General features: G+C 37.2%; 1 protein-coding gene across 1 annotated transcript; it reads left to right on the forward strand.

Annotated features, from left to right (window-relative positions):
- The first annotated feature begins 6,403 nt into the window (after nt 1-6,403).
- LOC121422095 (beta-1,4-galactosyltransferase 5-like) lies at nt 6,404-47,863 on the forward strand. The gene is made up of 9 exons (XM_041616910.1): nt 6,404-7,081; nt 20,636-20,776; nt 24,235-24,429; nt 26,871-26,963; nt 29,369-29,637; nt 36,804-36,920; nt 38,285-38,472; nt 45,324-45,551; nt 46,618-47,863. The coding sequence occupies exons 2-9, from the start codon at nt 20,647-20,649 to the stop codon at nt 46,781-46,783; spliced, it is 1,386 nt and encodes a 461-aa protein (XP_041472844.1). The 5' UTR covers nt 6,404-7,081; nt 20,636-20,646; the 3' UTR covers nt 46,784-47,863.
- Nucleotides 47,864-51,041: the final 3,178 nt, after the last annotated feature.

Genomic DNA, 51,041 nt, shown 5'->3' on the forward strand with positions numbered 1-51,041 from the left:
TAGTATGAAGATGGAGATGATAAAGCTGAGGGTGACGGTGATATGATGATGATGATGTTGATGATGATGATAAGGAGGAGCTGTTCGTCTATGACGTCACAGAATCAAAATTATTACTATAAACGCATTATTATTTTATTGTGTTAACGAATATTCATCAAATCGTCACCAATATACATTTCCAATTTCTCTCTGCATTTATTAAAAGCAACTTGATGTCAGGGTGAACTTCCCCTTTAACGATGATAACCAAGATCGGAGTGATAATGGTCGAAGTCGATATGGATGATATCCTATGCATACTTGTCAACACTGATGAATGACGAAAAAACGGACTCAGGAAGGGAGTGGAGCAACGGTCTGGCATAACTGGATAAATGACGGGCCAGTTCGTCTTTTTTGTGTGTGTTTGCACATCTCCCCTTAACACGTCCGCCTCATGAATATGTATTTGTGCCAACTACCGAATTTTCGTGCACTCCATTTGTTTTGCGTCATTATCCCCCGAATTATATTGTTATGCATTCCTTACTTTAAAGGAAGAGTAACTGACCAAAAATGAGAAAATCAGTATTTAGCTACAATCTACTATTAACTGATAGTATTAGAAACATTCTCTTTTGAAGTTTACCCTTTGGGGCAGTCAGCCGAATTTAAGATCTGCCTTTCGTATGGGTATCTTCATTTCTTCGCTGTATGGGCGGGGGGCATTTGGCTTGTGCAAGAGAGTTTTCTGTGACAGAGGGAAAAAAATCAATTTGAAAAATGGAGAGTGCATGTTCTTGACGGCTGTGAAGATAACTTTCGTAAACCAGCTTGACGTTATACCAGCTAAAAGCTGTCCTGTCGAGTTTCGACGAGAGCAATATTATTTACCGTCCATTTTGTGTGATATTTGATGAATTCTTATCAACTATTTAAAAAAAAAAAAATCTGTAGAGCGGTAGAGTTGGCAACTGTCCCGATGCGAAAAAACCGGTGAACCGCCGTTCCCGTTGCTAAGCAACCACTGATACAAATGCATTGTTGTTGAGGGCTCGTTACTTAATTGTGATGTATTATTCACAAACACTCTCCCCATGAAAACCAATATTGCGCGCTCGATCAGAAGGTCGAACTGAATAAAAGCTAGTTCATATCATTATCATGGAGAATGATACCAGTATACATTTTCATTATCTGGATGGTAACTGTACGGTGCGGCCCACAGAAAAGGAGACCCGTCCCTGAAGTAAGATGTCTCATTTAATTGCGTGTGTTTCGATAAAGAATTTACATTAGTCGTAGGAATGGCCTTTCTTCTGATTCGAGACCAAATACCTTCTGAATTGTTCACACGTTTCGGAGTAAAAACAATAAATTTGAAGACATTTTAGAAACAACTTGCGTCGAATGGGCACCCACTCTCATCAATTCCTGGTGAAAGAAACTTAAAGGACAGGTCCACCCCAACAAAAAAGTTGATTTGAGAAAAAGGAGAAAAATCCAACAAGCAAAACACTGAAAATTTCATCAAAACCGGATGTAAAGTAAGAATGTTATGACATTTTAAAGTTTTGCTTAATTTCACAAAACAGTTATCATGGTTATATGCACATCCTGGTCGGTATGCAAATGGCAGACTGATGACGTCACACACTCACTATTTCTCTTGTATTTTATTATATGAAATATGAAATATTCTAATTTTCTCCTCCTTGTCAAGTGAAACAAAGTTTCATTTCTCCCTGATCATGTGGAATTACCATTGTTTTAACATTTTATGGTTAAGTTAAGTTGGTCCTTCTTGTCAAATCTGTAAAAATTGAAACATTGTATTATTCAAACAATAAAATACAAAAGAAATAGTGAGTGATGGACATCATCGACTCTCTCATTTGCATATCACCGAGTTGTGCATTTAACTGTTTTGTGAAAATTAAGCAAAACTTAAGAATGTCGTAACTTTCTTATTTCACATCCGATTTCGATGAAATTTGTATCGTTATGTTTGTTTGATTTTTCTTTATTGATTCAAATCAACAATTTTCTGGGGTGGACTTGACCTTTAACAAAGAACAAAACATATATGCTAATGACCATCCATTTCTGGGCGCACGGTCGAAAGTCCAAAGAGTTCCTCCAACAATTTTCATGCGCAACTTGATTTTCAAGTTAAATTTTTAACTATTCTTTCTCATCTATGCTTTAAACATTCATATTGGGTATCAAAGTGGAGGGGAAAATGTCTATGGGAACCAACTAAAAACGTAGGTTTTGTATAGCGCACGTATCAACCTTTTTAGGTGCTCACGGCGCTCCTAATATAGGTTTTTCCAGGTCAAATTTCCGCAGATTGGAACCAATCGTCCATACAGGTATTTCAAATGTCCGTGTTCATTAGCAAATGTCCGAATAAGAATATGGATGTCCGATTAGGGATTTCAAATGTCCCGATTGGGGATTTCAAATGTCCACGTAGGTTCAAAGTGTCCATATAGCTAAATCGAATTCCCGATTAGGGAAATCAAAAGTCACATAGGGAACTAAATGTCCAATTAGAGAGTGAAATATCCCAACTGGGAAAACAAATGTCGTATAGGGATCTCAATTGTCCACGGTTTGAAATAATGATGACTCGAACGTGATAACTTCATTTTTTATCTTTCGCTTTTTCATTTTCTGTCACTCAGTTTTCCCTTTTTCTTCCTGCTCGATCTATCCATTTGTTAGGCAAGGGATTCACCCCCTCGTTTCAGAAATTTGCTGACCTCCTTGATTTTTATCCTTATTTTTATTTATTTATTTATTCTTTTTTTTGGGGGGGTGTCATTGCCCAGTATGTTTTCATCATCTCATTTATATATTTTTGTATACATTTATATATTTCTTCCCTTTTCATTCTACCCTGCACCTGTTTTGGAGCCGTTTATGCATGTCTTGGTGAAGATGGAGCGCCTTTTTGTATCAGGCTCTTTTCTCTTCCTTCCATTCATTCCATCTTTTCAACCTTTCCTTCTCTACTCATTTGTTATAGGAAAACAAACAAATGTCATATAATTATTTCAATAGTCTCTATATATATGGGTGTAAAATTTTAAGTTTCTTGCACATTCTGTTGTTTATTTACCAAATAATTACATTCCTTCCATTACATATCGAACGCCACACAACATGATCTACACACAAACTAGGGATATTATTTACAATATTGTTTACTCCAACCCAGAATATGTAAATCTAAACATTGCATTTAATTTCATAATTCATATGAAAACTCATTTTGAGGAAAAGTTTGATCCTTACAGTTATGAAACCTATTTAACTCATAAAAGTAATTGTTTAATTCTTCTTATAAAGTATCAGTTTATATACAGATAATTTTTTTTTCAGTCTCTCACCGTTCCCAAACATGTAATTCATCTTCTTGCAAGCACAAATGAAAATTATTTATATTTATGTCTGTGTTTTTATCATGAAGATATCTACAACCTTATTTTTTGTGCCATATGCTAAATCATCTCTTCTTGAAAATGTATGTTAATTCAAAACGGTTACATTTCATACACTCATTTGCATTACCTGAGGCATAACGTGCAACAATCTTGAATGCATTTAGAAATCCTCTTAATAATATTTTGGTTATTCAGATAAACGTCTTAGACGATATGATTTTCAATGTTGGATTTAATTTTAATTACTTTAAGTCGATTTGATTAGATGGGATGTGTAGGGTGTATCTGACTCGATAAGAAGTAATTACTTTGATAGGCTCACTCAGGCAGGGTAGCCATTTTAAATTCTTGTTGTTAAAAAAAATCATTATTATGCAACTAACCTTGATTTATTAAAAGTATCTATCAAACAATGGTTATGTCATATTTATTAAAAATTATTCATATTTTTCATCATTGGTTAATTATCTTGTTTTGGACCACATATGGAAGACTAGCATAGTGATGCCTCTACATTTTCTATGTTCGATGAGAACAGATACTTAGACATACCAATCAATTTCAACGCATTTTCCTTAAAATAAATGTTATTTATGTTACACTCTCGGTATAAAGCATGTTTGTTTCTGATAAGCTTTCAATAAATTTTCAAGTATTTTTCCCCTTTTTCTTTCAATAAACTAAATTGTAATTAGTTTTTACCCTATTGTTTGATTAAGCTTTACTACTGAACAGAATTTCGATATTTAATGTGTACATTTGCCATACATTATAAGAAGAATGCTATCTTTTCAGCATTAGCAAATGGACATTTGAATTACCTAAACGACATTTGATTTACCTATGTACGACTTGATGTCTTAATTTATGCATGATTATGTAACATTTGCTATTGAACGGGTATTTGAATTCCATATGGACATCTTATTTACCTATAAGGACATTTGATTTGCAAGATGGACATTTGATTTACCTTATTGAAAATAAATTCTATTGTGCGGACATTTGACTTCTCTAAGGACATTTTATTCATCTGTTGGGATACAATTATGGCTAATGGGACATTTGAATTCCATATTGACATTTGAATTACCTAATCGGACACTTGCTCTGACACGGCGGACATTTGACCTGGAAAACCTATATAAGGGTGCTGATTCATCTATGGCAACGCGCATGCTTCGCTTACTCATAATTCGAGACGCAAATCATGACTATTCATATTGGGGTAATATAATAGACCAGTTCGTAGTTACTTCATGGACAATTTTGGTCAAATGACCTTTCATTTCTTTCATCATAATAGGCAGATTTCAAAGCAAGATATTACGTAAGCTTGCCTTACATAGCAGGATGAAGAAATTGAATAGACCAGGTGACTAGTATAGCACACAAATGAACGCTCAATGAAGGCATTTGTTGCATAACTTCTTTGAATGCAATTCTTAGCATGTTGCACAATGTACTTTGCAAATTGTGAAATACCAGTCGTTCGTGGAAGTATTGTCGTTTTTTGTGGATGTAAATGAAAACGACAATTCAAAAGAATGTATGAATAATCAAGACATCAAAGTTGGTGCCTATCTCATTAGATTTTAAAACGCCATGTCACTTTAGTACAAATGACCTTCTTCTGATCATGCGTAGAATCTTTTGATCATGCGCAGAAAGGAACTACGAAATGGCTTATAGTTCTTTAGTTTATAATCTATGCGGAGGCAGCAGTTATTTTCTTTGCTGTTATGCTGAATGCAAGCGATACGTCTGATGTGGCACAGACTACGAATTTTATCCACAATTCGTAGTCTTTACCACATCGGACTATCGCTTGCGTTCAGCATAACAGCAAAGACAATAACTGCAGCCTCCGCCTCAATTTTAGGCTAATAGGCCTTAGGCTGAGATCTATATCTAGATCCAATTTTTAAACAATCATCAAATTGCCATTCATGCTAGGCTAAGCTTTGGCATTAACTTTATCCCAAATCTGGACCTGTATAATGCCTGCAGCTGATTGAACGACACAGTTAACTTAGAACTGGTTTACGTTTACTTACGCTAGACTAATGAGCTTGGTAGCCTTAGAATAACATGTCTAGTCAGTATATAGAACTTATACCACAATGGCCGATTTCGAGCACTGGAAATTAAAAACTAGATTATTGGTAAAGGAAATGATCAATTAAATTTGGTTGATCAAGAGAGTTTACTCGGCGATTGCAACATACGCAGAGCCACGCGTTCATATAAACAGTTACCTGCATATTCTGCGCACTGACGTCAATTTGTACCTGCCGTATAATAAGTATATCAGAGTCCATCAAGATCTAGAACTAGAGACTAGGCTAGATCTCAACTAAATTCATTAAGATCTAGGACTAGTTCTATATACGGACTAGACCTGTACACACGCGTGACCAAATTATTTCCAGACACCCCCTAAACGAGTTTTTATCTGTGTGCAAATAACCCCCTAAACAAGTTTTTCGCGGGCTTTATTTACACATTTCGGCCCCTAAAAAGTTGTCACCAAAACATGACCCCGGGGAAAAAACTTGGGGAAAAAAACATACCTTAAACACGTTCGGCTATCTTTTTAAAAAAAAGTTTTTTTTAAGTTCTTGCAAATCGGTGTTTTTTATATCCTTAACGAGGGGGAGGGGGTCGACTCGCCGTACGGCCGCCGTAGAGCAAATGTGAAAGAGCTATTACCAAGAAAGGAACATTTCACAAATTTAACTCACTCGATCCATGCTCGATCTATAATCAGGCTCATTGTTATTTTTTCCGCGGGGGGGGGGGGGCGGTGGCGGGTAAAAAGATTCCAAGCCCGCACTTACCCCTTACCTATGACAATGTTTGAAAAGAAATAATGTGTACTTCCTTCTTGAAAGACTAATCCGGAGGTCCGGAGGTTTAGAGTTAATATGAATTTCCTGTTCATCACGCTCGGGCCCGGCCACACCATGACTCCACTTCCTCACAAAACCGAGACCAAGAGCACTACGTGCAACGCTCAGTATGCATGTGACCGGATATCGTTTGGTGCATTTGGGTTTCATTGTGACCGTGCTTTACATACATAGTTTCACGTTACATATACCCGCATATACCACCAAAACGGACAGAGCAGACAGACTGAACAGGCGCAAAGGACAGCAGCATTCCATTGCCTATCGTGAGATATTATACATATCAAAATATTCAGACGCATGACCACTAGTTAATGGATCACTGGTTAGTTTAAAAAGATAAATGGGATTCGGTCAAGCTCTGCATGAGAGAACGCCTTTCAACGATATCATGCGTTTTGAGAATTCTTCATCCGTCGAAAGCATTCCGACCCGAGGATTCGCCGAGCCGTGCGATATAGAATAAATTATTTGTCTTAATGAAAGTACGAGTGGACCTCTCTCGAGTCTCATTCCACGGATTGTCTTTTCTCCTACTCGGGGTGGAATTAAGTGTGTGCGTACACAACAGATTAAAACATCGACAATTACCATCTATCTTCATGAGCTAATGCTGCTGTAACGGTAATTATTGTTCCAATGGTTATCTTCGAATTGGATTAATACACACGCTATTGCCTACTGGATCAAGTACACCGGAGCCGGCATTAACCCCAAATTAAGCACCAAAAACAGGTAGGAATCCATTAAAAAATTGTTTTATTTCATTATATTTCTGCGCGTTAGGTGCTGCCTCTTAATGCACATTTGTTTCTCTCTCTATGCAGGCCTATAAGCAATTTCCTAAAGTATGAGGTTTTGTTGAGTAATTAAATTCTATTTGATTGAAGAGATATAATGATAAAAACATCTTCGAAAATGATATTGAGTTATTGAAACAAAGTAAGATAAGTAGTTTTGCATTATACTATCAAAACGTAAAATCCCAAAGGTTTTGCATTTGTAGAATCCCTTATTTTTCTCTTCCTTTAGACCGGAAGGTGGAGGAGGGGGGGGGGGGGGGTAGCCAGACCGTGCTAGAAAGAACACAATGTCACACAGTATCATCAAAGTGTGTTCTCATAGTGGACTATGGGAAAATATTATTTACTATTTGAAAATGTCAAAATTCAACAGTGTGAAGATAATAATAGTCAGTTCTTATATAGCGCATAACATTTATGAATAATATCTCTATGCGCTTCCAAAGGACTTGGATATTATTACCCTGGCTGTAGCTCAAGCAGCTTTTACGCGCTCGGCATATCAAGGAATAAATTCCTGCCAGGTACCCATTCACCTCACCTGGGTTGAGTGCAGCACAATATGGATAATTTCTTGCTGAAGGAAAATACGCCACATGACTGGGATTTGAACCCACGACCCTCTGTTTCAAAGTCCAGAGACTAATCCACTGGGCCACAACGGTCCACAAGATATTTTCACACTGTGGACAACTTGACAGTGTGACTGTTCACAGGCGTGTTCACATGGTCGACTTTGTGAATATGTGATGCACACGGGTTAAATGCTCACATTTAAAGGACAAGTCCACCCCCAACAAAAGGTTGATTTGAATTAAAAAAAAAAAAATCCAATGAGCATAACAGTGAAAATTTCCGCGAAAATTTCATCAAAATCGAATGTAAAAAAAGAAAGTTACGACAATTTTAAGTTTAGTTCAAAGGGGAATTTCACCCATCATGCGTGTCACTGAGATGTGTATACGGTATAAACTGTTTTGTGAAAAATAAGCCAAACTTTAAAATGTCATAACTTTGTTATCAGACATCCTATTTTGATGAAATTTTCAGCATTATGCTTGCTTGATTATTGATTCAAATCAACATTTTTCTTGGGTGGACTTGACCTTTAACAGTGTGAATGTCATTTCCCATTGTAATCCACACTGCGGCACACACTATGGAACGCTGTGTTCTTCCCAATAGGGGAAGTTGTTTTGAGAATAAAATTCATTCACTATATGACTATACGCTAGATAAAAACAAGCACGAGCGTTAGCGAATGATAATAGTTTTTCCTCTCCAGAAACCTCCCCTAGCTGGCTAACAGCGTAATAATGACTAATGCAAATTAAAAATATGTGTGATATATTTAGAGGAGGCAATTGCCCAAAATCCAATTTACGTTCACGTTATCCTATATATGGAACTATTATAGAGATGGACATTCATCGATCAGTTCATGAATTCACTAATACGTGACTGTCATTTTACTCCGATAGACATTCTCTTCATATTTGTCTACCTACTGTGTTTCGTCGTCAATAAGGCCATGAGTTGAATGACGCAGGTCGCTATCGGACATAAATATTGCACAAGTTGTATGATATATCACTGAAATCCTGGAAAATCGATATGCACTTCTGGGTCCCGTCTTACAAAGAGTTACAATTGATCCAATCAATCGCAACCTTATGGAAATCCACCAGTGTCATAATTTTTTCTACAGGAAATTTGCACAATGTCCTTGGTAAACAAAGAGAAGCACAGTGAATTTTCAAGGAGCTTCCAACACATGTGTTGAAAGCTCCTTGGAATTTTCAAGAAAACAATGAATGCATGAATATAAATCATAGTTAGAAAAAATATTTTGAACAAACATGCATAATAGATGTTGACGTTGCTGGCCGTCCATAGTTGCGATTGATCAGATCAATCATAATTCTTTGTAAGTCGGGACCCTGGTTTACATTTGATTATCTTAGCTCCTCGCGTTCTATTTGGGGAAATGAATGCATATTTTAAGATAAAGACAATATTGTGATTGAGTGCTTCTTATTCATAATCCCTTTTGTTAGTTGCTAGGTTTCCTCCTAATATTCCAGAGGTATATCTATACGTATAGCACGTAGAGATCGTGTATCTTTCATTGTTATTGAGGTCATTATGTGTGTGCGGAAGTTTGCGGATGGAATGATAACATATTTTATATCACAAACTCGTCTGCTTCTCAATTTTGCTGGTGCAAATCTTAAGTACGTTGGTTGAAAGGCATATTCTGACACTGGAAATAAGCCAACAAAAAAAAGAGAAAAGGGAAATATGTCCCTTTGTAAATAATCAGATACGCCTTGGTATAATAGGGGCCATAGGCGGCGGAAACGGGGGGGGGGGGGAGTGTCCCATTTAAATTTGAGATGGGGGACGATCCCCCCTAAATTTTTCGTTGATAACCTTTTTCTTTGCTTGGATATTTTAATGGTTCCCCCTAAAATTGTTGGCTTCCGCCGCCAATGAGAGGGGGAGTGGGGTAAATATTCTGATACAGGAAATCAGCCATCAAAAAACAAGAAAAGGGAATACTTTTGTAAATAATCAGAAACGCCTTGGTATAATAGGGGAGAGTGGGGGTCAATAAGGCCACCTTATTCATATTTTCTATTCATACCTTTTTATGCTTATCCGCAGAAATTAGTTGTCTAATATTAGGTCTACAGTAAACATATATTATCCAATAAAAATGTGAGATCTTATCAATCTTATTTGCATATTAATGAGCATTAAACTTTGTTGTCAAGTGGTCTTATATACTGTAAAAATAATATTGAGTACAATTTTAACCAGCACGAGGGTAATTATGTGTCCAACCAATTTTTTGCAGTATTCCAACCAATGCGGGAAGCTTAATCTCGAGTAAGGTTAAAAAATAAGAAGCAATTACTTTCGAATGGGCAAAATTTTTCATCACACTGGATAAATAAAAATGCCCATTGTTAGTTGCACACAATCATGGAACATGTTTACCCATTTTTTTTAAGTGTAGTTGATTAAGAATATCACTGGCCCCGAAAATTTTATCAGAATCAAATGTAAAATAAGACGAGGTATTTGAAGTTTCCATTCCCCACTTCAAAGTACACACGCCCCACAGTGTGCGTCACAGTGCGTTCACAGTGTGCAACACGATGTGACACCACCTACACACTGTTAGACTATGTGATTACGCTGTGGACCGTCACACTGTCGACGTATCCACAGTCTGAAAATATCTTTACACTGTTGAATTCGAGTATTTTAACAGTGTGATTTGATATTCTCACATCGTCCACTCTGTGAACACACTGTAATCACACAGTGTGAAAATATCTCCACACTGTTGATTTTGAGTATTTTAACAGTGTAAATAATATTCTCATTTCGTCCACTCTGTAGACACACTGTGATCACACTGTGTGAAACTGTGTGGAAATGTTTTCACACTGTTGAATTCGGGTATTTTAACAGTGTAAATAATATTCTCAAATTGCCACTCTGTGAACACAGTTTGACCACACTGTATGAAAATATATTCACACTGTTGAATATTGAGTATTTAACAGTGTTAATAGTATTCTCACTTCGTCCACTCTGTAGACACACTGTGATCACACTGTGTGAAACTGTGTGGAAATGTTTTTACACTGATGAATTTGAGTAATTTAACAGTGTAAATAACATTCTTACATCGTCCACTCTGTGATTACACTGTGGAAATATCTCCACACTGTTGAATTTGTGCCTTTTAACACTGAACAATGTTTTCATATAGTCCTCTATGTGAACACACTGTGATCACACTGTGTGAAACTGTGTTCTTTCCATCAGGGTTTATTGTCACACATCAGCACATCCTGGGTTGAACATGACTTGTATGTAGTATGTATGAATGTGTGTATGTATGTATGTATGTATGAAAAGGGGAATCGATGATGATTACACACATCTGGTATTTCCGGTATGAGGTTCGTGATTAAAGGTAAATGCCAGTTTTGGTAACGACATCAAAATGAGTTCGTACAGAATCCAAGAAATTACCACCAAAGTGTCTGTTTGTATAAATGAAACATACGTGCCGAAGAATTCTGGAAGAAATTGTGTAATTGGCAATTGCTGAGAAATCAGCAAATAAGCATAGGATTCGGGTCAAGCGTCGGGCCCGACACTCAAAAAATAAATTATACACTGCCCCACGTGCACTTATCTGTGTTAGTGATCTTCAGCGTGAACGTTTTTCAGCGTAGATTTCAAGATTTCACAAAGTTTGCTTTATGAAAATGTACCAGATCTAGATCCTCGATGATATACTGACAATTAAGTCTTGTTTTACAAACTTTCTCATGAAATCAGTGTTTATACTGCAACTACTGGCATTTCTATTTAAGAGAAAAATATTACACGGGCCTTGATGGAACAAACAATGCTTTATACTATTATTATCTTTTTTAATTCCTAAAATTATATGTATGCTATTTTTGTTATTTAGACTCTTTAGTTATTTTTGTAGCTCCTGTAGATGGTACAATATTAGTTTATTATATTTAATTGTAAGTGCATATAAAATTAAGTATGTATTAATATGTGCCTAATAAATATAATATTATTAATAATAACAATAATAATGAATAATAATATAATATAGGATTTGTATAGCGCACGTATCCACCGTGCTAGGTGCTCAAGGCGCTCCTATATTACCCCGCATAAGTTAGTCTATACCGATTCTGGTGCGCATAGCTTTTTGAGGAATTTCTTCCTGCCGATACCCATTATCATTATTTATCATCATTATTATCATCAATATTATTATTCGGGAAAAACTTAAAATAACCTAGAAGGATAGAAATGAAATACGAAGTGAATTAATTGGCTCCATCATTAATATGTCTCCAATGCATGATATACATACACATTAAAACACCATCAACCTTTTCTATATAACACTGTTAACTATATGAGCCACATAGTGCTTGTTTAAACAGTTTAAACAAGTGTTTAAAATCTTAAATTTTAAATATTCAATTCTCAATAAATAATAATAATAATAACGTTTTATTTACCCAGGGTAGCCACTTCAGTTAGGAAACTGCTCTACCAGCGGGCCCTGTATAACATTATATGTTATTAAGCATTGCTTAAACTTTTAACCAACTACTGTAAGGTACATGTAGTAAACAGTGTTGAATTAATATAACTTTAAAAGCGTTTTACTGTGTAAAATAAGCGAAAATCTTATAGTTTCAATGAAATATTTAGTGTTCCATATTCAACTCAGACTTTGTTGATGTGGACTTACAGTAACACGGGAGGCCAATACAGTCACAAGGGCGTGCGATTTTTATACACACATGTCCAATTGGTATATCACAATTCCGTGAGTCGGTACATTACACTACCCCCGTGACTATATAGCCTTTGCTGTACATGTATTGTACATCCGTTGTGCAGGGTTAAAATACAGTCCCCGCATTAGTTTACGGACCTAATTAAACCTTTCAAATTTGACTCGGAACAAATTTGAAAAAAAAAACGATCAATGGCTTCATTGATGCATAGGCCAATAACGTTATGACTGTCACCAAAGTAATTAATACAAATATTTTAACGTTTGCGCTTCGTATGTTTATCAGATGCGTGATAATTATTGTAGAAAACAAAAAGCCTTGTATGATCGTGTGTTGAGCTAACTTGATTTTTATGTTTTATAATCTCTATTCTCAATATTATATCATCCTAACACTGAATCAGAGATTTAATCGAATTGTCCGCAATACCATCCCTTAACATTTTGGACTACGGCAGTTAGATATCTCAGTACAACATGAATGACTCCGTTACATGTACTTGAAATGCAAACAGTGAGATTAGCCCTTGATTTACCTATGTTGTCATGGCAACACGGATGAATTACGGAAAGAGGTTCGGATATGGTACTCATCCTATAGACCTATTTGACGTGGTTGTTCTGTTTTCGATGTTACACGCATGGACCTATAAGAAAATAATAGTCGCCATATCCTAGCTGATTATGTTAATGATAACATACAACTGTTTTGACAATAACGGCTATATACCTCGGCGTATCTTTTCTTTTTAGAAAGGAATCTTTTTTCCTAGTCTTTGCGTTTGTTGGCTGATATTCTGTATCAGAATATACCTATCGATCAACAAGCTTTAGATTTGGAGCTGCAAAATTAAGCAGACGATTTTTGTGATACAAAATTTGTTTTATCGATGGCACGTACACTTCTGCACAGTGACCGTGGTGACCTAAATAATAATAATAATAATAATAATTGGCATTTATATAGCGCCATCTATCTAGAATTATTATTCATACAGACAATTTTAGAGCCCAAATACAAGTGTTATTTTGTTGGTGCACTCGACCCACTTAAAAAGTTTGTTGAACTCGCCTAATATTTTTTTCCGAGGTGACACAATATTGAAAATATTGGACGACTAGAAGGGGAATTCTCGAAATGTACGCACCACTCATCGCGCGCGCATGCAGTTTTCAATGGCAAATGCGCACTGTGTGTAGAACTGTGACTGCAGAGTGATGAACAATTCCTATTAAATTTTTTATACAGAGACTGCAGTAAATCTCTAAATGCAGAGAAAACCAACAACTGTTAGGAAGTTTGGAGTTATATTTGCTTTAATTTCATTTTATCCTATAATAATTTGAATATATATTTTAGAAATTGAGGCACAGGAAATACTATTTTTTTGCATGATAAATCGAGTGCGTAGCTTTAGGACCCCTTCTACATCGGGCGGCGAAATTAAGAAGTTTTCGAAAAACACGACGGGATTTTCGTATTAGTGAGTTTTGTAATATTTTCTACTTGGTTAATGATCTTTAGAATGTTTGCCACAAAGTAGTGAAATATAATTTGTTGAAATATTAAAATTGGGACAGTTTTTATTGTTTGAAAACAAAGTGCGTAGCTTTAGGTCCCCCCATCATACAGCAGAGTCAGAGTCTTAGGGCGGGAGGGTAAGTTAAAAATTATTTGCTAAAATTCTCTGTATGAATAATAATCATAATAATGGATGTCCCATTTTTCGGTCAATACAAGGGAATATAGGACTCGCTTTGCAAAATATTGGACTCGTCTTCGACTCGTCCAATATTTATGCAAAGCTCGTCCAATATTTCCTTGTATTAACCTCAAGGCCATCCAATATTATATAAATATTCTATTCCGAGGCGCGTTTTTTATTATTTTTATTATGTTTTTTATTATGTGGAGCGTTGTGGCCCAGTGGATAAGTCTTCTGACTTTGAAACAGAGGGTCGTGGGTTCGAATCCCAGCCACGGCGTAATTTCCTTCAGCAAGAAATTCATCCACACTGTGCTGCACTCGACCCAGGTGAGGTGAATGGGTACCCGGTAGGATTAATTCCTTGAATGCATGAGCGCTGAGAGGCAGCTCGAGCTAAAGCCGGGGTAATAATAATAATAAAAGACCTAAATAACGAGAGTTACACGTCCCCTACAAGCTGTATGAGCCATGTTCCTCTGGAATATTATGAGGAAATTTCTAAAAATATGTGATCATGAATCATATACAATCAATCCAATCTCAGCCTCTATGTCTTGAAATGTTCATACATTTTCCAAAATAAAACCCATGTAACGTAAGCATTTGTAAACCAGAACAGCACATTGACTTTCCAGTTTTTAAGTGATTTATTATCCTCAGCTCGTACAATTTTTGTGCAATGTTAATTCTAGGGGCAGAAATCCCTCCCCAAAGGTAGGGGGAACAGGGACTGGACAATTTGACAAGCAAAAAAAAAGTTATCACCAAAAAAGTAAGGTCATCTCGTCCAAAATACATGTTTTATTTCCATTTTGAATGATGCATTTCCTTCCATCATAAAAGACAAAAAATAGTAAGGGGGACTTTGATATTGTGCCCCCCATACTATTTTCGGTAGGGGGGCGCGTCCCTCCTGGGATTTCCGCCAATGTTAATGTCTCATCACGATAAGCTTCTGTTAACTCATTTTTTGGTCTAATTGACGGCAACCATGATGGGATCGCAAAAAATGAAATAAATAATACAGGATTTGTATAGCGCATCACGCATCCACCTTGCTACGTGCTCAAGGCGCTCCTACACCACCTACATCACAATGGATGATTGTGAAGAGAAATTTAAACAGATGAAAATGACGGTTAGTGAATTAATTAGCTAACCGATGAATATCCAGCTGTCATAGGTCAATGATGCATGTAAGTGTACCATTTCTAATGGGGGGGGGGTCTAGTATAGGTAACATAATATAATATATCCATTGTCATAGCAACGCACCTGGTGGGTGTGTCATAAAGCTGTCCGTAAGTTAAGAGCAACTCTAAGAACGACTGATGATCATTCCTTACGCTCGAAATAATCACCAATGAACATTTAAGGTCAATAGCATTTTACGATCAGCTTTATGAAATGGCCCCTGGTGGGTGTTTCATAAAGCTGTTCGTAAAGCTGTTCGAAATACTGGTTGTCCTTTACCCTTTCTTGTGGTAAATGGTATATTGAATTGGCGATGGTTTAGCGCCTAAGAAGGGTTCACCAGTCGTTATTAAATCGCTAGACTTGTGTGTTAAAATGGCACTTTTGAAAAATTCATAAAAAATAAATGTGAAATTAGAGGGTGGAGTGTTTACCACCATTAGATAGGATATATATCTGGCATTCCATATCTGACCAGGAAAGGGTACCGTAGCCAGCTCATTTTAAAAATAAATCGCCATTTATGAAGATATCTATGAATGAATCAAATTCATCGACTGAAACAGTAAAATAGCCCTAATTAGTCCTCCAGTCAAAAAATAGTTCCAAGTCACTTTTTTATCTTCCCAATTTGGGCGAAGGAAGTTCAGTAGTTACCATTTCTAGAATCAGTGTTAGATTTTGAATCATATTCATACATTTTTGTCAATCAGCAACATCAAACTGAAAAAAATTGAATGGGTTGGGTCGAACGAATATCTTGGGCCCTCATGATGTAATTAGGCTCATGGCACCTTAATTTACAATCAGCTTTATGAAATGGCTCCTGGTTCATTGCATAACACATTGGAAGTGCTTTTATTCTTCTTTGGAAGCCCGAAGTTATGACCTTTTTAGGTTTTGTTTAATTAAAAAAAACAGTTATATGCACATCCTGGTCAGTATGCAAATGAGGAGACTGGTGACAAAAAGTCATCATACACTCACTATTTCTCTTGTATTTTGTTATATGAAATATTCTAATTGTCTCCTCATTGTCAAGTAAAACAGTGAATAATTCCTTGGAATTGGCATTGTTCAATATTATATGGTTCTGTCGTGTTGGTCCCTATTGTCAAATTTGTAAAAAAATTAAATTGTATAAATTCAAATAATCAAAAACAAAAGAAATTGTGAGGGACATCATCCATTGTCCCATTTGCATATTACTGAATTGTGCATATTATTGTTTTGTGAAAAAATAAGCGAAACTTTGAAATGTCATAACTTTCTTATTTTACTTCCGATTTTGATGAAATTTTCAGCGTTATGGTAGTTTGGTTTTATCTATTTACTCCAATCAAGATCAAGGCTGAAAATAAATAAATCTATGTAACAAAATGAATAAAAATTAAAATTTCACTGCGCAAAACGTAGTGTCATAATAAATGGCATAATCTGAAAATAACAAAGTAATATAAGTTTTAATTTAGCATTGAGAAAACAGTTATACGTACGCCGTCAAAATATACACATGTAAAGGTGGGCTCATGATGTCATGTTCAAACCTTCCTTTTTCTGTTACATGAAATCAAAATTATTTGATGTTTTCAAACAATCGCCAACCGGGAGGGCGGAAAAATAACTTTATCTACATTTCCTGAAGACTTCTTATTGATAAATATCTTCCTAGATAAATTGTTCGAGCGCGAGCTGAGAAATTTTGATATTACGATCTGAAAAGGAGAAAATTTGACAGGAAAAAGATCACACCTTTTCAATGATTCGAGCTCGAAGTGCTTGCTATCTTGAATTATTTAATATTCCGATCTAAGACTATTCGTAGGAACTCATGAAAAATATGTATCCCATTAATTAATTGACCTAATGAGAGTGCGATTTTTTTAATATATATTCAGCCCTGAAGACGGGACACGTTAAGCACTTTTTGTAATCGTGAACAGGATGCACGTGTTAATAAATATTTTAAACTATTAATAAATGCGCGCGCGAAGCGCTAGTCGAAATTGTATGTAAGGTAATACGAAAAGGTGATTTTAGGTAGTTTCTGAGAATGAATATAGAAGTATACATAAAATGCGAGCACGTAGAGATGTGAGTTTTGACAAATAGACCTGAAAAGGAATATTGTTCCAATGGTGGACAAAACCTAGCTGTTACAAAAGAAATAAAAATAAATTGGTCTAGTCGTGTAAGTAAAATATTCAACCCACTGCAAGAGAGAATTTCATATAAGTATGACAAAACAGACAAAGAGGAATATATTCATTTTCACATTTTTTACAGACAGGTCCGAAATAGTTGAGTCATAACTAGGTTTCCGGTGTGTCATTGCAGAAAAAAACAATAACCATTAAAAACATATAGGCCTACCACCTAACGTGCCTAGTAAATAAATTTATACGGTTTAATTGCAGATGACCATTTCAAATTTGCAATATTGACGGCCATCTTTAATTTTTTATGGGGAAAATAACTTTTTACCCAAATACCATGGATATTGCAAGTATTCATTACACAATATTGCTCCTAATGAGACCAGTGTGCCTGTGACAAGAGGTTAGCTAATCTCTTCTCACAGGCGCACTACCGAATTGCGTCCTGGAATTTACTTGTTGGAATATCAATGTTTTGCTCTAGTATATCTACTGCAATTACTTCATCGCAATTCTCAATATAGAGAAAAATTAACAATTACAACGAGTCTTTGCTGTAAACTCAGACACCAATAATAATATTATATGTCGCTATGAACTTTTGGATTTTGGGTACATTGTACTGTTAATATTTATAATAAAGTGGATTCAACTGAATTGGTTTTCGCAATGATCTACGACTTTGTTTACAACCCCTTTCTGTTCTTCAGATTTGGAGTGTGAACATACGGCCACAATCAGAATTATTTGTTTGCATGCTCTTTTCAAAAACAGTAATGTTAAAACTACCCCGCCAGTGTTTAACTCTAAGAGGACTGGGCTATTTGAGATATATTAGGACGGGGGCATGATGCCCCCCTTCTGATCTCTTCCGCCGTTCGTGCGATCGCGCCGAAATTTGGCACGCACATCATTTAACACATAAACTTCAAGCCAGTATTAAAAGTATATCTGAAAATAATTATTTTACATTTTGTTATGAATAATAAAGTAAATTTATTCATGAAAAACATTATTTGCATATATTTAACACCCAATTTCACTTCAAGTTTTTTTCTTTTTCCCCCAGATGCCATCTTTGTAATCTGATTTAAAGGATTCAACAAACAGAAATTACGAAAGCCAATTTTTTCCTTATGTATTTCGTTTTTCGAATTTATTACATATATTTTTTTTAGCTTTTGTTTTTCATTGTTTTTTTCAATGGAAATTATTGCAGACCATTTAACAACTAAATTAAACCCTAAACTAATTATGCATACCAATTAGAACAAAAAATAATCACCCTTTTATGAATTTCGTCTCCCATAGTCTTTGTAAACAGATTATAAAAAAAATGAACCATTTTCGGCATGAAATTGTCTCGTAAAAAGTCAGGTGCCGTCGCGATGCTGTACCCGTATGTCGCGAATTTGGTTTCAAAAGTTGCGCGAAAAAGCCATAAAATTATTCGGCGCTATCTTTTTACATTTCAGAAATAATGCACGAAGCTTTGAGGGGGGGGGGGGTCATGGCAACTTCCCAATCACTGTTGGGTATATCCACATGAAAGAGTAAACCCCAGATATATTGATCCCAGACTCGGTGAAACTGTTCGCTTCTTTAGAAGTTGAAAATCGCTCCATTTCCCGATCTCAATTTTCCAGTAAAGAACCTGAGTTTTGTACCCTGGTCAAAGAGTTCCTCTACTTCTTTCCTCCACTTTCTCTTTTTCTCCCAGGTCAATAGCTGTCAGATCATCTGTGGTAAACCCCTGAAGACCGTCCAGGTGGGAGTTTCATGCAGCTGTTCGTAAGTTAAGAGCGACTTTAAGAACGACTGGTATCCTTTCTTACGCGCAAAACCTCGCCAAGAAACGTTTTTATGTATATTATTTACCCCAAGAAAGGATCACCAGTCCTTGAAGTCGCTCTTAGCTTACGAACAGCTTTATGAAGCGGCCCCCCTGGGCTTGTCTACTTTCTTTCAGGATTCTTAGTTTGTCTCGATATGAAAACATCTTTACAAGCACATGTGGAGGCTTATCAATCACTGGTTTGCCATATCTCTGGCCCCGCTCGATGTTTATCTCTCCAACCCAGTTGAACTTTTCTCTCAGTAGCGTACCTAGGATTTTCCAGAGGGGGGGGGGGGCAAATTCGTCCGCCAAAAAATGACCAGCCCCTCCCCCAAAGAACAAAAGGTCTTCAACCGCATGTTAAGGACATTTCGCACCAGAAAAAAAAATTGACAAGCAAAAAAAGGGGGGGGGTGGGTCTTCAAGTTCATAGTAGGGGGCCATTGTGGCTCGTCAGGGATCAGTTATGACTCGTCAGGGGGGGGGGGGCAGGGATACGTCTCTTTGTATGGGTTGTGACTCGTCAGGGGGGCAGTCTGCCCCCCATAGGTACGCTGGTGGTAGCATCTTAACCTTTTTCACAGTTTTCATTTGGAGACCTTTCTATTCCAACTATTCTCAAATTGTTCCTCCTCGGGAAACGTTCCTGCTTGCTGATACTTTCACGTTGTTTCCCGACTGCAACTTGAAGTAAACCCATCTCGGATTTCATCTCCTCTTCTTTCTGTTCCAATTTGTCTTAAGCTGTTTCTAGTTCTGCTATTCTCCTAGAGTTGAATTCAGTTGAGGCTGCGAGATTAATTTCTAACTGATTTTGACCTCCAACCAAAGTTTCCAAAGTTTTACAGACGTATGATTCAAAATCATCATGCAAACTATCGCGAGCCTCGTCCCCCGGAGATACCGGACTAAGCCCGATGACGGTAGCCTTGTAAAGCTAGTCTTCACATAAGACACATGAACTTTCTGTTTAAAAGGAGCAGCATTCTCAACACAAGTCATTGACTTGGGCTTGAGGCTGAATATTCAGATTATTTTCCCTAAGTGAAGGGTTTGCACAGCAGAAAATACTAAATCCGGGGGTCATTTGGTATGCAGATCCTATGAACATAGTATCTGAAAGCGCTATATAGATGTTATCAACACTAATCATGCTAATCACCAGGTTGTAGCAACTGTTTCCCCTTTCATTCCTCTCTTAACGACACCACCATTTTCTTTAATTTCCCAGAATCTTTTAGAATGACGCTTCAGGGAAGTCAAACTGCCTTTAAAGTAGTCCTTGTCTTCTGTCTATGCTGTGTGGCGGCTCTCGTGGTAGTACTCTCGATAACTACCGACTCGACGGGATTAATGCCCTTTAAATCTCCAGGTAAGTTTTTAAAGTTACACTTCGTAATTCTGAAGGTTCTTTATTCCGAAGGTTCGTAATTCCGAAACACGTAAATTGCCTATACCTCGATGTTCGATAATCCGAAAACGAAATAAAGTTCGTTGTTCCAAAAAACGAAATAAAGTTCGTTAATCATTTCGTTTTCGGACTAACGAACCTTCGGAATTACGAACCTCATTTCGTTTCGGATTAACGAACCTTCGGAATTACGAACCGCACTTCGTTTTCGGACTAACGAACCTTCGGAATTACGAACCGCACTTCGTTTTCGGACTAACGAACCTTCGGAATTACGAACCGCACTTCGTTTTCGGACTAACGAACCTTCGGAATTACGAACCTCATTTCGTTTTCGGACTTACGAACCTTCGGAATAACGAACCTTCGGAATATCCGAACCTTCGGAATAACGAAGCTTCGGAATTACGAATGTATGCGGCTTTTAAGAGCAAGCTCTTTATGAACATTGGGACGGGGCAGATGGCAGCTGTCCCAATTTTTTTTTCAAGTATATGAAAAGGAGAGGAGAAGGGAGAATCAAAAGTTGAAAAAAGAGAGGTCCTGGTCGTGTAACTCTGTAAGTCCCCAGGTACAATTCCTGGGATTAATAATTTGTTTGTTAAATGGGGCGGCACCCATCAATATATATATATATATTAAAAAAAGGGATAAAGCAACAAGGCGCTATTTCGAGGCCCCACTTAAAGGACAAGTCCACCCAAACAAAAACTTGATTTGAATAAGAAGAGAAATATCCAACAAGCATGACACTGAAAATTTCATCAAAATCGGATGTTAAATAAGAAAGTTATGACATTTAAAATTTAGCTTCATTTCACAAAACAGTTATATGCACATCTCGGTCAGTATGCAAATGAGGGAACTGATGACATCACTCACTCACTATTTCTTTTGTATTTTATTATATGAAATATTTTGATTTTCTCGTCATTGTCATGTGAAATGAATTATCATTCTTCCCTGAACACGTGGAATTTCATTATTTCAACATTTTGTGCTTCAGGCAAGGAGGTCCTTATCATAAAATTCATAAAAATGGAAATATTGTATAATTCAAACGATAAAAAACAAAAGAATTAGTGAGTGAGTGACATCGACTCTCTCATTTGGGTGTAACTGGCTCGTTCATATGACTATTTTGTTAAAAATAAGCAAAACTTTGAAATGTCATAACCTTCTTATTTTACATCCATATTTTGATGAAATTTTCAGCATTGTGCTTGTCTGATTTTTCTCTATTGATTCAAATCAACATTTGTTTGAGGTGGACTTGACCATTAATAGTACTCCGAAAACGGGCCGGCACCCATCGATATAACAAAACTGGATATAGCAAAAAAGGCAGCGCTATTTTGAGGCCACAATTAAAACTAATCTAAAACAATGAGGTCCAAAGTACCTGTGTACGGCGGTTGGCCGTTTGCTATGCGAGGATGTTAGTCTGTTCTCAATGACAAATTTATATTTATTTTGTTAACGTTACATGATGATTCGTATTTTGCTTGTAGCATTTCACCAATTTGGGGGTCGCATAACCCAACACTTCCTTGTTTTACGAATGTACGTACCACGGGACATTTTGTTACGATGACGACGTGAGTAAACGTTGCAAGCCTCGAAGGTGTGTGTGTGTGTGTGTGTGTGTTAGAGTATGTGGGTAGGAGGGTGTGTGTGTGAGGGATGGTTCTGGATGCTTGACACTGTCTGACAAAGTTGCGGTCAAATGGGGGCAATAGACCAGTTCGTAGTTACTTCATGGGCAATTTTGGTCAAATGACCTTTCATTTCTTTCATCATGATAGGCAGATTATATTACGTAAGCTTGCCTTACATAGCAGGATGAAGAAATTGAATAGACCAGGTGACTAGAATAGCGCACCAATGAACACTTAATGAAGGTATTTGTTGCATTCCTTCTTTGAATGCATATCTTAACAGGTTGCACAATGTACTTGACAAACTGTGAAATACCAGTCGTTCGTGAAAGCATTGTTGTTTTTTGTGGATGTAAATGAAAACGACAATTCAATAGAATATATGAATAATCAAGACATCAAAGTTGGTGCTTATCTCATTAGATTTTAAAGCATCATGTCACTTTAGTACAAATGACCTTCTGATCATGCGTATAAATCTTTTGATCATGCGCAGAAAGGAACTGCGAACTGGCTTATACGCCCCGCAATACGCTTTTTATGTTGTTAGTTGGTAAAATTAACGGTCTCGTGCCTAGACCTTGCCCAGACCATGATCATAAACGCATCGGTTGTTCAATTTATCTTGCCCAGAGAATGTAGGTCTTCTTGGGCTTGCTATGAAAACTCACTTTACCTTAGTCTGCTTTACACTCTGGTATGCAATTCGCCTATACCAATTAATGCCCAGACAGTGTGAAGTATTTCTGAGAAATTGGTAGCTGCAGATTTTCCCAGGAAATTGAACACCTTAAAACAAACGTTATATGTAGACAAGCGTGATCCTTGTACTAATTTTTTTTTACTGAGGCAGTTTTCATTTGGAATAGAAATGCTTTACCATGTTCTATAATAATTTCAAAATAACAATAGGTGCGGGTTTGCATGAGTTGCACTCCAAACTTTTCGCAAATTCTCTTCTCCATTGGTAAACAGACCACTTATTGTTGTACTTTCCAATTTCAAGTGGCATGTACATCATGCACGTATGACATTCGTGGGTGTTTTTTATTGCAAATCAAATGATAAACCAGGTGCTCATACAATCATATGGTTTACTCATTAATTACATTGGAAATGGCGTTTTTTCTGTTTCGTGCCTTTGTCTTAGGGCTTTTATCTATTGTATTCATTTAATGTTGATGTGATTATTTCTTTATCGTTTATCATTATCACTATTATTATTGTTATCATTATTATCATCATCATCATTATCATTAGTATCATTACCACTCTTATTGTTATTATCAATTTTGTTATTGTCATTTTTATTGTTACTACTATGATTGTCATTATTATCATCATCATCATTGTTATCATTGCCTAGTCTGGTTGTTATTCTAAAAATATTTGGTGTTAGTACATTGTACGTTCAATCTCCGTGGTGTAATGCCAAACACCTTAGGATATTTCTTCTCGGGACAGCATCTGGTGCCGGGTTTAATACCCCAGTTTTTCTTTTAATGCCCCAGTTTTTCGAGGGCTGCAATACCTTTGGTGTTACGTTCAAATTATGTGTTGTAATTTTAACACCTTGACAGTATGTGCTGCTCTCGGGACTGGTGTCGGTTACTGTTTAACACATTTTTTAACACCTCAGGCGTTACATACACAGTCTATGGTATACCTTAAGGAGTGGTCCTTGACACCAACCGGTATAAGTTTAACACTCCAGTTTTCGGGTGTATAACAACACCATTTAAAAAAAATCTTTATTTTCAGGCTTTTCCAGAAGTTCTATCCGCTCAAGATTCAATTCAACTTACGCACCACAAACCGAAAGCGGTAATCAAACTAATACCGGAAGTTCAAAACCATCAACGTCTATTGAGATGTCATCTGAATCGACATTGAATGTCACAGGTCAAGATAATTCAACGGAACAAGCACAGACCAAAGCTGTAAAGAAAGAAAAAGGTGAGATTTTCGGGGGGGGGGATTCAAGCAGGGAGTAATAATGGTACTGGGGGCCCGTTGCAAAAAGAGTTGCGTTTAAATGAAAGCCAAACAATCAATCGCAAGTCTCAAATGCGCGCTGTTGATTGGTTGATAATCAAGTTGCGCATGATTTTTAGAGTTGCGATTGATTGCAACTCTTTCTACCCCAGGACTCATGGGGCAATCACCCTATGATACCCCGATGGTGAAAAAATAAAAACGCTCGAAAAAGTCAACGAACTGTTGCATTATCTTACTATCGAAGAAATTTGTGTGTTTTCCTAGGTAACCACTTCTAAAAAGGTAAAAATCAGTTTTCAAATCGTTCACACAGTCAAATCCCCCAGCTAGTAAGTTACATACTTGACATTTATTTGTATACATGTATGTGATATAATATTATATTATAAGCATGTTTCCTTTACATACTTCCTTTGCATTCTTTCAAAATTATTACTTTGCATCCCTGTAATACTGCTGTGGAAGTGCATGAAGAACAGTATCGTAAAAATTGGTCGCAATGAACCTACATGTATATCCGTGTTATGTTGTAACTAAATCCTTCACAGGTAGATTGAAGACCCCCTTTACACCAAACATGTAAACATGCTATATAGTATTCTACCGCATGTTTTGCGGGATGTTTTGACTCATTGGTCAACATATAAAACTGCACTTGAACGTGTAGATCGAGATAGTCGGAAGCCCCTAGAGTGTTAATACGTTGATTATGAATGCTTAAAACAGAGTCGTTAACTGAAATAACCTCTCTCAAAATTTTCATAGAAGTAATGTTCAACTACATAAGGACACTTTGAAGGATTGAGTGGCATAGATATTTTTTGTGGTGACTAAAAAAGAAGAAGAAAGAAAGCAGTCATAAGTGTGCTGAAAAAGAACTACGTTTTTCCTCCAGTTCAAATAAGATTGTGACCCGGATTTCGTGAATTCTCCTGGCATAATTCACCATTTATAATAGCATCAAACAAGTGAACACAATTGCTGGTTATATCCCGACAGGGAAGTGACTAAAAATACCAGCACAACTTCCAAAATCATACATTAATAGCCCCCCCCCCCCCCGCCCTTTTTTTATAAGTGGTTTTCTTTTTGAAACCCAGATACAGCCCGCCAAACGACTTTTTGGTATCCCCTCTTCAAATTTTTTTGCTCACTCATGCGTGAATGAGAAATAAATTGAGTGATTTCAGATGAAATAGGAGATTCTAAGCTTTACAATGGTAGGTCATTTGTCTATTGTATTTGTGATTAAGTTATGATAAATCTCGGTTTCGTTTTTTGTGGGACGCAGTATATTTTGGGAGATAGGTTGTTTCTATTAGGGAGATTTTGCTCCGCGATGTACGGTGGATTCGCGAACACAGAAAATGTGATGAGTGCGTCGTGGTCTAGTGGTTCTGAATCTTGCTTTTCAAACAGAGGATCGTGTGTTCGAATCCTGTTCATGGCTGTTTTCCTTCAGCAAAAGATTTATCCACACTGTGCTGCACTCGACCCAGGTGAGGTAGATGGGTACCGGCAGGAAGTAATTTCTCGAAAAGCTGTGCGCACCAGAATTGGTAGACTAGCTTAGTCAACATGGTCAAGGGCGCCTTGAGCACCTAGCAAGGTGGATACGTGCGCTATACAATTACTCGTATTATTTAAAATGTATTGTCTTAAAAATAGGTTCACAACATGGGTATTTTTAGTATTAAAAAATAGCACATTGTTTAACAAGTTGTTTATGAAAAAAAATTGTGGTAATTGTTTAAAAATTTTAAAAAACTTATTAAAAGATTTTAAACAGTAATTTAAAGATTTTAAACATTTATTTGAAAATGTTTACACAGTTCTTTAAAAATTTTCATTAAATAATTGCTAGAATGACGGGCTTAAACAACGTGTTTAAATTTTAAACAGCGTTTTTTACAATCTAGAGTAAATTGCGGGGAAATAGCTCCAACCTACTTTTTGTGAAAAAAAAATCATATGCTTTTTTTTATTTTAAGCCCAAAATTACAGATTCAATTCAAATAGCCTTTTACATTTATATATTCCAGTTAACATCATTATTTTCATATAAAGTCATATAGATTCATTGAGCACAAAAAATATAAAAGAATGTGAATAATTCACAAATAATGTTTCAACAGGCGTAAATTGCAGGAAATAAAACATTGTAACGGAATTCACTGGAAGAGCAATACGCAATTAGAACAAACAAAAAAAATAAGATTTAAACGACGGGAAGATCTATTTAAAGTTCTACAAAGGATTTCGTGTAACTGAAATTTATGTATTATATAAAACCATTGAATATGTTCGGACTTTATACGATTGATTCATTGTATCTATTCAATTATTAATTTAAGGGTAATAACCATTTCAATTATTCAATTTATACTTCTATTCTGCAGGTATTCCGAATCCTTTAAAGCCGGAAACATCCTTTCGACAACCTCCACCAGCACAGGTGTTGACGACATGCCCAAATCAAGATGTCCTCCCAAGTAAGTCACTCATCCGAATTTGAGACCAACTAAACAAAAAATATCAATAAAATCCCATGAGGTAGTAAAAAAATGCTTTATACAACCTTCTAATTTTCCAGAAGATTTTGATCGCAAATAAAAAAACAAATACTGTTTTGAAGCATATCAATCAATGTCTTAGTAAAATAAAACATTAAAATAAGATGGTCTAGGTAAAAGAAAATGTAAACATAGTTGTTTTTCATGAACTTTTAAGATGGCTGCCAAAATTATCAAGTTTGAACCCCGTGGGACACGATTTGGCAATGGGAACATCAAGAGTCATTAACTAGACACTTCAGGCAATGCATAAAAGTTGGTTAAAATATTCTCAGATGTTGCCCGGAAACCCCCATTTCCTATAATTGACTCTATAATTATATATGGACAAGGGCTTTCGGGGGTTGAAAGTGGGGGACCGGGCTGAGCCAAATGTGTGTGTGTAAGGGGGGAACCTTGCAAGAAATCACAAACAAATAAGCTGTTAATTTCATTTTTCACAAGAAGTGGGGGTAGGTGAAGTCCCCCCCCCCCCCACTGGTTTCCCCTTCCAAGATCACTTCCCGATTACTTTAGTACTTATACACGGAATAGCCGTGGTGTGGTGGTTCTGACTCTCGCCTTGTAAACAGAGGGTCGTGCGTTCGAATCCCACCGCGGTCTAGCGTCCTTTGCCACTCTTGATTCAAGTGCTAAATGGGTACCCGGTAGGATGCGAAAGATATTGTATGTTTGATTTTGCCAGTGCCATAATGTGGCTGCGATGAATGCAAGGAATGCTCCCCAGGGAGTGGAAATTGTGCACTTTTCGTGCTTGATTGAAATGAATCCACTGACCGGGGTAATAATATGCTGTACAGCGCTATTTGGGCCATTCTGGGAAAAGCGCTTTATAAAAATTGGCTATTATTATTATTATATCTTAAATGTTCCTTTTTAATTTAGTCTATCGCCAGATCAGACGTTCATTTGTTCATGAGAGAATAGATAGGACATAAAGGTTTCAGAGCATTATTCTTGTTATATCCTGGATGAAATGTTTGCCCTCCAAATGGAGTGAGGAAAACAAATTAGGGGTATGGTTGTCAAGATCCAAAGGGAATAATGTTGTGTCACATCAAAATTGCAGGATCTGGAAGTGTTCTCATCATTCACATGCTACATTCTTACTGTTTGTGCAGTATTATTCTTAAACTTTTGTTGATCTTATTCTTTGATTTTCTGTTTCGTACGAACTTATTTGTTCAGGGGTTCCCTTTTATTTTTAGTGTCTCGAAAACAAACATTTTTTTGTCATGATTGTTTTGTTTTTAATTTTGATTTTTTTTTTTGGGGGGGGGCTTAATGAGAGACACTCTGAACATGATATCGAGTTTTTCAATGCCACGCAGAACATATTCTACAACACAGCAGATATACTAAAACTGCCAGTGAAAATGACTATGAAAAGCTAAGAGGTTTTTGTCAAAAATTGGTGAAGCGCGGGAAAGCCGTTTCGTCCTCGGTTTCCGAGCTGACGAGAAATCCCAGGGCCTGGACGAAACTGAAGTTGTGATTCACCAAACTTTAGCAAATAGTAAATGTAGGTTGCTCTTGAAAGGGTTTAGCGCCACGTTATGAACACTCGCTATTGTAACATTAAGACCCCTGGGGCCGATTGCACGAAAGGGTCTTTGCAAGAACCGTCTTTCGTGTCGCCCATCTTTTATGATGCACCATGTGAAACGCATTTGAAATAAATCATCTGCAAACATATTTTCTTCCGTTAAATTAAACCAAATAACTGCTTATAAAATGATGTGATATATCATGAAATTGTATAAAATTTGATTTAAAAGCAAACTAACGAATCTTATTCTTTATCATAAATTTCAGAAACACCCCGCCTAAAGCGTATCATAAAAGATGGGCGACACGAAAGACGGTCCTTGGAAAGACCCTTTCGTGCAATTGGCCCCTGTTGTATAGTAGTAACTTCCTCTACTTTAAAGTTAACGTTGATTTGCGTTTAAAAATCCGAGCTGCATGGTCCGAATGGTCACATGTGTCTGTGATATTTTAAAACAAAAATGAAGCCCTGAAAATATTCCGCCCCAAAATCATTATTTAATGCTAAAAAGAGTGAAATATGAAGTAACCGGAAACACATCAATCTTAATTACATCCAATACACTATTGTATTATATCAATCTCCTCAGGATTTTAGTTAAAATTATGATTTTTTAGTCACAGATATCTTGCAAAAATGTGCACGATTTTTTTTCTTCCTTGGTTTTATTTTAATCCATGTGAACACTATAGAAATCACCATTAATCAAAGTTTAATGTTATCTCTTGTAAGGCCATTGTAATGTTGTCCTATACATTTCATTTGATTTTCGAAGATGAGAGGCTTACACCAAACAAAGAAGCTACGACCGTTCAAAGGGTCAACGAATTCGTATTCGGGAAGTTCTTACCAAAGACACAAGCCATGACTGACGTGGCCAACCAAACTCTCCCGAGCATCATCACGAAGCGCAAGTCAATCAGGGAAGCAGCGGACGAGATTGATAAGACGCTCACGGAGCTGAACCTCGCTGTCGACTTCGATGACTACCGGCTACTTCCTGGTGGTCATTGGATCCCACTGTCGTGTAACCCCCGTTGGAAGGTGAATATTATATATATACATCTAGATATTGAATTGTCAGGCATTATGTCTTTGGATGTCATTCGGAGGGTCACGTGACATTTGCTCCTGCGATAATCGTTCCGGGCTTTAATAGTTTCATCTAATATTTAGGGTTAGGGTTGCAGTATGGTTTTATGTTAGGTTTAGAGTTAGGTTTAGGGTATGGTTTAATTTTACATCCAGGGTTAAAGTTGGTCATTCGATTAGTGTGTAGAATTTAGAGCGGAGCAATTGTCGCCGGAGTAAAAATTTGATGGAAGCCAGTAAGTGTGACTAGGGCTTAATTCAAATTTAATCCAAGCCCATCTTGCTTCAAGGCCTCTCTCATTGGTCTTCAGTAAATTTGTCAGCCATTTTTTATTGTAATATAAATGCGCCCCTTTGAAAAGCGATCTTGCACTAAAAACCTCGAAATTGAAGACCTATAGTAAAACGCTAACAATAAGCTCACAAAGGACCTGTCACAACCGGTGATGTGGCAGCGATGCCTAATGTTACAACGATGCATTACTCTTACACTGAAATAAAAGGAAAGGCGCGATAGCTCAGTCGGTAGAGCGGGGGATTCGTATTCCGGTGACCCGGGTTCGATTCCCACTTGGTGCGCTAGTGCCCTTTGTTAAGGCATTAACCCTCAGTACCAGGTCTTTCGGAGGGGACTTTAAGCCGTCGGTCCTCTGGTTGCTTGCTTACAAGCATTCATGCTTTCTTAGCAAACAGGTAAAAAAATCACCACCAATAAATGTTATGACTTCACAATCCGACAGATGTGACTGGGCGTACACAGCAAAAACTGTGGTGTTAACCGATGTATATAGAGGACCACACCAGTTATTTTACACCAGTGTTGGTGGTGTTAGTTTTACACCTATAGGTGTTATTACAACACCTTTGGTTGTTACATTATCACTCTTTTGTGTTATGTTCAATCTCTAGGGTGTAATCTTAACACCTCAGGGTGTGGTCCTCTATTAACACCAATTGGTGTCAACTTTAACACCACAGTTTTTACAGTGTAGGGGAAGGCGGGGTAAGTTGAGCATAGGGGCAAGTTGAGCCACCAGCCCCAGGCCAATAATGAATGAGTCAGACATTGTGGTGGTGTCATGTATTGATGAAACATAGCATAACCCCTTACCCCACCACATTGTTTCCAACTTTGAAACAAAAAGTAGTGTTTTAGAGGGAAAAATATGAATTTCAGCCAAAAAAAATAAAAAAGGGTGTGAAATAGATAAGTGCTTTATAAACACACAGGTCTTTAAATATAATAAAGACATGATATCAACATTATTAGTCCAGGTATGGATCTTCATTCTTGTCATAGTCTTTTATATGATGGATGCATAATAAATGTGTGGATATAAAATTATCGTACTAAGTTCGGACTGGGGTAAGTTGAGCCACACAGCATGGGGCAAGTTGAGCCATGGTAATTCATATGGTAATGTATCTTAAAAAACAAACAAACCATAAATATCGATTGAAATGCAGGCTGAAAGGAGCAAATTTACATGACTGCTCTTTTCCTTTTACAGGATGTTAGTATTTATAGAGAATTAGCAAGTGAAAAGACTTTAAACAAAAAATTGACATGCTGGTTCTCCCCCATACATTTTGTACATAGTTTTTGTGGCTCAACTTACCCCAGAAGATGGCTCAAACTTACCCCATATATGGGGCAAGTTGAGCCATGTGACATCGTTTTTTTCAAAGGTCACGATGACTTTCAGTGTGGGGATAGAAAGTTATATGTAGGTGGAAAATATTTCAGAAGAATTAAATTTCAAGGCAAGGTACTTATTTCGACAAGATTATTAATCATATCAATTCTAACATGCAAAAAGCAAAAACTGTCACAACTTACCCCGCCTTCCCCTACTTTTAGCGCTCTGGTAGGCTAACAACGATTCTGGGCGGGCGGCACTGGTTTGGATAAAGTAATTCCACTGACCCCATGCAGGTTTGTGAAAAAAGTTAAAGGAGAATGAAACCATTGGAACAAGATAGCTTGTGTGAAAACAGAAAAATCAAAGAAACAGATCAACAAAAGTTATCAGAAAAATCGGACAAATAATGAGAAAGTTATGAGCATTTGAATATTGAGATCACTATTGCTATTGAGATAGCAAATTGGCAATGCGACAAAGATGTGTGATGTCACTGATGAACAACTCTCCCCATTACTTTAGTATATATTTCACTTGAATTGTCTCTTTTATCACATCTATCCATAGATCATGTGTTCTAACTACATGAGGGCATGTAATACATATTTTTTAAGAATACATAATGGATAAAGAGTTTGTATCATCGTAAGAAAAAGCAAAAAGAGACAATTTGAGGGTATTTTATAGTCCACCAAAGGGAAAGTTGTTCATCAGTGACATCACACATCCTTGTCGCATTGCCAATGGGAAGATCTCCATAGCATTAGTGATTGCAATATTCAAATGCTCATAACTTTCTCATTATTTGTCCGATTTTTCTCAAACTTTCTTTATTCTTATTCTTTGATTTTTCTGTTTCTACACAAGCCTATTTGTTCCAAAAGTTTCATTCCCCTTTAATAATGACTGTCAAAGATACATCGTGAAGCGCAGCTAAAATATTCATTCCATCATAAGAGACCAACATTCTAAGAAATCAGCTTTGGTGTATGCGTCATGCAGTGACTTCTTCAGGTCGCCACCTTAGAGGCTGATTCTAATGCCTTGCAATATTATTGTAAGCCTTGGTGATCTGCAGCTAGCGCATCCATGACTACTCCGTTTGTACATGTGCGTATTTCATATCCTCTGAGGGAGGGCTACTGGCGCCCACAAATGTCGATCAGGGTTGGATCCGGGGGGGGGGGGGAGCCTGCCCCGCCCCTTGTTTTGGGGAAACCTGCAGAAAGAGGGTTCATTTTAACTTGAGAGAAACGCTTTAAACAGAAAGAAAAGTAAGAAGGAGGTTTTACACCCATTAATTTACGTCCTCGAATCGGCCGGCCCGACCCCCGTAGGCGAACTCGCGGTGGCACCGCATTCTGTCAACTTTAAGTCATCAAAACGCACATTTTAGTTATGAAATCGATAATTTTTGACATAGAGTGAATGACCTCAGAAACGCTGAAATCGCATAAAAAGGGGTTTGATTTTTCCTTTTTTTCTGGGGGAGCCACCCTTCATTGTGCAAAGTCATCGCATCCATTATTAATCTCGACCCATTTTTATGTGCAGTATGGCTCTGACATTAACTTCTCAAACTCTTCTTGCTCAGCTATGCGTGAACTATTCATGTAATTTTATATCAAAATGAAGAAAGGCTTAATTTCATAATCATGTAAAGAAAGCACGTAAATCCCCTAACTATGTTAACAAATAAGATTGAATCCCGGTTTTCTTTCCTTAAAGGAGATTGAAACCATTGGAACAAGATAGCTTGTGTGGAAACAGAAAAATCAAAGAAACAGATCAACGAAAGTTTGAGAAAAATCGGACTAATAATGAGAAAGTTATGAGCATTTGAATATTGCGATCACTAATGCTATGGAGATTGCAAATTGGCAATGCGACGAAGATGTGTGATGTCACTTGTGGACAACTCTCCCCATTACTTTAGTATATATTTCACTTGAATTGCCTCTTTTATCACATCTATCCATAAATCATGTGTTCTTTCTACATGAGGGCATGTAATACATATTTTTTGAGAATACATTGTGGATAAAGAGTTTGTATTATCATAAGAAAAAGCAAAAAGAGACATTTTGAGGGTATTTTATAGTCCACCAAAGGGAAAGTTGTTCATCAGTGACATCACACATCCTTGTCGCGTTGCCAATGTGAGGATCTCCATAGCATTAGTGATTGCAATATTCAAATGCTCATAACTTTCTCACTAGTTGTCCGATTTTTCTCAAACTTTCTTTATTCTTATTCCTTGATTTTTTTTCTTTCTACACAAGCCTATTTGTTCCAAAGGTTTCATTCCCCTTTAACATGTTTAAGGGATGTACAGTATAGCCAATACGTAGTTTTCGCATTTACTAGGGGAAATTCTCTGCAACGCATCGCTTCCTTTGAAAACGCAATTGAAATCACATTGGAGAGTTGAGAGGCTTTTGTCGAAAGTTGGTGGACTGGGACAGCAGATCATCCGAAGATTTGCACCGGACAAACAATTGCAAAGTTTGTTGTTGTCCAGAATCATGATATTCCGATGCTGGCCCGGTCCACCAACTTTTGACGAAAGTCTCTCAGCTCTCCGTTGTGATTTGACTTGCATAATTTTCAAAGGAATCTACTGCGTTGTAGAGAGTTTTTTTTTCGAAGTAAATGCGAAAAATCAGGAATAAAATTTATGCGCACTTGCTCTTATCATGAAGAGGTTGAGTATCCAAACATGCTAAGAAAAGACTGAATGCCACAATTAAACTGAATTTTCCCATATTTAGCCCCATCGGATATAACACTAGTGTCAATAACCATATCATAAGATATTTCCTCGTATATAGTTTTTACGCTGCTGGTACCATATATATATATATATATATATATGTATAGACGAACAACTAATTATATTCTCTCTTTGCGGGGTGTCTCTTCAAAGTAGTTCAATGGCATTGCATCAATTGACTGTTACCTGCTCTCTAAGATAAAAGAATGTATTTGCAGTAATACTTATTTCATGAGAACGGCTTTTAAATCAAGGTTTCCATAATATTATTATAGATCTAGATCTGGTACGTTAATGTAAATTTATCTTTGCGAAATCATCGAATTTTAGCTGAAACTGATAATTTTGATGATGACTAGCACAGAAAAGCATATGTAGGATAGTGTATTAATATTTCCTGGAAAAAGACGAGACATTGTATGGAACTGCGTGCTTTTAATATTTTACTCACTTCTCAGTTTTGTTCTCACTAACTGCACATTTTATTCCACTTAGCACGTATACATTAATACAAACAAACAATTAAAAAAATCATAATTTTGTCATATCATAAGATAATACCACGCATGTACAGTTGTTGTAAACATGTTCGCTTCATGATTCTTTTGTAAATTGAATTGCTTTCGTGTTTGATTTTGGAATAAAATCTTTCTATGAAAAAAAAAAAATTCAGTGGTCATTTTATGGGATTCTGTTCGAACTCATTTTGAGATCTTTACGACAACTGGCGTTTACTTTTGAAGCTGCAGGGAATAAATCAATGCAGCTCGTCATCTTGAAACCAAGGGGTGTCAAAGTGGCTCTCAACCGAGAAATCGTGGGGGGTAGGGGCTGATTTTTTTCACAGCCGAGAGGACGCGGTTTGCTTCGGTTCGATACAAGGATTATCGGATATTTTTTTTTTGCAACCACTACGTAGAAGCTTACTGGAACGTAGATAATCAATTGTCAAAATTGAGCCCTTTATGGCAAAGCATTCTTTGTAGAAAATATGTGAATCAAGGGGTCAGTTTCGACTCTGGACAAACAAGATATTTTCAATTTTTCGTCAGCTCAGAATTTTAGGACGATCTGCTGTCCTGATGTTCTTGGAACCTTCCCCGTTGCAATGAGAAAACTCGCTATCCTGTGATAAGTGCCATGAGTTGTTGCCCAACGTTTCATATTTCGTTCAATATGAAACCAAACAGCTGTTCATACAGAAAAGCAATTAATTAATGTCTATAGTAACATGATTTATAGTGCAAATCACGTATATATAGACATTACTTGCTTTTCTGTATGAACAGCTGTTTGTGTCTAGAGTAACGTGATTTGTAGTGCAAACTATCCGGTATGTGTTTCTTGGTGTGTCCGTTCTAATACTAATTTGTATAAAATATATTTATCAATTCATACTTCTTTGCGAAGATATTGTATTACATTTTGATTCCTTGATAAAACACATAATTACAAAGACTCACTCAGTCAAGGCCTGGCGCTTGTTACGTAATCGACATCAGTTGGAAAAGAAAGCGATGGAGAAATGGGTCGTAGACCTTCCAACCAAAAGAAAACTAAATTTTTCAGCTTGAACTTTTAATTCTATAAGCATAATACATGACGTCATTATGGTTTATCAATCAATCAAGCAATTGCTATTAAAGATTTTTCTGACTGAGGATTGTTTAGAACTTCCGACAACTCGAAGTAAGAGATAATTAGGGATCCCCAAATCGGTAAATTCGATTTTTTTTAATTGTATTAGACTGACAGGCTCACATGATTATTGTGTGCGAATAAATAGGTCTTTTGAAGGTCTATAGGTTCTATTTCCCCACAATTTTGTCAGTTTCTTGCCTCTTTAATATCCCCATGGTAAAACCAAGGCTACATGCGGTCTGATAACGGTGACGTCACGGTGGTGACATTTGCTCAGCAGCTCAGGTGACAATTACTGTGGGCTTTATATCGTCTAAGAAATGGAGTTAGGGCTGCAAGAGGATTTAATGTTAGGTTTAAGGAAGGGTATAGTGTTAAATTCAGGCTTGAAGTTGGTCATTCCATTAATGTATGAAATTTGCAGCGGAGCAATTTTCACCGGAGCAAATATCATAAAATCGGTCGTTGCTCCGTTGCCTTGTTTATTCCGTTGAACGGAAATAAATAAATCTAAATCAAATCTAATATAGCAGCATTTGAACATAACGAATTTGCCGTGTTTCATGAAGTTTGTTATAAGCTACTGGAAATCCCTGCGTATGATTGATTGACAGCAAATAGGCAGTGTCACGTGACTTTCCATCAGGTGCTGGCTTCCATTACTTTCATTAAGAATTTTACAATTTATTTAAAGCAAGTTTGCCATTTTTTTAAATTTCACTTCAGAAGTCATGAATATTCTACAGTTTCGTTGGCACTTCTCGAAGCAAAACTTTGAAATTAACATAAAGACATCAACAGATTAAAGCGGTGACTAATAGAACAAATGTCGCAAAAATATCAGAGCTTTACCAAAGATATAGGGTAAAACCTTAATTTCCGTATGTTTCACTTAAGTAATAAACAGAATTACCTCGCCAAATTAGCCTCATCAGAGTGACAGCCGTGCGCCGAACTAGCTTTAAATAATATGCCTTAACTCGAAGCTATTTTTTTATAAATGTATTTTGTTTTACAAAACATTGCTTTTAAATTCAATCTTTTTCTTATTTCTGCCACAGGTCGCTATTGTGGTACCGTTTAGAAATCGCTTTCATCACCTCCCAATTTTTCTCCGCCACATTGTGCCATTGCTCAAAAGACAAAAGCTGGAATTCTCCATCTTTATTGCCGAGCAGGTAATGACCTCTGTATTTGAAGTGAAGAAGCAGATCTGAATGAATAATAATGATAGGTTTGATGATGATAAAGGGTGATGATGATAAGGATGATGATGGTGGTATAACACTACTTCTACTACTACTACTACTACTACTACTACTACTACTACTACTACTACTACTACTACTACTACTACTACTACTACTACTACTACTACTACTACTACTACTACTACTACTACTACTACTACTACTACTACTACTACTACTACTACTACTACTACTACTACTACTACTATTACTACTACTACTATTACTACTACCACTATAGTAGCAGTAGTACTACTGCTTATAGAAATAGTAATCATCATGATACAACAATTATGAAGCTAATGATGATGAGCAATATTAAAGGTATATGATATGACAATGATAATCAGAGATAGTGTACTATTAAGTACTACTATCACAAAATATGATAAATGAATACTAATAATCAAGATGGATGATGATGCTTATAATTATGATGATGAAAATGATGATGGTAATAATGAACATGATTATTAGAATACCAAATATGAAAATATAAAATACATACATAAGCAATGAAGTGGGTTGGTCATGATTGTGAATATGCACGTCATTTCACTCCTATAACTTAAATTCCATGGACGACTTCCTTGAAAAAGACTTAAGTCACTAACAATCAATGTGTGATATTATGTTGTCTAGATTATCATATCCATTTGTACAATTGTAATAATAGTTTATCATAATGACATTTCGTATGCATGATCATATTTAAAGGGGCAGATCCAACTTTCATGTATATATAGCCACTGGTGGATCCGGGGGGCACAGCCGTCACTTGTCCCCACCCCCTTTGAGAAGCATAATTAAAATTTGTACTACACAAATGCCATTAAAACAGAGGTGTGTCCCTCTTTTGAAATCGAAGACCTTTATTATTTTTTGTCAAGTTTTATCTGGTACGAACGATCCTTATTTTGTGATTGAAAACCTTTATTTTTTTCTTGCTTGTCAAAGTATTTCAGATACGAAATATCCTTAGTTTGTGGTTGTAAACCTTTTTTTTTGCTTGTCAAAATTTTCCTCCGAAAAATTTGCCCCCTCCCCTTTTGATAATCTTGGATCCACCCGTGTATATGGCGGCATAAAATATTTGTCCATCAAGCAAGAAATAAAAGACAAAATGAAAAGGGATCGAAGCGGGGATTCAATGGACAATAATACACAGGTTAGGGAGTTGCAGGGGGGGGGTGGCACGTACCAATGTGATTCACGCCAGAGAATACAGACCATTGTTGTAGTCGAGTAAATCTTACTAATCATTCCTTTTTTCTCTCTCCCTCTCAATATAGAGAAATGACGAACGTTTTAACCGAGCGATGTTAATGAACGTCGGTTTCGTCGAGGCCCTAAATTTTACGAACTACGACTGCGTGGTCTTCCACGACATCGATCACCTTGCCGTCAATGTTAAAAATTATTTCGGCTGTGATAACATGCCCCGACATTTTATATCCGGAGAAAAAATATGGGAGTGGAAGTAAGTTGCTCTTTCAACATTTATTCTACTCTTGTACATACTACTAGTCTGCATGCACAGACTCAAATTTGATATTTTAACCATTTATCATGTTTATAAACATGTCCAGAGTGAAGACTATACTTCAAACCGCCAGTATGTGTCAAGGAAGAGGCAATCACACTGAAGAGTCAATCTAGTCTCGCTACTTCAGAATCTACATCATGCACGATGCTAGTTGCGAAAACCAACGGTCTGTGTTTGAAGACTAATATGCGACAGTGACAACAACGAAACCGACTCCAGACCAATCAAACATGTCAAAGCTATTACACTATTTCCAGTGGCATACCATCAAGGTCTGCGCCTGCAAACTAGTCGGAGGGGGTGATACCACGGAAAGGGGGGGGGGGGCGGGCTCGAGAGGCGAATGCCCCAATGATTTTTCAAGCTTTTAAAAAATAGGAAAGAAAAGAACAAACATGCAGAAAGCATGGATAAAGATGTCAGGGTTTGAAGTTTTATACTGTGACACCACGATTAATCAATTGAGAAAAAAATACGCATTGTTCAGCTCTATGTTTTCGACGCCCGCCCCAAGCACTATTTCATTTCATTTATTCATGCACTAAATAATCTTGCGTCAATCATCCTTCCCGTATTTCTGTAATGTCAACTATCCTAGCCTTAGCGATTATTGATTTTGAATCTAATTTGGTTTGTACTAATGTATTTTTACTTTTTCAGTTACTACCGCTATTGAATAGAAACAATTCACCCCCCCCCCCCCCGCCCCCAGTATATTCCCCTCATCCCAGGATAATGTATGATGTTAAAACATTTCCTAAAGTGTACATTGGCGATATATCTGCATATTCACCTCGAAATCTGCAATCCAAACAAAATTACGCTACCTGCCTCTAAGACACTGAAAATTCATCTCGAAGGGTTATACGCAATGCACTAAAGTATGAACAACTCTGTAAAACACCGTACTTCCTTAATTTATTCAGCCCATTGTCAGGTAATCGAGACTTTCGGAATGTAATTAATTACCGACCATCACGGCTATTTATCATCTCTCCCACTCATCATTTTACCCAAAGATGGCTGCATCTCTATTGTGTTTTGGTTTCTGTGAGTCATATGTGTACAGTGTGTGCGTGTTGGTGCATTATGCACGGGCATTGGGGGTTAAGCTTAATTGTGTATTTTTGTCATTTGCTCGATCTCTTCTCGCTCTTCCCATGTCTGGTGTTTATCTGCGCATGCTCATCGATCATCTCCTCGCGATATCTCATTTTCCCTCATCCCAATCTCGATCTCTTTGTTTTCATTAACATGCACACGCCACCCCCCCCCCCTTGATCCACCCTCTCTCTCTCTCCCACATCTCTCCCCTCTCCCTTCTGCATTTATTACCTCTTTCTATCCTGCCTCCACTCTTTTTTCTCCCTCTGTCTTTATCGATCTCCCTCCCTCCCATGGCTCACTCACAAACGCCCACACTCACTCCTCGTTGGCCCACTCCCCCTCATACACACAGACATCCACACTCATTCCTCGTTGGCCCGTGCATACACACAGACACCCACTACGATTTCTGATTTGCTTTTCGTTCATCAATATTAAAGAGCGTCATCTACGTCAACAAAATGTTTAAAGCGTCATATTTCATCATTTATTTATTTATTCATTTATTCATGCATGTTCACAATTTACAATGTAAAAGAATACACAGATAAATATATAAATATAAACGAAAAACAAGTAAATAATGAACATATATACAAAGGTGTTGCAACATAAGCTAAAGCTTGATTAGTTGAAGCACCTTTAAACTTGTATTGCATCAAAGCAAACAAAATAAAAATGTAATAATAAGGAAGAGAGGAAAGAAAGAGAAGAATGTAAAAGACTGCCGAGATATAACAATTAAGTGTCAAATCGTTATGAATATATGGTATAGTAATTCATCAAAGTTAAATTCTTCTTCAGTTACAAAGAATATAAAAATAGAAAACAAAATTACCTGCTAGCACTTTACAGATTCTGTAATTTTGAAAGGAGATTTTGCTTTACAGACAATTTAAAAGAATGTGAGGTTTTTTAAAATTTCGAATATTATGTGGAAGAGAATTGCAAACATCTGAATCACGGTGTCTGATTTATGAGCTGATACGGTGCGGGGATTAACCAAATGTATGTTCGATGACTGTCTTGTGCTATATGAATGGACGGTGCTATTAGGCTGAAACATTGAAGAAAAAAATCAGGGAGCATATTGGCATTAAAACGAATCATAATTAAAGCAGTTTGCAAAAAAATTATATATTCTACCTTCAAGCACTTCAGCTTTACAAATACGGGATTTGTATGGTCTCTGTAACCAGACCCAGTATGCGAACTGCTTTCTTTTGCAAGAGAAATATATTGGTAGTTGACACTTTAGTTGCAGCCCAAAGAACATAGCAATATGAAATATGTGGCAGTACAAGAGTATTGTATATCATCAATAATATCATATCATTAACAACTGTTTTTATCTTGATAAAATTCAAAGTAAACCACCGTTCTAGCACATATACGGGCAAGCTATGGGTGTCGATCTGTATTCATGGCTGTGGGCTGTTTATTCTCTTGTGAGGGATTTTTTTTATTGATATTCTATTTCATTATTCATGTATTCTTTTAGTTTGGGCGGAGGTCAGTGGCGTAATGAGACACGGCAAGACGGCGAAGTAAATTTTAAGATTAAGTGAGAGAACCGAGGGAGCCAAAAATGTATTTTTAATATATGAATCAATTTGTTATGACGGATTTTGTCATATTTAAAACATATATCAAAATCACTTCCAAAAGTTTGACTTATCTATTTAAAAAGCATTTTGAAATTAATTTAGCCCTTTATGTCATGTCTTGCCCTAAAACTTTAGTCTCATTAAGCCCCTCACCTCCGCCTAAACTAAAAGAATAATAAAATAAAAGCTATCAAAAAAAGATTCCTCAGAAGAAAAAAACAGCCCCAAACATGAATACAGATCTACACCCATAGCTTGCCAGTATATATGTTGTTTAATTTGAATTTATCAAGATAAATTTGAAATATGGCGTTTTAAACATTTTGTTGACGTAGATGACGCTCTTTAATATTGATGAACGAAAAGCAAATCAGAGAGCCGACGGCAATTTTGATGTTCGCGGTGCGATTGTCCGAATTCAGAATCACGGAGCGGAAAGAGTGTTCTGATTTTGTTTTTGATATATAAAACACAAATATAGAATTAGAAAACAGAAAAAGCTCAAAAGTATTTATGCTTTCAATTTTCTGTTTTTTGATCTACAAAAACGAAATCACAATACGTTTTCCTCGTGATTTCGCTTTTGTGTTTTCAACCAAAGCATGATCGGAACGAAAAAACGAATTATCCATTAGTACCTTGATTAGTCATTCCTCGTTAGTCCACTCTCCCTCATACACACATACACCCACACTCGATTCCTCGTTAGTCCACTCTCCCTCACACACACACACACCCACACTCATTCCTCGTTAGTCCACCCCCCTCATACACACATGCACCCACATACACTCCTCGTTGGTCCACTCTCCCTCATACACACATACACACACTCCTCGTTAGTTCACTCTCCCTTATACTCACATACACCCACACACACTCCTCGTTGGTCCACTCTCCCTCATACACCCACACACACTCCTCGTTAGTTCACTCTCCCTTATACTCACATACACCCACACACACTCCTCGTTGGTCCACTCTCCCTCATACACCCACACACACTCCTCGTTAGTCCACTCTCCCTTATACACACATACACCCACACACACTCCTCGTTGGTCCACTCTCCCTCATACACACATACACACACTCCTCGTTAGTTCACTCTCCCTTATACTCACATACACCCACACACACTCCTCGTTGGTCCACTCTCCCTCATACACCCACACACACTCCTCGTTAGTCCACTCTCCCTTATACACACATACACCCACACACACTCCTCGTTGGTCCACTCTCCCTCATACACACATACACACACTCCTCGTTAGTTCACTCTCCCTTATACACACATACACCCACACACACTCCTCGTTATTCCACTCTCCCTCATACACACAGACACACAGACACCTACACACAGACACCAACACACATTCCTCGTTAGTCCACTCTCCCTCATACACCCACATACTTTTTTTTTGTTTTGAATAATGTTTTATTCTGATTTCATAAACAAAAAGTTACATAGCATTTCAATTTAACATTTCGAATCATATATAATACTTTACACTTCATATTTTCACTTTTTTTCTCTAACTTAATAAAATCATAAGTCATATATATCTTTAGAAAACAATGAAACGAGTTATTATAAAAATGCTTAAAGACCAAACTTCCCCCTCCCCCCGCCCCAACACACACACACAACACACCACTGCCCAGAAGATCTGCTCACACTCATAAATAAGTCATGTTTTAAAGTACAAATCAATTCGATGAACAATTTTGAATATAACAAGCTCACGGGAGAAGCATTACATATATTGAAAGTAAATAAAGACTTACAACTTAACCTTGTCACAAGTTTACTGTTTCCCATTTTTGCAAGTGCCGCCCTAATTTCCCCATTTAATAGCTTTTTTCTTTTCTTGATCCTTATATTCTAAAATAAGTTTATGCATATCGTCAATGGTTGGTAAAACCCCCTCTCTAAATATAAGTAATATATATTTTACCATAAAGATAATAGTATTACAACTTTTTATTCTATTCGTATTGCCTGACAAACCAACAAATATATCCCGCACACACACACTTCGTTAGTCCACTCTCCCTCATACACACAGACACCCACACGCACTCCTCGTTATTCCACTCTCCCTCATACACAAATACACATACTCCTCTTTAGTCCACTCTCCCTCATACACCCACACACACTCTTCGTTAGTCCACTCTCCCTCGTACACACAGACACCAACACACACTCCTCGTTAGTCCACTCTCCCTCATACACCCATACACACTCTTCGATAGTCCACTCTCCCTCATACACACAGACACCCACACGCACTCTTCGTTAGTCCACTCTCCCTCATACACACAGACACCAACACACACTCCTCGTTAGTCCACTCTCCCTCATACACCCATACACACTCTTCGTTAGTCCACTCTCCCTCATACACACAGACACCCTCACGCACTCCTCGTTATTCCACTCTCCCTCATACACACATACACCCACACACACTCCTCATTAGTCCACTCTCCCTCATACACCCAAACACACTCTTCGTTAGTCCACTCTCCCTCGTACACACAGACACCAACACACACTCCTCGTTAGTCCACTCTCCCTCATACACCCATACACACTCTTCGATAGTCCACTCTCCCTCATACACACATACACCCACACACACTCTTCGTTAGTCCACTCTCCCTCATACACACATACACAACCACACAAATTCCTTGTTGGTGCACACTCCCTCATACACACAGACACCAACCCTCATTCATTGTGACCCATTCTCCCTCATATACACAGACACCCACAGTCATTTCTCATTAGTCCACTCTCATACACACACACACTCTCTCTCTCTCATACACACAGGAACCCACACTCACTCATTGTTTGCTCACTCCCCCTCATACACATACACATCAACACACACTCCTTGTTGACCGTGTACTCTCCCTCATACATACACACACACACTCTCTTTCTCTATCATACACACAGGCACCCTCACTCACTCCTTGCTGACCCGTGCACTCTACCTCATACACACACACACTCTCTCTCATACACACAGACGCCCATACTCACTCTTCCTAAATGCATCGTACACACTTACTCCCACACAAACCCCTCGGCGCTTTTTTCCCTGTACACACAAACACCCACTCTCACTCATCGCTAGCCTACTCTCCCTTTACATACGCACTCACTCCTCGTTAGCAAACTCTCCTTCATACATACAGACACCCATAATCACTCCTACTTGGCCCACCCTCCCTAAATGCGTCATACACACTGACTCCCACACGCTCCTCATTGGCCCACTGGCCGTCGAACACACAGACACAAACATTCACTACTCAATCTTTGGCCCACTCTCTTTTTCATACACAAACACGCACAATCACTCTTCGTTGGCCCACTTTCTCTCTGTAGTCTGCTTTCTATCGATCTCTGTAGGGATCTTGTGGTTCAGTAGATAAGTGTCTGGACTTTGAACAAGGTCCAGGGTTCGAAACTCACCATGGCCTTAAGCTACAAATGCCATTCTTCACCCGGGTGTAATAAATGGGTACCCGGTAGGAAGGGATGTCACTGAATACTCCGAGTACGCGCATCTGATCAGGGTAGCCGTGCTAATAACATGAATAATCCGAATATTTACCGTAGTATGAAGCGCTTATAGAAACATTTATTAAGCACGATTCAGCTGTTGTGTGTTATTATTAGCTCTCATAATTATCCCAACCACTCCTCTCCGTATTATTCTCTTCCTTTCTTTTTGTCTCTTCTCTTGTTGTCCCACGATTTTTGCTGTTCACGTTTTACATTTCCATGTCGACCTCTCTATATCATTAGCCGCCTCTCGAAATATGGATGCAGAAAAACTTGGAATTAATGAATAAAAAATTAATGAAAATCAATTGAATGATTGATTAAGATGAATATAGAAATGAATCAATCAGTATATGCCTAATAAGTTGACATTAATCAGTTATTGGTAAGTAGCTTATGAATTAATTAAACAAATATGCATACATTGCTGGTATAAAATAAACTCAATACTCTCCGTCGTTTTTGTCTCCCTGCAGGATAATATACGAAAATCTCTTTGGTGGAGTGACGGGGCTTACCACACAACAGTTCTATGACATCAATGGTCTGCCCAATGTCTACTGGGGATGGGGTGGTGAAGACGATGAATTCGCAAAGAGGGTAAAGGCTAAGGGTTTTAAACGATCGCGACCCAAAGGGGAGATCGGGTACTTCGATTCCGTCGTTCACGAAAAAAAGGAGTCAAGTCCGACTAACGAAGCAAGGTAAAGTCGTATTTTTCTTAATATATGTATATATCTAAAAGGACAAGTCCACCCCACAAAAAAATTGATGTGAATAAAAAAATCCAACAAACATAATGCTGAAAATTTCATCAACATTCGGATGTAAAATATGAAAGTTTTAACATTTTAAAGTATCGCTTAATTTCACAAACAGTTATATGCACACCCTGGTCGGTATGCAAATGAGGAGACTGATGACGTCTTGAACTCAATATTTCTTTTGTATTTTATTATATGAAATATGAAATATTCTAATTTTCTCATTGTCAAGTAAAACAGTGACTAATTCCTCCCTTGAAGTTACATATTACTATATGGTTCAGTCAAGTGGGTCCCTGTGGTCAAATTCGTAAAAAATGTAATATTGTATAATTCAAATAAAAAAACAAAAGAAATAGTGAGTGATGGACATCATCGCCTGACCTATTTGCATGTCACTGAGTTGTGCATATCACTGTTTTGTGAAAAAAATAAGCGAAACTTTAAAATGCCATATCATATTTTACATCCGATTTTGATGAAATTTTCAGCGTTATGCTATTTTGATTTTTTTTTTAATTCAAATCAGCATTTTGCTGGGGCGGACTTTACCTTTATAGATATGATTGCGTATACATTGAAATAATAACAACGTGTGTAAATGAATGTTGTCACCAAGAAATTAAGAGAATCTTAACTTTACCAATAAGAATGATAACAACAGGGTGTTGAAAAAAAGAAAATATCTATTGAAAAAAAAATCAAACCTATTTACAAAAACTGCAAAAAAACTTCCTTTCTTTCGACAGATTGTGTACTCTATTTGTTAAACCCGGGGTTTGATTGAATACATTGCTTGATTGTATTATTGATCTTTATTCAGACGCAGTTGAATACGCAATAATTAGTGCTGGGGTCGAGAGAAAACACTTGCAATGAAACTAAGAATAAATATTTAAGAAGTTTACACAGCAGTATACACTCAGCAATAACACTATGAACGAACGTAGACCACCCCCTCCCGATTAACTGACAAATACGATTTTATTATGTTACTTTTGTACAGGTTTTGTCTTCTTAATAACTACGTTCATAGGAAAACCACCGACGGTGTATCAAACTTGAGATATGAACAACCGACAATAGAACTGCATCCTCTTTATACCAACGTCTCTGTCAACATCCAGAAGCTACCTTGGAATCCTCGTTGGCCAAGGTGTGAAGGGCAGTAGCGTATTTATCATTATTATACTATAAGTGTTGTACACCTTGATGGTGTTAACATCAGTGCCTTGGGCTTTCATGCATGATGAATGATGTAGAAGACTACACCTTTGTACACTTCAAAAGCTATGGTGTTGATGCCAGTATCTTGGGCTTTCATGAAAAGAATGGATGAAAAGGACAATAACATTTGTGCACTTCAAATGTCATGGTGTTAACATCAGTGCCTTGCGCTTTCCTCGATAGTGAGTACATGTAGAGGATCTGTACACTTCAAAATTCATGCTTTCTACATCGTCGTCTTGTCTTGGGCTTTCCCGAATAGTGAATGACTGTACAGGGCTATAACACCTTTGTTCACTTCGAAAGTATTGGTGTTTAACATCAGTAACTCGGACTTTCCTCAATTGTGAATGGATGTGGAGGACGATAACACCCTTGTACACTTGATCAAAAGCTTTCGAATAAGAAGCTATCTACACTTCAAAGGCCACGGTGTTAACCAACATCGGTGTCTAATTAGTCTTTCATATTATGGTGAATGAATGTATAATGACGGACAATAACACCTTTACTAAGCGGGATGTATACTTCAATAGTCGTACAGGGTGTTAGCATCGAGTGTCTTGGTCTTTCAAGGAGAATAAATGACGCTCCGTTGACACTAGATTATTGAAGAGTGCTTGTCATATTGCTGCATTTATGAGAGCAGCCAATTATGCTGCCCCAGCGACATACATTCCTGATTAAAAGAGAAGTCCGCCCCAACAAAATATTGATTTGAATAGAAACAAAGAGAGAAGTCAAACAAGCGTAACACTGGAGATTTCATCAAAATTAGATGTAAAAATTATGGCGCTCTAGATTCAAATATATATCCACAAATTTAGTGATTTCTTGACAATTTGGTGTGTTCTTTGTTTACTATAAAAAGGACATTTTGCAAATTTTCTGTAGAAAAAAATATGACACGGATGGATTTCCACAGAGTTACGGATTAATTGGATCAATCGGAACTCTTTGTAAGACAAGGCCCAGATCACCAGTCTAAGGCAGTCTTGCAGATCAATGATGTTAACAGAGGAAAAGACCAAACATTTTACGACACATTTGATGATGGAATCCTCTCTGAACACGAACTGCCAGTCTGAACACATAGGCCCGTATTCTGAAGTAGGGTTTGACTTCGAACATGGTCTAACTCTGTGCGAAAATTATGGGATGCCGAACTTTTCAAAATTTTGTTTACAGTGAATGCTTCTCATGTTTACTCTGCTCGTCATTAATTCTATAATGGTGGAGACAACTGTCATACTTGGGAGTCAAATGAGCTCCCAGGACCAAAATCCAGTTAAAACCAATTACAGCAAAACCAATTGAAACCAGTTGGCCAACTGGTTTCAATAGGGAAATTGGAACAACTGGTTCCAATTGAAAACCAGTTGCCAATTGGTTCCAGTTAAAACCAGTTGGCCAACTGGAACCAGTTGGCAATTGGTTTCAATTGGTTCCAGTTGTTCCAATTTCCCTATTAAAACCAGTTGAATCCAATTGGAGGCAACTGGTTTCAATTGGTTCCAGTTGAAACCAATTGGAGGCAACTGGTTTCAACTGGAACCAGTTGAAACCAATTGGTTTCCAACTGGATCCAATTGGAACTTCCAGTTGGAATGAACTTAATTAGTTACAAATTAATTAACGTTTGCACTATAAATATTGCTCATGCCAACACAGAAGCAGTGTTATATGTCTGTTAATACCAATGTAAAGGGCATTGATAAAACACAGACTTACATATGTATACATGTATATGGAAGATCTTCAAATATATGTATTTTTGTTTGATGTAATTCGGTAACAGTTAGTGGTGTACTAATTATCTTTTAATCTGTTCTAATTATAATCTTTAACATTTATGAACATGGTTTTCACAGCTAAGTATTCTAAAAACTTATCTGAAAAAAGTGTGGTACTTCAAATTGAAAAAAATTCAATAGATACAATGTAAATTAAGATAAATCTGATAAAACATTGATAAGTGCACACTGGCAAAAAATATGCAAATTAACTGGTTTCAATTGGAACCAGTTGGGTTACTGGAAAATTTCCAATTGGAAACCAATTGGAAATCATTTCCAGTTACCCAACTGGATCCAGTTAGGATTTCCAGTTACCCAACTGGACCCAGTTAGGATTTCCAGTTACCAACTGGTTCCAATTAGAGTTCATTTCCAGTTACCCATCTTTCCAGTTAGAAGTCATCCCCAGTTGCCCAACTGGTTGCAGTTAGGATTTCCAGTTACCCAACTGGTTCCAGTTAGAAATCATTTCCAGTTACCCAACTGGTTCCAGTTAGGATTTCCAGTTGCCCAACTGGTTCCAGTTAGGATTTCCAGTTACCCAACTGGTTCCAGTTAGAAGTCATCTCCAGTTGCTCAACTGGTTCCAGTTAGGATTTCCCGTTACCCAACTGGTTCCAGTTAGAAATCATTTCCAGTTGGAAGTCATTTCCAGTTACCCAACTGGTTCCAGTTAGGATTTCCAGTTGCCCAACTGGTTCCAGTTAGGATTTCCAGTTGCCTAACTGGTTTCAATTGGTTTCAACTGGAAGTTGCTCAATTCCAGTTAAAACCAATTGAAACCAGTTGAAACCAATTGAAACCAGTTGGAAATCCAACTGGTTTCAATTGGATTTTGGTCCTGGGAGCTGATACATTGAACCTCTACTGTTATAGATTTACGTAGCAACTGGCTTTCCATAGTTTAACCACAACGTAGAACCAGAGTTTAATTTAAACCCGATTTCAGAATACGGGCCTATAACTTTAACAGTGTACTGAAATGTTGTCTTCGATGTTGAGTTAAGTCGGGCTCCGTTAATTTATTGTTACGTACACACACCAACATGACCAAATTTAGTTTTTACAAAGATTTCTTATAAAGTTTAGGTTATTTTAACCTATTTGCAATATGACATTACAATGAGACCTGGGTACCGTTTCATAAAGCTGTTCGTAAGTTAAGAGCGACTTTAAGAACGACTGGTGAACCCATCTTATGCGCTAAACCATCGTCAATTCAATATATACCGCAAGAAAAGAATCACCAGTCGTTCTTAAAGTCGCTCTTAACTTACGAACAGCTTTATGAAGCACCCACCTGGGGCCCGTTGCAGAAAGAGTTGCGTTTAAACGCAAGTCAAAAAATCAATTGCAAGTCCCAAATGCGCGCTGTTAATTGGTTAAAAATCAAGTTGCGCATGATTTTTAGAGTTGCCATTGATTGCAACTCTTTCTGCAACAGGCCCCTGGTGATCATTTCGTAAAGCTGTTCGTAAGTGCATTGGGACTTTAAGAACGACCGGTAAAGGCGGTTAACATTTGCCAATGAATATACTATCATTTACCACAAAGTGTCGCCAGTCCTTCTTAAAGTCGCTCTTAACTTACGAACAACTTTATGAAACACCCACCTGGGCCCCGTCCTACAAAGAGTTGCGATTGATCCAATCAACCACAACTATGGACGACCAGCAACATCAACTAAAATGTATGATGGTGGCCCCAAGTCTGCGCACAAAACAATTTGAGTTAAGATTTAACATGAATTTCTTCTTATTTCACAAAATATTTTGGTTAATAGTGTTCCTTATATTATTAAGAGTAAGTGTACCAAATTTCTCATTAAAAAATGAAAGAAAATATAAAATTTCTTGCAAAAACCTCGGGCAGTCATTTTCAGATTGGAAAAATGGTACCCCATGTCTGCGCACTCATTCACTTTGCACACGATTCGGGATTGTGATGAAAGGCTGCATTTTGAGGTCGTCACGTGAAATGCTCTGAATTCAATATTTTTCCACCATTTTGAGTCGGATTTTTTTTATGAATACCTGTCTATGTATTGCATGTGTAAGCCCAGAAGGAAAAACCAGTTCCACTGGACCAGTTAGACCAGTATAATTTTAACTGGTAACTCTGGAAATCATGGAAATTGGAACATCAGTTTACTGGTCTAACTGGTCATACTGATCCAGTAAAAAATTTTACTGGTCCAGTTAAAAATTAAACTGGTCTTGAATACTAGAATTTTTTACTGGTCTTGTTTCTGGTGGTTGTTACTGGTCTCACTGTTCTTTATACTGGTCTCAGTGGTCTTCATACTGGTCTAACTGGTCGAACTGGTCCTCTTACTGGATCAGTTTATTACAAGCATTTGGTTTGTTATATACCATGGCCAGTGAAATGTGATGGAAAAGATAGTTAG

The sequence above is a fragment of the Lytechinus variegatus genome, chromosome 9 (genome assembly GCF_018143015.1).
Source record: "Lytechinus variegatus isolate NC3 chromosome 9, Lvar_3.0, whole genome shotgun sequence".
NCBI lineage: Eukaryota > Metazoa > Echinodermata > Echinoidea > Temnopleuroida > Toxopneustidae > Lytechinus > Lytechinus variegatus.

What these genes read in the sequence shown, in the direction of transcription:
- LOC121422095 (XM_041616910.1), top strand. Translation starts at nt 20,647, where the DNA reads ATGACGCTTCAGGGAAGTCAAACTGCCTTTAAAGTAGTCCTTGTCTTC. An exon ending in AAATCAAGATGTCCTCCCAA is followed by an intron (nt 26,964 to 29,368) that starts GTAAGTCACTCA and finishes TGATTTTCGAAG; the next exon opens with ATGAGAGGCTTACACCAAAC. An exon ending in CCATCTTTATTGCCGAGCAG is followed by an intron (nt 36,921 to 38,284) that starts GTAATGACCTCT and finishes CTCTCAATATAG; the next exon opens with AGAAATGACGAACGTTTTAA.